This window comes from Micropterus salmoides, unplaced genomic scaffold (assembly GCF_014851395.1).
Source record: "Micropterus salmoides isolate LMB-PRFRI ecotype aquatic unplaced genomic scaffold, ASM1485139v1 Ms_hic_scaffold_13, whole genome shotgun sequence".
In the NCBI taxonomy this organism is placed as follows: domain Eukaryota; kingdom Metazoa; phylum Chordata; class Actinopteri; order Centrarchiformes; family Centrarchidae; genus Micropterus; species Micropterus salmoides.
In genome coordinates this window covers 13,377,608-13,438,555 of record NW_024040374.1, presented here as the reverse complement: position 1 = coordinate 13,438,555, position 60,948 = coordinate 13,377,608, and the positions used below count along the sequence as shown (strand labels likewise).

Sequence of the window (60,948 nt, the reverse complement as noted above, 5' to 3'; positions counted from 1 at the left end):
TATCCAGGATATACAGGGAAACAAAAGTATTAGGATTTTTTTCATGTAGTGAAACAAAATATATCCAGTGTTTACCTTGCTGTTGGCGTGACTGTGGACGATCGTGCTTGTGGAGATCAGGTGTGTGCTTGCACGGACTCTCTCCCTGTCCCATTCATCAGCCATGCGTGTGTGAATGTGGGCTGTGCGTGACTGCAGCTGTGCCTTTAAAAGCGGATCTCTGCGAGGGACCAAGACTAGTCGTCCGCAGCGCAGACCACATCTGCACCAGCCGGCAAAGGAGCCTTCAACTCTCTGCTGGTTTCACACGACACTAATTTCAACAATTGCGTACTGAGTCGATAGAAATTATCGTTTTGTCCAAAAGAGACATAAACTCAAGCCATTCCCCTTTTCTGGGCTAAATTGTCTCCAAGGAACAATCACAGATCGCCTGAAGCACGACAAAATATGTGAGTTGCATCTTCTTTAAACATTTCATCATTATAGGCTGGATTAACAGTTTTACACAATGCTTATCTGACTTATCCTCTTGAAGATCTGCATGTGAAAGCATGAGACATCAGTCGCACAACTCAATTCACTTTTAAAGTGACTAATATTTTAATCAGAATCAGAAGAAGCTTTATTGCCAAGTAGTGTTTGACACATACAAGGAATTTTCTTTGGTGTTAAGGTGCTACACGCAGACAGAAACAGAAACTCTGTAATGCTCCTTGAAGTTGAGTGAACAAGACCTTATCCCACTTAAGACACAACAAGAGCTTGTTTCAGGGGGGTGAAACAAAGAACATGGTGATGTTGTCCATCTTAATAGTGGAAGGCAAAAAATAACGGTGGAAATGATTTCAAATTGCCTGCGAAGTGTGGCAACCTACTCTTCATGTGTTTAAAAAAAAAAAAATCACAAGTGAATTTCATTATCAAGAAGTCTAAATGTCATTAATTTAAAGACTGGATTTCATTAATTGACTTTTTATTTGTTTTGTTTTTTTATGTAGGATTTACTTTGATGGTGGTTAATTGGTAGGGAAACTCTCCTTCAAAGGTAGAGGGGCCCACATGGGAGTGTCTCTATGGTCGTGAATGACATGTTAGAAATGTGGGAAATTGAAGCTCCAGGGGTTACTTTCCAAGTAACATTCCAAATGTTCTTCCAGAAGTGACACCGTTGAAATAAGACGTGACTGTGATTGTGTTACTAACTATGGAAACAACCACTCTGCTTTATTTTAGAGCCACCACAGCACATAGTCAGGAAACCAAAAGACAAATTGCAATCTGTCTTTTTATGCGTCATTGTAATGCTATGATTTACATGCAAAAATAAGTTACAGTGAAAGCACACAGTGGCTATTGTTTGTTATTGTTTGCTTTGCTTACTAATCATGGAACAGCAAGTATTCTTCAGTTGGTAGTGTAAACATGCGGGTTTATCCTCTAAGGGATCATTTATTGAATGTTGTGCATTTTTGCTTACACTTTCATACCTATTTATGTATTGGGTTTTAAACTGTTTGTAATTCCAAATCGCATAGAACTGATACATGTCCACGGTATCACTGGTAAATTAAATACCCTGGACTTTTATTTGGTGTGTCATTCTTACTCCTAGTCGGACCACAGTTATATGTTCAGGGTTAAAGACTAAAAATAAGACTACAAATAACATCCAACTTAAAGATAAAACAAAAAAACAAAAAATGCTTCCTTTACTAATGTTTGATCCTATGCTTTTTAATATTAAGCTCATTGTTTGACACTCAATGATTTTTAGGGCCTCTCAATATTCCTTAATGAATGTGAACTTAATCCAAACACTCAAACATGATATTATTGTAATTCAACATTTTGCTTTCCATCTATCAAAACGTATTTAGGTTAGATTAGGTTGCCCTAACTCTGACTGGCTTCTGTTTTTTGTCTTCACCCAGGATAAACAACAGAGATCGCTGGAGGGTGTACAAGATGGTGAGTTTCATGTTTTTTCTGGCTGTGGTGGCGCTGACTGTTGTCCAGAGGGGGACCATTAATATGGGGGCTCCCTTTGAATATGAGAGGCAGTCTCGCATGGATGCCTCTGAGGGAGCAGAGCTTGGAGCTGACACGTACCTGGGGATTAAAGGCTTCTGGAAGGCTAGCAAACACCAGCCAGTGCCTGAAGCTCGGGCCGCCATACAGGAGCCCAGAATGACTGAGGACAGCAGCCACAGAACCTGGGATGTAACCAACTCGAACTGTAGCGCCAATCTCAACCTCTCAAGTCAGGACTGGTTTAGGAGCCTGGAGGAAAATTTCAAACAGTTCATGCTTTATCGACACTGCCGCTACTTTCCCATGCACCTCAACCACCCAGAGAAGTGCACAGGGGACATAGATTTGCTCATGGTAATAAAATCTGTGGCCACCCAGCATGACCGCAGGGAGGTCATCCGAAAAACCTGGGGCAAAGAGCAGGTGGTTAACAACAAGAGGATAAAGACCCTCTTCCTTCTTGGTATACCCTCCAATGAGGCAGAGAGAGCGAACCATCAGAAGCTAGTGGAGTACGAGGACTACATCTATAGGGATATGCTGCAGTGGGACTTCCTGGATAGCTTCTTCAACCTCACGCTTAAGGAGACTCACTTCCTCAAGTGGTTCCACACTTACTGCCGAGGCGTACGCTATGTCTTCAAGGGGGACGATGACGTCTTTGTCAGCGTGGAGAACATCTTTGAGTTTCTAGAAAGCACAAACATTCAAAGAACCTGTTTGTGGGGGATGTGATTTTCAAGGCTAAGCCAATTCGTAAAAAGGAAAACAAATACTACATCCCAGAGGCTTTGTTTGATAAGACACACTACCCTCCATATGCAGGTGGTGGGGGTTTTCTGATGGACGGGGCCCTCGCAAGGAGGCTTCACAGGGTCGCAGACATCATGGAGCTCTACCCCATCGATGATGTCTTTTTGGGCATGTGTTTAGAAGTGCTTCAGGTCACTCCTATTAAACACAACGCCTTTAAGACATTTGGCTTGGTGAAAAATAAGAACAGTAAGTTGAACAGAGAACCCTGTTTCTTTAAGAGCATGATTGTGGTGCACAAGTTGCTCCCGTCGGACCTCATGCACATGTGGAATCTGGTCAACAGTGACCTGGTCTGCTCGCAGAAAGTTGAAATCCTATAGCTTGATGGGAACACCGGTAAGGACAGCACCAACAAGCTGAGTTGCACCTCGGTGGATACTAGTATAATGTATGAGTCAAAGTCAAACTTTCCAGAAAACTCTACTTTATGTGAAGAGGGACCGTGGACAATATTTGAATTTGCTGTTTCTGTGCAGTAATACAACTTTTGGAGGTTCTTTCAAAGATCAAGAAAATTGTGCAGATTTTTCAGAGGTTGACTTATAGAAGAATGTATTCATATTGGCATTTTGAAGGACTCACACTGTCAGCATGCAAATTCACAGACCAAAGCTGAGGTACTGCACCATGCTAAGGAGGACAGTGACTCCCTCTACAATTACAGACTTTTTATTCTGTTGCTTGTTATTGTGTTGTGGGCCCTGGTGCACAATTTTTTATCTGTCTCAGCACTAACACACACCCTTGAACCACCCTCCCCTAATCCGTTGCAAACACCTATTTTACTTCCTCTTTCTGGTTTGGTACAATGGGGGTTTTCCATTTGCCAGGAACCCAGCGGCCCTGTCGCAGTGAACTGTCCCCAAATTATTAATGATAGTGAACCCATTAATGTGAATATGCTTCAAACTGTTGAGGCAAAATTAATTTTTGACAAAACCATGGCTACCTTGCACAGCCTGTAGTTATGCTAGCATTCTGGGTTTGTTACACAATGCCTTTACTTGGACCAGTACGGATGCTGCAGTGGCTTCAAGTAGGCGAAAGAAACAACTCTTTCTACTTAGGTCTGATTCAGTCAGAAAACTCACAATGTCATTATTGGTCACCTTTTCTACTGTATGTGTAACCATGATACCATTATCTTCATATGCAGTACAAGATTTTTATCTTATATATTTTTTGTATCATAGAGGTCCTTGCACTCATTTTATTTGGAATGTGACTGACTTGATGTGGACGTCTACTACTTGTATACTACTGGGAACTTTAAAGAAATGTCTAAACTTATTACATGTATGCTGTCTATGGATTTGAATATGCTGATATACTTGACATGAATTTGGTAGGTTTACAATGACACTGTGAACTGAAACTTTTGCTGGTACGAGTATCTAAAATGTTAATTTAATTGTCCCCCCAAAAAGGGGCAAATGTGGGGTTCTTATATTTAATTTAAAGCATCAGATGAGAATATCAATGGAGTGTTCAATGATTATAAAGCTGGATGTTGTGGGTGTAGTGGCTGATGATTATGTCTAGGTGATGTAAATTTACGTAAAAATCCAAATGTACATAGAACGTCATTTGTAAATAAACATCTTGACAATACAGTTGTCATTGAGAATCTGTCCTAAATTGGCTGTTTTTGGTCTTTTGTTTGGTTTTATCAGCGTCACACATCTATGTGAAAATCCACAAGTCACCGAACAGTAGTATCCAGTGTTTCAGTTATGTGGGTTATGCAACTAAACAGTAAAGAAAACATACAGTATGTGCTCAAACAGCCAGGAAAGTAAAAATGGTGTACTTAAAAGCCTTATAGTAAGTGTTAATTTTATCAGTGTTAAGCAACTAAACCTAAGAGCCCCTGTCTGCCTGTGATAAGAGAAGAATAAGGTATGTGAGATAAGAAAACTGTCATTTGAGTTATTTGTACACTGCTATGAATATATTTATCTCTTACTTACTGTCCTCTTTGTTAAAAACAATATACAATTGATATGGAGTGAAAATGAGCTGAATTATATATTTTTGTTGTACATTCATCAGTGTGGTTTATCCACTGTGACCTGACAAAGCACCTATTTTTATATTTCATATATATTTATATATTATAGATATATTTTATTAGCTGCTGTAATATCTGTTGTTTGGGCAGAGGGTGAGGGTGACAGAAACTGACAACATGAGCGTATGAATTAAAGAGTGGCAAGTAACGTTTTGGTTAAAGTGAATTCTTCTTCAAAGAAACACAAATTTCCTGTGTGAGAAAAGAAACACATTTTACTTTCACTTTGAAATTGGGTTGCACCTCGTGGCAGCTTGAGAATAGATACTGTGTAATACGAATGTCAGTAAACTGTGAGACTCAAACCGGTAGAAGTGGTCAGGAGGTACAATCTGACTCAAACCTTGGAGTGAGATAACGCGTGTTAGAGGAGGACTAACTCAAATATTGGCAGCAGTCACTAGCATGATAAATTTTACCTATATAGTTCATAATTGACCCGAACAAATAGAAATTTTAACAATAGGTGAATCTGATAAAACACTATTCATATATAAATGTGTATCTCAAAAATAAAATGTATCAAAACTAATAAGAAATTTGTCTATGTGTGTAACAGTGCTGTACACATAGGCATGCACCTACGCATGTATGCCAACCTGTTTGTGTGAGTAGGCTATACAGTTCATCTTATGAATGGTGTTTTGTGTTGTAATTGTTTGTTGCACATTTTAATGCCTTGATGACAGGGATAGGGGGCTCCCACTTGAAGCACTGTGGCTCAAGGCTAGCCATTTTCACCATCTTGATGGATGGTAGTGTTCCGTCCAGAGCCAAAATATAGAAAAACGTCTCTGGTCCTTTCCTTAGTTTCAGGTAGCCAAAGCTAAGCCCAGTGGTGGACAGTATCAAAATAGTACTGTACTTTTACACAAGGTATTTGTACTGAACTTGAGTATTTTCTTTTCATGCCACTTTCTACTTCACCACTTCTCAAAGGGAAATATTGTATGATCAATAGCCTACATAATAAAAATATTAATAAAAATCATTAATTTCAGTCTGATACAAAATAGTTCAACCTCAACCAACTAGGCTACATTAATAATGATATAATAGTGACAGTCATATAGGACATTTATTAATCTGCTTATAGGCTATTTTTATTTTTAATAAGCTACTTCTACATTCTCCTGCTTATAGCCTACTTAAATACTTTTATTTAACTTTTTCAGTGCAGTACTTGCAGAGTATTTTTACAGTGAGGAATTCGCAGTAACCTGGAGGATGAAACAACAGAACGACACCGCGACTCCGTAGAGACGCCGCAAAAGCAGTCAAATTTATTTGGATCACCTTTCAACTTAGTTGAAAGAAAGATATGAACACAAACTGCAAGTGTTGGGCATGGCCGATCCATATAACGTTACAGCATCCGCTGCCGCATTTCTACCGCCGCTCGACTGCGGTCATGCCTACTTTTACCTTCTGGGGAATCCTTCACCTAACACAGCCCAGGCTTGTCTCCTTCCTCCTCGATTCATAAATCTGAAAGCACAACAACCATCCAGCATTTTGGCAACGCAAAAAGTAACAAACTCAAGTAACAGTGTATCACTTGCATATTGGTTGGCAGGCAGCGGAAAACAACGCTATTTTTTGTCCTCCAAGCGCAACTTCGAGGAGTCATCTCTTAACCTGATGATCTCTGTCATCACACGCAACTGGTCGCATGTACACACACATTAAGGCATATGTGTCAAACTCAAGGCCCGCGGGCCGAATCCGGCCGCCAGGTCATTTTATGTGGCTCGCGAAAGCTTTAAAGATTCATGATTGTCCTAAAATAAAAGTCTATGCTGCCATAAACTGCATCTCCCACAATGCATGTTGATTTTGTGACCTGAGAAGTGAGAGCATCCTGCCACTAGACTGCGATGTTTCCACACCCACTACGGTAGTTTTCCGACAAGTGGAGATGACAAGACGAGAAAAATTGATGCAGAAGGAAGCCAATTTCATGAATGGTGGGAAAGTGAATACATGTTTGTGCTTCAAGGAGAAAAACGGTAGGCTAGGCCTATGTCTTTTGTGTTATGAGGCAGTATCAGTGATGAAGGATCAACGTTAGTTAAGGCTCTGTCACCCGACACTGGTCTCCAAACCACGTTTTGTCAAGAAAACACACGTGAAATGTCAAACGGGAAATGACGCGAACCTACAGACAAAACAGCTGTTGTTTGTTATTGTAAAGATAGCAATTAGAAAGTCAAAGAATATGGGTGAAAGAATGGATTAGCACACGCAGGTAGCAGGGATCGTCTGAGCTACAGAGAGAGCTGGAGGTGAGTAAAATGTGTTCTGCGGTGAAAAAGTAGCTGCCTGCTCTGCCAGCTGCCTGCTCTCATTGGCTGGATGTAGATGTCGAGTCGGACGACTTCTCCAGATATTTGGCATGCTATATATCTGGCAGATGTCGGTGATGTGTCAGAAATCTGTCGGGGAGCCGTTTTGATGCGTTGTTGAGTAGTTCACACATAACGACTGGCGACCGCAGATCAATCGCTGATTTACTCCCGATCACAGCCTGATGGTCGCTGAGCTCACCAAGTGGCAAGTCGGGCTAAAAATTGTGTAGTGTGAACTAGACCTAGGCTACAGTAGCCTAACCGTCTGCATCTTTCCAGGTAATCAAACTATCTCTCATTAGTTGGATGTATGCTATCTGCAAGGCTGTGTGCAGCTGGACTATTTGTTTAATCAAATGCCACATCTGTCCCTCATATTATTAGCAGCTCACAATTATTTGTTTTACCATGGTTCTGCACCTCTGGACTGTGAAAAAGTGAAAAGTTACTATAAAAGATTATGTTTGATGATATTTGTCTGAAAGCGGTGCAGTGGTTAGCACTGTCGTCTCACAGCAAGATGGATGGATGATGGATGGATATTTGTCTTTGTTATTTACTTGAAATGTTTGATCTTTGATTGATGGAGTAATGAGGGTTTTTAAATCTGATAAATTAATTTATGTTATAATAACACAGAAATTTTCTTACTAAGGCTATAATTTTACATCTGATAAATGTCCTTAACTTGAATACATAATAAAAAAAAAGAGACAGTTTAACAATATGTTAAGGAGTAGTTACATTTATACAGTCTTACAGTTGCAACTGGCCCTTTGAGGGTAACTATAATGCTTATGTGACCCTTGGTGAAAATGAGTTTGACACCTCTGCATTAAGGCCTTTTCACACGGGAAGTGATTTACGCCCCTTGTAATTTATTTTCAATGAGAGGCGAGCGTGTAGGAAGGGAGGCGGGGGAATTGTGACAGGCGTAGCGACAAGCGGTCGTGTTCCCGTGAAACTGTTGCGGTCGTGCTCGTCTCACGCACACGCCCGCCCCTGCCAAAGTTGAATTGATGTTTCTGTCATCTTTAAAACACTGCCATGTAACTAATTTCACTAGGGACCTCCAGCCTCTTGGGTATGGGGTCAATGGAAGGTAAATGTGTGTGATGGTTTAGCACATGTCCAGAGGGGTCATGACTTTAAGCGGTTCACCACATGTACCTTGGACATGGGTGTCTTTCTATAGATCCAGATTGAGTGTCCCCTAGGGAACACTGAAAGACACCATGTTCTTTTGATGAGATAGTACTCCAACCCTGAGACTAAGATAAAAGCTGCATGTGCTGAAACACTGCAGCTCACTCGGATGATACTCTCTGATGCATATGTGTCCCTGTGAGTTCCTTCTGCAGAAGACTTGAATAAAATTCACGAAAAGACAAGTGTTTGCCTGAGCTGTTTATTTGAAAACTCAAATTGCCATCACAATTTTGCCGTTATCGGCTCATCACACGCGAGAGAACTCTGACACTTGGAGCTGAAGGTAAAACTGTGCATGGCTGGAGTCTGGATCTCTGGACTTCAAACCTCCCCTCCAAACTATGGGTGAGACATTGAGGGCCTGACTCCTGAGTGTCCGAGGGTCGCTAATCGCTGTGATCCATAAGAACCTGATGGCTGGCAACACTCTCTTTTTTGGTGAGTAGACTGTTCAAGTAGAACGATTCTCGCTACCTCTCAGGGTGAGCGTGACAGACGTGTCAGCTGGTCGGGCCTGGGGCCGCTGTGTGAATCGGCAAAGCTTTGTGTTAAAAGTACTATAGTCAAGAGATCACTGTGGTACGGTGGATTTCTTATAGGTCTGGGACCTACTGTTGCACAGTTCTTTTGGGTCTGGGACCCGTAGTAAAATAGAGGAGTGTGAATCATAGGACTCACAATAAAATGTAAAGCATGTAAAAATTCTAATTTTTTTTAAATTATTTTACACAAGGTTGCTATTCTAGGTTAGTACAAAGTAAATATACAGTAATGTTGAACGCTGAATGTGTTTACTACAGATGTATGACTGAATTGCGAATGAAAAAATTTTTGAGTGAGACTTGAAAACAGCCTTGTGTGAAATGAATTGCGACTGAAAACAGAATGTGTGAATGTTGAACAAAGGCTTTTTGTAAACAGGATTGGATTTCCTCAGACTACTAGCTTTGTTAACATTTAATAGAAACACGTAAGAATTTAGAGAAAATATAGATCTGTGAACAATTTTTTCCCAGGCACTCGGCTTCAAGGTCCTCATAACACAAGACTTAAACAAACCTCCCAAATTTAAAACAAAAGAGACACCTAATTCTAAAAGAAAAAACCCTAAAAGGTTAATTCTTTATTACATTCTGGGAATTAAGGGTTATTTAAACAACCGACAGAAAATGGGTTCAAATAACAGTCAGAAGGAACAAGACCCTTCAATAATGACTTCTCTTAATATTAATTACATGATTAACAACCATGGTAATCGAAGCACTGACCAACTGGACATTTGGGTAAAATGTCAAGATGGTGCTGAGTATAGCTGGCTCGGTGTTCGGTGCGCTTTGTTTTGTTTTGTTTTTGTGTGTTAATTCAGTTTTCGGCTGTGATTCCCAGTGCTCTTTCACCAGGGAGGAGCTCATGAACATCAGGGGAACAACTCCAGCGGATTTAATTCCCACTTTTCTTGCATCATCAGTGGAATTATTGGACATTTTGGTGAAGGGCTCTCTCCCTGTCGTTCGCGCTGTGAAGTGCTGCAGGAGAGGGAAAAGAGCCGGGTCGCTTGTGCGCCTTCGCTACCGGCAATATTTCTCTCCAACATGCGCTCACTGTGCAGCAAACTGGACGAACTTCAGCTTCTGGTGGGGCAAAAAAGGAAGGCTTTTATTCATCTTCTGTTCTGTGCTTCACGGAGACGTGGCTGTGTGAGCTGATACTGGACTCCGCACTGCAGCTGGCAGGCTTCCAACTGTACAGAGTGGACCGCGAGACAGAGCTCTCCAGCAAAACAAAAGATGGAGGTGTCTGTTTTTATATTAACAATGGCTGGTGTACTGACGTGACAGTGATTCAGCAGCACTGTTCTCCTGATCTGGAATTTCTCATCATTAACTGTAAACTGTTTTACTCCCAACGTGAGTTTGCTTCATTCACTCAGATCTGGTGACCTGGTGCAGCCAGAACAGTCTCAGTCACCACTGTGGACTCCTTCCACTTCCTGGGCACCATCATCTCCCAGGACCTCAAGTGGGAGCTGAACATCACTTCCCTCACCAAGAAGGCCCAGCAGAGGATGTACTTCCTGCGGCAGCTGAAGAAGTTCAGCCTGCCAAAGACAATGATGGTGCACTTCTACACCGCCATCACTGAGTCCATCCTCACCTCCTCCATCACCATCTGGTACGCTGTTGCCACTGCCAATGACAAGGGCAGGCTGCAGCGCATCATTTGCTCTGCAGAGAAGGTGATTGGCTGCAATCTTCCTTCTCTTCTGGACCTGTACTCCTCGAGGACTCTGAGGCGAGCAGGAAAGATTACAGCTGACTCCTCCCACCCCGGACACAAACTGTTCCAGACTCTCCCCTCTGGCAGGAGGCTGCAGTCCATCAGGACCAAAACCTCTCGCCACATTTCCTAACATGAAAACAACAAACTTAGGCCTGACTGAGGGAAAGATCCAGGCCGAAGAGGAGGAGATGCACATCCTCCCTGATAGCCCGGCTGGGCTGAAAGACAATGCATGGTATGCAACCATGATGACCACTTCAAGAAAAGTCAATCAATCAATCAAAATTTATTTATAGAGCACTTTAACAGCAATCATGAAGTTGCACAAAGTGCTGTACAGAGATTAAAAAGAAAAATAAAAGCAAACATCAATTTACAGGTTATCACATACATGTATACTGTTAAAACACTAACAAATGAGTTCCTCCAAGTGTCATCCTCAAAGGTCAAAAGCCAGATGGAAGAGATGGGTTTTAAGACAAGTTTGTCTAAAGGAAGCCTGTCTAATGGTAAGCGGAAGGGCATTCCACAATTTCGGAGCTGCCACCGCAAAAGCACCTTTAAGTTTGCGACGGGTTTTAGGCACTCTCAGGAGAAGTTTGTCAACTGACCTGAACGAACGGGTGGGTGTATAAGGATGAAGCAGCACAGATAAATAAGGGGGGGCAAAGTGACTAATCAGAGCTGTTATGCGTGTGCACAGCTCCCTCATGGGGTGGGGAACTCCATATCAGTGAAAGACAGACCATTAAATGTTTCAGAGACACTAGGAGCCCTGTTAACCTCCACTCAAGGATTTCCCAGGGTTGGCCGAGAAGTTAAGGATATGACCAAGGCACTTGAACTGTGTAACATCAGCATGGACAACTTTGGGGGCTCCACAACCCGATTTTGGAACACGTCTCAGATAATGGAGCTACAAAGGAATGCAGGTGGGTGCAGCCGTAAATCGCCCCACTGAACCTGACAGACACTATAACTTTGCACCGCCCAGAGACCTGGATGGTGTGGGATGTGTTATCTTATGAACAGACACCGGGGTCTTAAGTAGTGTCTGTTCACATGAGAAGCGCAGAGCGACTGCCACCGAGAGCCCTAAGGTTAAATTCTGCTCAAATGTCCATGCCTTCCCTAATATCACATCAGACTAATTTTATTTTTTATGCACCTATTAAAAAAACAAAAAACACTAGCTTGCAGTTGCGTTTTGCCACGCTAGCAGCATTGTTCTATGGATTGCAATGTCAGTTTGTTGGTGGATCCATTCCCTTTTTAGGCTGCGAATGCTGTCATTTATCCAGGGTTGCTTACTAGCTTTAGACGTAGGCCTAAAATTTAGAGGAGCAGTAATATTTAGTGACAACAAGCAGATATGATTGAAGTAATCGACCAGATTGTTGGTGTTGGAATCAGACAGGTGTTGGCTTTGGCTCTGAAAGAATGTGCAAAACTTTGAAGCACTTTGTTCATTAAAGATGCGAGAACACACGGAGCTTGGTGAGGCGGCATGAGTAACAGGCAAATCGCAGCTAAAAACAATACATCTGTGGTCAGATATGGTCATGTCCACTAATTCCACAGAGGAAATGCTGACACCCAGGGTAAAAACCAAGTCCAGTGTATGACCACGGTTATGTGTTTGCTTTGACATGTTGTTTGAAGTTAAATGAATTGGCCATATTTAAAAAGTCAGTTGCATTAACATTGGTGGGGTCATCAACATGAATATTAAAATCGCCACAAAGAACAATTCATAATTTAAAACCAGAGTAGATAAAAATTCAGGAGGTTCTGATAAAAATCCTCCAGGCGGTTTTGGGGGGCGATAAATTATAACAAATATGATAGGTTGCAGCCCTCCAACTTTAAGAGTGAGAACTTCAAAGGAGTTAAATTCATCACAGCGTACTTGATGACATTTAAAATTTTTCCTGTACACGCTCACTAGCCCACCATCACGACCACTGACCCTTGGTTGACTAAAACAATCATATTGAGAAGGACACAGTTCAGCTAGCTGGCTAGTGTGCAATGTTTGTTAGCATGGTTGCTCAAAAAAAAGATTATTCCTCAAAGCTTTGGCTGGAACACATGCAAGTAGAGAGGAACCTAAAAACACACAGCCAAAAGATGTACCAGTAAAGAAGATTTCCAGTAAAGGACTGGAGACAAAACAAAATACTGGCTTTATGGCTGGAAGAACTGACTAAAAGCTAACAGCTACCACCAGCCATACACTGTAAATCTCCCACTCAAGTGTTGATATTTGACTGTATGTGAGTACACACCCTGCTTTCCAACCTGCCTGCAGACCAGGAGCTGCATATTTGTTGACACTAATTAGAGGAATCTTTTGATGTCAGTATGGTGAATAGGTCAGCGGGAAGGGGCTGAGAGCTTTCACACCAGCCCTCTATTTTCTTCAAAGGCACCATCATTGGCTGTTTGAGCTAAAATTAAAAAAAACATTCCTCAAACTACAGGCTGCTGACTATATACTCTCTATCATCTCAGGCATCTCACAACATACACATCTCATTACATTACTGCTGATCAGTTAAGTGTTCCAGATCACATTTTACATCCAATAGTTTAGAGCACATTTTTTAAGTCGACTTTTATGCTTTTATCCTGTACAAAAACAAATAGCAAACCTGGAGGATAGGACATTTTCTAAAAAAAAAAGAAAACACACACACATAAGCATACAAAAACATTGTCTTAGTGATTATGTTGAAGAAACCTGGACTGAGGAACTACATATCACCTTAAACATCAGAAATGTACTGTGTAATACATTGCTGGAAAACTAAAATTATCATCACCCTGCTGCAGTTAAGTAATTGTTTGGAATTTGGGAAGATATACCTATTCACTTTCTTGCAGAGTGTATGTCGATACCACTCTGTTTGTATGCTAAATGCAAAGCCACAGCCAGCAGCCGATTAGCTTAGCAAGTCTGGAAACAGGGAAATAGCTAGCCTGGGTCAGTCCATGGTTACAAAATCCACCTATCTGCATATACACTGCTCAAAAAAATAAAGGGAACACTTAAACAACACAATGTAACTCCAAGTCAGTCACACTCCTGTGAAATCAAACTGTCCACTTAGGAGGCAACACTGATTGACAATCAATTTCACATGCTGTTGTGCAAATGGAATAGACAACAGGTGGAAATTATAGGCAATTAGCAAGACACCCCAATAAAGGAGTGGTTCTGCAAGTGGTGTCCACAGACCACTTCTGAGTTCCTATGCTTCCTGGCTGATGTTTTGGTCACTTTTGAATACTTACAGTGCTTTCACTCTAGTGGTAGCATGAGATAGAGTCTACAACCCACACAAGTGGCTCAGGTAGTGCAGCTCATCCAGGATGGCACATCAATGCGAGCTGTGGCAAGAAGGTTTGCTGTGTCTGTCAGTGTAGTATCCAGAGCATGGAGGTGCTAACAGGAGACAGGCCAGTACATCAGGAGACGTGGCGGAGGGCAACAACCCAGCAGCAGGACCGCTACCTCCGCCTTTGTGCAAGGACTGCCAGAGCCCTGCAAAATGACCTCCAGCAGGCCACAAATGTGCATGTGTCTGCTCAAACGGTCAGAAACAGACTCCATGAGGGTGGTATGAGGGCCCAACGTCCACAGATGGGGGTTGTGCTTACAGCATTTGCCAGAGAACACCAAGATTGGCAAATTTGCCACTGGCGCCCTGTGCTCTTCACAGATGAAAGCAGGTTCACACTGAGCACATGAGACAGACGTGACAGAGTCTGGAGACACCGTGGAGAACTTTCTGCTGCCTGCAACATCCTCCAGCATGACCTCCTAATGCAACACAATGCTAGACCTCATGTGGCTGGAGTGTGTCAGCAGTTCCTGCAAGAGGAAGGCATTGATGCTATGGACTGGCCTGCCCGTTCCCCAGACCTGAATCCAATTGAGCACATCTAGGACATCGTGTCTTGCTCCATCCTTGTCACTGGCAACAACGGTAATGCTTTAGTCCAGGTCTGGGAGGAGATCTCTCAGGAGATCATCCGCCACCTCATCAGGAGCATGCCCAGGCATTGTTGGGAGGTCATTCAGGCACGTGGAGGCCACACACACTACTGAGCCTCATTTTGACTTGTTTTAAGGACATTGTATCAAAGTTGGATCGGCCTGTAGTGTAGTGTGTAGTGTAGGTTTTCCACTTTGATTTTGAGTGTGACTCCAAATCCAGACCTCCATGGGTTGATAAATTTGATTTCCATTGATAATTTTTGTGTGATTTTGTTGTCAGCACATTCAACTATGTAAAGAAATGAGTATTTAATGAGATTATTTCATTCATTCAGATCTAGGATGTGTTATTTTAGTGTTCCCATTATTTTTTTGAGCAGTGTATAAATCTCACAAATTAACTTGTTGTATCTCATTTGTTTAATCTGACAGTGTAAAAACAACATTTTTGTTCATTTTTATGTGGCTATTTCTGGGCATTGCCACATAATACTCTGTTGGGCACAGTTTTACTAAGAGCATTAACCCAGACTTGTAAATGTGACTGTTCAGTTGCCATGTGAAGGAAATACATCTCATTGGCCACAAATATGCAAATACCATAAAGGAAATGAAATTGAATTTGTAGTACATCTACAGTGGCAAGAAAATGTATGTGAACCTTTTGGAATTCCATGGTTTGTCATAAAATGTGATCTGATCTTCATCTACGTCAAGGGTATTGACAAATATGTGTCTAAAATAATAACACATTCTGATCCCTCATGTCTTTATTGAACACACTTTTTCAACTGCCATTTTGAATGTTGAGTGAGTAAGTGAACCCTTATCAATAACTGGTTGACCCCCCCCCCCTGGCAGCAATAACCTCAACCAGGCGCTTCCTGTAACTGTGGATCAGACCTGCACATCGTTACGGTGGAATTTTAGCCCATTCTTCCTGTCAGAACTGCTTTAGCGCTGTCATATTCTTTGGACATCTGGATGGCTCTCTTCAAGTCATTCTGTAGCATCTCTATCGGGTTGAGGTCTGGGCTCTGACTTGGCCATTCCAAAAGGCAGATTTTGTTTTTCTAAAGCCATTCTGTTGTGGGACTTGCTCCGGTGTTTTGGGTCATTATCCTGTTGCATCATCCAACTTCTACACAGTTTCAGCTGACGTGCAGATATTCTCACATTATTCTGAAGAATTGTCTGATATATTTGGGGATTCATTTTCCCCTCAATGATTGCAGATTGGCCAGGCCCTAATGCAGCAACCCAGACCCAAATCATGACGTTTCCTCCACCATACTTTATGGTTAGAATGATGTTTCCATGATGATTTGCCGTACCTTTTCTACGCCAGATGTAGTACTGTTTGGTTCGTCCAAATAGTTTTAGTTTCACCAGTCCACAAAACATTTTGCCAATACCTATGGCGTGTCAATGTGCTCTTTTGCAATTGTCAGGCTTGCAGCAATGTTCTTTTTAGTAAGCAGTGGCGTGGTGTCCTGCCGTAGATACCCTGCTTGTTCAGTGTTTTACGTATTGTAGACTCATGAACAGAGATGTTAGCCAATTCCAATGCTTTCAAATCTTTGGCTGTCATTCGGGGGTTGTTTCTTTACCTCATTGATTGTCAATGTTGTGCTGTTGGTGCGATTTTGACTGGGCACCCACTTCTTGGTTGAGTAACAACAGTCCCAAAGTGACCCCATTTGTAGAGTGTTTGCCTAACTGTAGACTAGTGACTTTGTAACCTTTGTCAGCTTTATGTAAATCAACAATTCTTGATCATAGATCCGCTGAGAGCTCTTTTTGGTGGGGAATGGCTCACATAAGCGTATGCTTCTCGTGCAGAGACAGAGTAGCTGAAATCCACACCTCCAAACTTATTTTCTTAACAAGACTGGCTAAAACCTGACTACAATTAGCTTTTTTGAGGTCATTACCTCAAGGGTTCACATAACTTTTCCACAAGCACTATGAGTTTTTTTGGTTGTTCTCAATAAAGACAAGAGGGATCAGAATTTATTTTGTGTTATTATTTTAGACACAATATATTTGTACCCCTGACTTCGATGAAGATCAGATCACATTTTATGACAAATTTATTGAGAAAACCATGAAATTCCAAAAGGTTGTTTCTTGCCACCATTACAGGATGCCATGTACTTGACAAAGATCCATTGAGAGGAGGACCCTAGGCAGTGATACTCACATTTAAAGAGGGCACTATTTGGACCAGTCACTAAACAAGTGAGATAAAGTATCAGTCTCTGGCCCTTCTCCTCTTCATATTGCTCTAATGACTCAGCTTCATGCTTCATCAGATTTCATGCTTATGGTTCACAAATGTAAAGCTAGTGGGTAAAATAAAATAAAATAAAATATCCTTCACATTCCTTGTACCATATTCTCTCCTATAGCTTTCTATGTTGTGGATGCTATGCTTCCATAGAGCTTCTTTTTTATGTCATCACTTTGAAACACAAGTTTTATTTTACTGCTATAAATGACATGATCACTGAAGCTTATGTTAACACTCCATTGTATCCATGTGGATGATACAAGGAAAATACAAAAAAATTTAAAAAAAAACGGCAGGAAAGCACTCTAAGAATAAAGAAAGCACACAGGTCATTTTAGACGACTGACATAACACCACAGAGAAAAGCTAGCATGACCTCTCATGACTGTTCAAGGCAGGGGGGCAACAAATCTCTAAATGGAGGTATTCAGTGGTCCCATCATCAGGGCCTCCCACCCAGGCACCTTCAGGAACAAAAAGATCCCTGTTCAGCTACCAGAGCCTCAGGATGACAGCATGCTGCTGTCCCCTGTCTGTAGTGTCACTGACAAGTAAGACCTGACAAGCAGCTCAGGGTCACTGGTAATCAAGTCACACTTACCGTTGTTGCCAGTGACAAATCAGAAAGCAATATCAGTTTTCGTGCAGGGGTGTCTCACAGTGTACATTGTGTATATTCAGTATGTATCTTTTTTCACATACTTGCCTGTACATAATTGTTATGTTTGTCAGCTTTGTTGTCCTTGTTTCAGCTGAGAGTCTTTGAGTATGCCTTCTGTGCCTAAGCCTGCTTCACCTTAAAGCTGATTCTGATTTTTTAAGGTGTCTATAAGTGTTGTTGTCCAGTACCAAAACCTTAATCATTTTCAGCATGTGGTGAGATTTGCCTTTCAAGCCTCTACTGTTTCATAGCCGTCTCTCAGCTATGCATCCTCAGCTAAGTCTTGGAAGCACCGCCGAAGGACTGCAAGTATCCAACACAATGGCATGAAAATGATAGAGTAGTTTCTAAAGACTCTCAATTTAAATTTAGTACACAGTTTGAATCTCCACAATGTCTACAATGTCATCGTCTTTACTTTTGCAATATGCTCCTACGAGGTACTTATCAGCAGTTTACAAGTGAATAAAGTGCTCAGGGAAAGACTTTGAGGATTGATGACATTGGATTACTTTGAGGGCAGTTTAGGCTAAGACCAGTGCATTCACACAGTTTCATTGTAAATTGTGGGATTTGAATAGGCAAATTTCCACTAACAAATCTGCATTTCCAAGGCCATCAATTCAATGCCAGATTTGTGAATAAGGTTGTGCAGTTTTTGTTTTGTAATGGCAGAATGACACAAAAGACTCCATGGCTGTAAGGGCCCTCAATGCTAACCTAAAGTCTTCCAACGCCCAGTTTAGCATCGCTTGGAAATAGTCAGTGTGCACAGTTCTATGTGTAGACAACACTGGCCCTTTTCCACATGTGGAGACTGCCACCTAGTGAAAAAAACGAGTTTGTCATCAGCTATTATTATAGCATTTTCTGAATATACAAAGGCTAGACAAGGTTAAGTGCAAGTTATCACTATAACTATCAAATATTGGCTTACACTTAGAATTAAGACTCTTCTATCCACTCCAGATCTTTTGGATTTAACAAATGTACATAATATGGATGCTCCGCAGGTTCTATAGATGAAGTTGGAAGTTGATACGCTTAGGTTGTAGTAACAAATTATAGTTTTGGCAAGTATATTAGGACATCTACTACAAAAGTAATTTTTCGACCAGTTGTTTAGAGACAGATTATTTCAATTACAATTCAGTATATCACACTTCCAGTAGGCCAGATTTTTACACGCACTACAGATGCGTCTCAATTTGAATATTGTTAAAAGTTTATTTTCTTCTGTGATTTAATTAAGTGAAACTTTCATTATGTTCTTTTCGGAGAATTGTTCTCTGGTGAAATAAAAATTTAACTGTATGGTCATAATGACCATCGTATGTTTGGAGGAAAAAGGGTTAAAGTTGTAAGACAAAAGACACCATACGACTGAAGCCCAAGTGCTTTGGGGCTTGTGCACTTCACAAAATAGCTGGCCTCATAAGGGGGTAAAATTATGCGGATATATTGAAGCAACATCTCAAGACACCAGCCAAGAAGTTATGGGTTGGTCGCAACTGGGTCTTCAAAATGGACTATGACCCAAAGCATGCTTCCAAAGCTGTGGCAAAACGAAACAAAATTTCAAGTATTAAAGTGGCCATCCAATTCAAAATTTGTGGGCAGACATAGGCATGTGCGAGCACAAAGGCCTACAAACCTGACAGTTATCAGTACCGTCAGGAAGAACGGGCCAAAAATTCCAGCAACATATTGTGAGAAGCAAAGCTTGTGGAAGGCTACCTGAAACGTTTGACCCAAGTTAAACTATTTCAGTCAGAGTTACCAAATACCAACTCTGTGAACTTAAACATCTGATCCATTGAGTGTGATTAAAGAAATAATCTGCCATTGACATTTTACAGTCTTAAAAAAACTGACCTAAGACTAGAAATGTTTACTAGGATTAAATGTCAACAAATGTGAAACACTGAGGTTAAACGCATTTAGCGATGTTTATGTAAACTTCAGACAACTGTAACCTGTCTATTCCCATTTCTGTCAGCTGGTTTGAACCATGTTGTAATACAATCCAACAGCACCATACATCAGCCTCTATATACTTACTAGTTGAAACAACTAACAGTCTTAACTGATTTTGACAAGCTTCATCAAGGTAGAGTTTATTGAAGGAATGTTATATTGCATTAGATGCAGTTAGCTGCATTAAATAAAGTAACAAGTCAGTTGATGTACCACACTTTGCAATGAAATTGAACATTTAACTTCTCACCCTGATTAAATCTTATTCAATGCTTCAGACGGACATGAGTGCAATGAGGACAGACATTTAAAAATCACCACCTACAAGATTTTATTTAATCACATGAAAATCTTGAGATTCTCAGATGGGAAAAAAATTAGTCAATGCACTACAAATATTTTATGTTACATAGATAAGAGGTCTTTATCCTCATTAACTCAGACACTGACTGTGCCCCACCAAACAGACATGACAGAACATCTTTGCCATATTCTTACAACCAAGCCCAATAGCACTGACTCAAATCTTTTATCAAAATATGCTTTGCACATTACAGTAAAACATGGCACCTAAATCAAACTAAATGACAAAATAAAAACAAAAAACATAAGGATACAAGTGTATTTTTGTTTTTACAAAAGGTAAAATGAAATCATACAAACTGTTTAAATTTACACAATGTATCTGACAAAGACGAGCATATTTTTCACAGCAAACTTGTTTGCCAGACCCATTCCATTTAACTCCTTCAGAAAAGCAAGTGAGGGCGAGAGGTGCAGGTTTGCATTAGGGACATTCAGTACTAACACGTAGCACTTGAGCTGAGAAGATCAAAAGTACCAGTCTGGCACAGAAGGGTGGGGAAAGGTTTGAGGGGTCTAAATAAAGGGCTAAAATGCCCGTTAACAGTTAAATATATATCAATGACGCTTTCTGGAATGTCCAAAAGCTCTGAAAAGTGATGAAACCAGAGTCCATTCAAAAAGTAAAACAGACTAAGGATTTAGTCATCGAACTTGATTTTCTTCCCCTGGGGTTTAGCTCCAAATCCACCGCCACCTCTTCCACCTAAAATGAGAACAGAGGAAACTTAATTTACCAGCCGGCATCATCAAGTTCAACTCAACTACAACTATCCTCAATTATCTGCTTCGACCCTGAAGGCCAATAGGTATGATCCAATCCAAATTAAAATGATATTGCCATGAACAGTAAAGTTGGTTGACATCAGCCCCTTAACGTTTGCCAAAGTATTGACAGTTTTCTGATTATCAAAACAATGAAACTTCAAAAGAGGAAATGTTAGCAGATGGACATTAGCTTCACCCTTATCCTCCCTCTAAGCAAACAAATTCAATTTCCTTTACCTCCAAAGCCACCACGTCCACGTCCACCTCCACGAGGGCCACCCCTTCCTCTGCCTCCACCGCGGCCACCAAAGCCGCCTCCAAAGCCCCCACCAAATCCGCCGCGACCTCCTCTGCCACCACCACGACCGCCAAATCCACCACGCCCTCCGCGGAAGCCGCCTTCACCCTTGGGCTTGGCGTAGTCGAGGGTCACCTTGTTGCCATCGATCTCACCATCATCCATGGCTTCCTTGGCTGCCTTGCAGTCCTCCTCATTGTCAAAGTCTACAAAACCAAAGCTGTGTCGGAGGGGGTAAGAAAAGGCTTTACTTCACTAAAAGTCAACAAAAATAGAAAATATTCAAACATTAAATAAGTGACTATTTTAAATAAATCAGATAAGAATGATTGGAATACTTAACAGAGTAGAGTATGATTGTATTTTAGAATGCTTTTTTCCCCACATTACAGTCCCAATCACCCACATTACTGTTGATTGTTTCACATCAGACATGGGCAACTACCACTAAGGTAGGTGCCTGTTAAACTGGGAGTTTTCTCTACTTCTCATGCGAATCCGTACACTGTCACTGCTGGACAGAGCGGTGCTCACGAGAAGAGTCGACAGCCAGAGGGAATATTTACAACTCTACAAACTTACCCTTTTGATGACCCTGTCTCTCGGTCTGTGACTATCCTGGCTGCTGCGGCGCCCTCAAAAGCATCCCTAAGTGTCTGGTCCGTTGTGTCCTCAGAGAGACCCTTGACAAAGAGGGTTTTTGTTGGACCTGGCAGTAAAAGGAAGCCATTATTATAACGTTATAACATTTGTCTTGTTTAGATTTTATACATCACAATGATCATCATCTGGACCAATACAAATGTTTCAAACAGACCAGTTCAGGACTTGACTATCTTTGAATCGTCACAGAGTTTCAGGAGGTCAAGTTTTCATCACACCTGGCCGTGCTTACAAACTGAGCTCAATTAATTTAAGTCAGTATGGGATAATATCCAAACACAGACCACTCTTCAGTTTCACATCGGTAATGTTTGAAGACTTACCGGAGTTTCCTCTGCCCCCTTGTCCCCTGCCATCACTGTTCTGGCTGTACTCCAGTCTGATTGACCGGCCTTCAATGTCTGTATTGTTGAGGTTTTCCAGGGCATCCTTGGCATCATCTGTGCTCTCAAATTCTACAAAAGCAAAACTAAGAGAAGCAGCATAACATTAGAAAGGGTAAACATTGGCTGACTGAAGTATCTTCCACTGCAATTGAGTCCCCCCCCCCCCCTTCAACAATTAAACATTTGTATTTGTTGCACAGCAGACATGGGCAACACCCCATATGATTGTAGGGTGAGCATGTGCAAACTCTGCGTTTGCTCTGCTTCTCGTGCGAATCCAATACAGAATCATGGGTAAGATTAAGAGGAGCTCATGAGAAGGTGTGGCAGTTTGAGCTTTAATGCTAGAGCTCTGAGGATGAAAAATGACAACACATAGATACAAAATCCTCTTGGGCCCATCAATATAGTTGTCATATAGACACTTACCCTTTAGGTCTGCCATCTCTCTGCGGGATTCTTATAGAGACAGCCTTCTCAAAAGTGGATTGCAGGACTTCCTCTGTGGCACTGAAGGCCAGATTATTCACTACCAGTGTTTTACTGGCTGATCCTGCCCCTACAGGGAAAGAAGGAAGAAAGGAAACTGGTGAGATGAATAAAAGGCATTCTTTGATCCAATAGGTAAAACATGGTACAACGCTTAATACTCATAAATCAATATTAGTTTAGATAAGGGGCAATTAACATGTTTCAATGAACCAGTCAATGCTCAAGCTGCATTGGCACCACTACGAACAAGTTATGTTGCGCACAACTAAAACAGTTTACAAACTTTACCTACGATTGGGCATGCCCTGCTTCCTTACTATAAATGTAGGCATAATTAACTATTGCACATAAACTATTAAGTAACTACTTAAGAATTCTACTGTTTAACTACCAAGCTAGCTCCACAGCTTCCCAAAATGTCAGCTTACCCGACACCCTGCCTCCTTTCTGGCTCTTATCTCCAACATAGTCAATGATGATGGACCTCCCCTGTACATCAGCTCCCTGGGCTTCCTCCAGCATCTTCTCTGCTTCGGCCTCAGTTTTGAACTCGACATAGGCAATGCTGTCAAATGAGAAGAGATTACTTGTTTGTAAAAAGATGAGTCGATACATGTGTATAAAACAAACATGGGTCGCTTATAGTGCCTATCGACTGTAAAATAAACTGCAGCTACATTGTTTCGGGGTAACAGCGTCGTGCTAGGGAGGTGTGTTTGTGCTCTGAAGACATCACAGCGCATTTACAGACTGTAAACCTAGCCCTCTAACACTACATAAACATATGGATGAGACTTTCAGGCATGTGCAGAAAAAAAAAAAAAAAAAAACCCATGCTGGCTTGTTCTTACCCCCTGTTGGAACCGTTCTGGCCAATGGGTACCCTGATGTCAAATGCATTTTCAAAGACTTCTTTCAGGTCATCAGACGTTGCAGAGAAGGGAAGATTTTTTACAAACAGCGTCCGTGAATCCCTCTCTGTGGGACAAATGTCAGTGTCAGTTGAGTATGGGGAATTTCTTAAAATCTTCAGAATTTTTTTTTAGGCTGCTTGGACATGTCCCAGTTCATGTACATTTTGAGAAACTCTGCAGAGAGCAAAACCTCTAGACCCCACTAAAGCCCATTAAAAGGCAATAATGTAGCAGCAATTGAGGATAGAACCGGCAGACATGAAATACACACCGGCACCGAAGACATAGCGCTGCACTTACTTTTCCTCCTTACATACCACACATGAGCACTGAACAACCACATGTGTGCCAAGAAATGGAGGGTGAGTGAAGTATTCATTTAAAATGTTAAAAAAAAAAAAAATCTGTGGGATAAGCGTCAGTGTGGGTGTTTTTAGCTTTCATAGATATACAAAGGCACCCAATGAAGGCCTTACCTTTCTTGTTGTCCTGTGAGCTTTCTTTGGATCGGGCTTTGTCCATCTTCAACTCCTGACCCATGAACTTCTTGCCATTGAGTTCCAGTGCCTTCTGCATGTCCTCCTCAGATTCAAACTCCACATAGCCAAATTTCCTTTTGAGGCAAGTCATGCAACCACCATTAGACAGAAGGAAAACAAAAACAAACTTGCAGTCAGAACCCTCTCCTAATGCCCTGTCCGTCCATCCCCATTAACACACATACCCCTGTGCATTACAAGCAAGTACTGACAGTGTGTACTATTAAACGTATTCTTAAATTGACCGCTTACTTGGATCCACCTAACCGGACATCGGCGACCTCAAGGCTGTTCTTAGAGAAGAATTTCCTCAGGGCGTCTTTGATTTCATCAAAGTCTTTGTTTGAGTTCAAGTTCCCAACAAACAGACAGAAACCTGGAAAATGGAGTGTAAAATTCCACTGAGTTTCACTTTTGTTAAAAAAAAATAAAAATAAAGTAGTTTTAATTATGCCAGACAGATTCAGAATAATAAAGGTGACATCACACATCAGTATTAAGTCCCTTGTTGATCATCACGATACAATATTGAAATTAGATTGATGGGTTAGTGCATTTATTCCTACCTTCGCCTTCTGACTTTGCCTTCTTGGCAGGAGGGGTATCTTTTTTGCCCTCTGCCTTCCTCTTTGCAGGAGTCACTGGGGCTTCTGTAGAGACAGAAGTGGTACATAATTGATTCAGCAAAGACAGGATGAAGGTCTGATACAGGCAGATCTGTTTTGTATCCAAAATATGCACATTGGTTTTATTTTTGGAATTTGTATTTAGCCAGAAAGTCAGGTGAGAGTAACATGAAACATATGTAATAAATTAGATAGATTTGGCAGGTGAACCACAAAATTTTCCCCATTACTTAAACTCACCCTCTTCGTCCTCCTCATCCTCCTCCTCGTCGTCGTCGTCGTCGTCCTCCTCCTCTTCAGACTCTTCCTTGGCCTTGACCATGCCTGCTTTCTTTGCAGATGCTGGAGCAGGTGTGGTGTCCATCTCCTCTTCAGAGTCTAAGGAACAAAAGACAGGCTTGTTAAGAGTTACATCAGTCGTTGAGACCAAATTCAAACCACCTGCTATCAACCTGAATCAGATCCATAAAAAAGGTGACATCATACAAAAATCAGTATTAAGTCCCTTGTTGATCATCATGTACCCCCTTGACTGCAACTCACAAGTCAGCAACTCCACACATAGTATTATCCAATATAAGAAACACATTCTAAATCAAAAGGTTTGGTCTAACCATCTTCATCGTCGTCAGACTCCTCTTTGGCAGCCTGGGTCTTTGCAGCTTTTTTGGCAGCTGGTTTAGCTGGAGTAGCCTTCTTGGGGGGTGGGGCCTCTTCTTCTGAATCATCATCATCAGAGGACTCCTTTGCAGGTTTACCCTTCACTGGGGGCTTGACAGCAGGTTTAGCAGCAGGCTTTGCCGCTTTCTTGGGAGGAGGGGCCTCTTCTTCTGACTCATCTAGAAACAATACACATTTCACAATTGTAAATTCCAACGAAAACTGCATGGTGGGGAAATGGAGAAAACTACAAAGGCAAAATCCCTTTAGATGTCACCAAAAGTCATCCAAGGAAAGAATGTAGCAGCGATTGAGGATAGAACTGGCAGACTTTAAAATACATACCAGCACCGAAGACATAACACTGCATTTACTTTTCCTCCGTACATACCACACATGAGTACCAAACAACCACATGCATGTCAAGAAATGGAGGGTGCGTGACAATTTTCTTAAAATGGAAGATTTTATGTGAAATGAAATATAAAGAAGCAGTTTAACATAAAAATGACACTTGAGACAAAATGTTTGTCCTGAAGCAATGCGGTAGATCTTACCGTCATCGTCGTCGTCATCATCATCATCTGACTCCTCAGCCTTTGCAGGGGCTGCCTTGGCTGGTGTGGGTTTAGCCGGTGCTGCTTTTGCAGGAGTCTTTTTTGGTGGGGGGGCCTCCTCTTCAGATTCCTCCTCTGTAGGTTGGCAAAGTTCACAAAATCATATAAATATTAAGAATATGACTTAAGATTAACCCACGTTTGTCGTGAGCGCAAATGTGTGTTCCCTGAACTGACTTTGCATCACCTGTCCTTATTTTGATCATATAGACACTCACTTCTGCTTCCGGCTCATGAGACCTTATTTCGGAAAATATGTACGTAGTCAATGGCACAACCCCCCCCCCATTAGAATTGAGCCCTGAATTACACGTTTGTCAATTTAAGATATAATTTTGCAAGTCAAGAAAGTCTGTTTGTTGTAAAACAGTAAAGTTACATGTCATTTAGTGTGAAACCGCTCAATGAACTACATCTCGTTTCGCACAATATACGTCACCAACATGTTGCAGTAGAGCTAGCCAATGTTCACTGCCTTCTTGCTACTAGATAATAGCCATGTTCCACGCAGAAATATCTCACCCGATGTGTTTAATACAACAACTCCTGGCTCTTTTATCACATCATCCTCATGTAAGTGTTTTGATGTTAGCTTCAGTCATTGACAGAATAAGTTATGTCATTACATATACGTTTGGGTTTGTGGTCTTTGTAATTAAGCATTTTCACAGTCTTATTTCTCAGTTTTACATCAAACTACGACCCTTTAGTTTAAAATCTTTTAATTTGTCAAAGATCATGTGTGTAATTCACGGAAGAATTCAAACGGGATTGAAATACGTTTTCTCCTGCCATACAATATTTTCCCAAAATTTTTATATATACCCCCCCACCCCCCCCAACTGTGTGGAACTTAAGTTATTCTTGCATGATAGATTAGAGCTTAGATTTTCCTCAAGGATTTATGATCTTGCATTACAATGTTTTAACTACTGTATCAAACTAATTTCACTTCCTGGTCACCCATCATGTCTGACTACTGCCAAATCTGTCAAGAGCAGTGCATCACTACTTCCCATTCATTTGGTTTGACCCACCCAAATAATGATTTGCATTTCTCATTTCTTGTGTTTATTTCAGTGTAAGCTTGTTCTCACCACAAGTCAGCACGTAACATTTCAGCTGACATCTACAGACTGCTTGAAAGCTCACATCAAATTTACTTTAGCTTTGTCAAATTTCATGGCTTACCAGAATCATCGTCGTCGTCTTCACTTTCTGCTTTTTTGGCAGCAGCGCCATTTTTAACGGCTGGTGTGGCTTTGGCTGGTGTGGCTTTCTTCACCACTTTAGGTGGAGGAGTCTGCAAAAACAAAAAAAATTTAAATATCACTATTTTGTCCAGAAACTTCAAGACTATGCCAAACGTAGAAAACAACATTATACTGTACCTCTTCTTCCTCATCACTGCTGTCCTCTTCACTAGATTCCTCCTCCACTTCTTTTGGGGGTGGAGGGGCTTTTTTCTTCTGAGTTGCTTGCTTGTTTGCTGCCTGCCAGGAGGAGGAAAAGATGTAAATGTAAGTTATTCAAAAACGGTACCTTTGCTCATACTAGCCTAGGCACGTGTGTTGCTAGAGAATAAAATCCAGCTGTAAATTATGGCAATTTACTCCAGACATCAGCAGCATGTTTGCCGACATGAGGAGTTTACACCACGAGGTACTTAAAACCCAACCCCCACCCGCCTCATCCAAAACGTGTGATTTAATTATGCTCACTTGTTATTTAAACTATTTTCATTGGATAAACATAAACCACGTTTAGTGACCGTCTGTCTCGGCGGTAATCTGGTTTCCCTACCTCGTGTGTCACTCAGAGCAGGCGCACAACCCACGTGGAGCCCAAGACGTCGGGCTGGTAGCATGTTGGCTAAGTCAGCGTTTGCGGACACGCTTTTAAACACATGCTGAAAGGCTATAGAGAAGGAAAAAAGCTACCGTAGAAAGTAGAGCACGAATCTCTTATTCGAGTTGTTACTGTTAAAAGGGAATTTCGATTGACCAACTCGAAATAACGTTAAGCACCCGCTACGCAATTGGTCCGTTAAACATCGTGCTAATGCTAACAGTTAACAAATCACACGTTAGTTAGCATTATAGACAAATTTATCTGTCTTTATAATAACATTAGAAATACTGGTATTCGTTGGAGGCACGCCAGTTAATCCCTTCTATGTGTATCTAAACCCCGTTGCTTCTGGCGAGAACGCGCGTGAATGCCATCTTGAGTAACGTCGGTTAGCTCACGTTAGCAGGCCAGGCCGGAAAATCAACGGCAAGGCACCAACATGGCCGACCTAAACCGAGAAGAAACGTTTAGTACGAGTGCTATTCCACCATGCTCTTTCGACCACGCAGACAGTTGCAGAACCTGTGTAATAAATTAGCAGGGGGAAAATTATTTGTGTGACATGAGCAGACTTTTCCCCTGCTGATAGTTTCGTTTTTGTCACAAACGCAGAAACTTCGTTCGTGTTAAGGCCTCATGCGTAAACACAGCTTTCTATCTCAAATACACACGTTTATACTGTAGCGTAAAATGGACGCCATTTGGCCTTACCTTTGCTAATTTCACCATGGTGCTGTCGTGTGTTTCAATGAAACACAAGGAACTGGACGTTTGGAGAGAAGTAACGAAATAGTTACAGCATACACGTGGCTCAGCCTGCTCGATGGGACATGGGACAGGAAAGACGGATAAATTCAAGACGCTCTCGTTACTCTCTTGCTATGCGCGTTCACGTAGGCCCGCCCAAGCGACTGTTTCCACCAATCACAAGGTGGTATATTTGCATCGTGCCCGCGCCTCGCTGACATAGATACACGATGCAAAATATTACTCAGCAGACAAAAGATTTTTTGTAACCACTAACACCGGCACATATAAATAAATACATTAAATAAATAATCACGCGGTGAAATAGTATAGTCAAAGATTCAATGAAATGTTACGCTTCTGTAGACTGTAGTAGGCCTGTGGCATGCTGAATTTAGTAAGAGACATTCAAAAGTTAATTCCATATGGCTGTCATTTAACTTAAAGTGTTGAGACAAATAAAAATAGTCGACAAATTTATAAATGCTATACTGACATTTTTACATTATATTTGTTGTATTGTCACTCACTAGGCTACAATGCGTCTTTATGTCACCATGCAGCTGTGTGAACCACGTGGTTCGAGCAATTGCCATCGCCCATCAACCACATGTAGCTTACTATGCAGAACACTACGCTACCAGCTGTACAGAGCTGTTTAACAACGTATACACAAGTAGGCCTAATTTACAAATGTGAGGTAGGCTACTTCTTTAGCCTACTACTTCCATTTAATGCTGCTGTGTACTTCCTCTCCAATAGATTTAAGGAAGGAGGAAATTCACTATTTATTACATTTACTTGCCATTAAGGTAGGCTACAAGTTACTTTACAGATTAAGAGTTTACATATCATCATAAAATATATATAATGCAATTAGGTCTTTAAGTTTATAGGTTAGTCTATAAGTACTTAACAGTAGCCAATTAAGTAGGTGAAAAAGTTCCGCATTGACAACCCCCAACAATAAAATCTGCTTTTAAATGAATGCATTAATAGAAATGATGTTAAATCAGAAACTAACAAGTTAGGCGGTGCTTTGTTCCTAACATGTAGGCTACTTTTGGTGAGTTAATTAAATTATGCTCATAATACTTCTGTCTTTCTGCTTATGCAAGAAAGACAGAATGCAAGACTTTTAGTATGGCTTGGTATTATTACTTTTCCTCCAGCAAAAAAATCATAATGTTCTTCCATCATTGATTTAAAAAACAAGAAATAAAGATAATAAATGTGTGCTACAGAATAGATAACCACCAGACTGAAAAGACTATTGTAGTAGTTGACAAAACATCTCACCAAAAGGTCCATTTTCTAGCTGTTCTGGAGACAATGTTCCTTGACTGTATTTGTGTATGCATGTGTACAAGGTATACAGTATTTCACCCAATACTCCATTGATTCCCCGGGGACACCAACAATGCATTCGAGTAATTAACCCTCAACACCACACAGAGGCAGCATTGCATTTTACATCCTTTAGTTATTTCCCAGAGCACTGGAGAGAGGAAACAGTTCCTTTTCGACCAGCTAAATAAATAAAATGAAAGGGATTTCATGATATGAGTCTCACAGTGAAATAAGGCTACCCATCATTTTATAGTGAGAGGTAATATAACTTCTAGGACTTTTTAAGCTTTATTCATTAGGTTTCTTATTTTACATTTGTACTTTTTGCGTACATGTCTTGTTTCAAAAATCTCCTGTTACATTGTATTTTTAAAGTAGGCCTAGATTGTATGTTTTGTAGACTTTGCTCAGTCTTAACAACTTAACATAACTGTTTGTCACTATCCTGATGACGTCTTTTGAACTCTGATGATTAGCCCCACAAGCTAAAACCTTAAAACAGGCTGTCACTATACTGTACCTGTCTATTCGTAAAGACAGGTACAGTATAAATCATATTAATGCCTGAAAAGCTTTTGTTTCATTCTTTTCCCTGTTTCAATAATGTGTGTTCTGCCTTTCAAATCTCTTATTCTTGCTGTATGTTCCCTGCTCTGTGTTCCTTTGGAATAGTTACATGAATAAAACAATCTCTGTTAAGTTTAATTTGTTTGATAAATCGGTTGTAGCAGGCAGTGGTGTGAAATGTATAAATAAAATAATTAGAATTTATAGCAATTGTGATTTGGAACCAACATCAGTTGTGTGTTTCAGCATTTAAATTCCCCCATCTTTCAGTGTTTATTCGATATAATATTCAGTCTCTGTTTCTGGTGTTTGGATTGTATTCCACCTGATGATTTAACACAAAATCTGGTTTCTAAGTGTTGTCACCTTTACGTGTCTTCAGATGAACTATGCTGAATTCACGGCATGAACAACAGCATTCTTCTCCACCTTTCCAACCACCCTGTCTGCACCTGTTATTCTCCGCTGTTTTGCAGGGATGGATTAAATTGAGCAAATCCAACAAATAGTAAGAGCAGGGTGTGAAATAGATGCATCCTGGGATTTTAGGTCAGAAAGGATTTCCTTTATCACAGGGAAATGCACATTTATTTCTGGGCAACCACCCAAAACAGACCAGGGCAAGATTTAAACTCAGCTGTAAATTGTTGGTAAAGGCATACAGTGGTAAATCTTTGGTAAAGTTTCTTAAAATGTCAATATTTATTGCCAGTGTTTGCATCATTGCTTATGGAGTTAAATACAAAAGAACAATTTTCTGCTATTATGAGTTATTTACTGCAGTATTTCTACAAAACAGTGTGTTTTCATTCACTATCCCTTGAGCTGTTTTTTCAAGGACAAATATATGTAGTTCCTTAACTTATGAAGGAAATTGCATTCTTCAAACACCACCTGTGACCTTACTATGAGTGTTCTGAAATAAAAACAACATAAAATCTGTATAAGTTTTATAATTTTATACAACAATTCAATTAATGTCAGGATTAAGATGGTGTGGGAGACATTGTCAGTTGTGGTCCTGAGCCTTGTGGATGAGGTCAGCTGTGGATGGGAAGAAACTGTTCTTGTGGCTTGAGGTTTTGTTAGTGATGGACCTCAGTGTCCTGCAGGAGGGGAATGTCTGAAACAGTTTGTGTTCATTCATCAGAGTCTTCGAGGCATGCCGGTCCTGGAAGGATGGCAGATTGCAGCGAAACACTTTCTCCGCAGAGAGATTGTGACACTGCAGTCTGCCCTTGTTCTCGACATAGGAGCAGCATACCAGATAGTGAAAGAGGTGGGGAAGATGCACCATCATTGTCTTTTGCAGGTTGAATTTCTCCAGCTGCCTCAGGAAGTATATCCTCTGCTGGGCTTTCCTAGTGTGGGAGCTGATGCTACCCCTTGAGATCCTGAGTGAAGATGGTGCCCAGGAAGTGGAAGGACTCCACAGTGTCAACTGGTATGTAATCAATGTAACAATCATCTCCAATTTTATTAACAATGCAAACCTACCATGCAGCATGGTCCCAATACACTTTCTAAAAAACAGTATAAAATTCAAAAGAGTAAAAACATAATACACAGGATAAAATACAGAAGACACAAGATATAATAAACAATTTAAAACACGTAAGGGTAAAACAGCAAGAAAATGAATGATAAAGAAGATAAAACAGCTACATTTAAAAACTTAAGATCAAGAGGATATTAGAAGGTGCTCAACCCAACAAGAATTCTAGGAGAGGCTGTAATGACGTGAGAGCAAGTAGGTTTTCAGTCTTGACTTAAAAATATCCACTGAACGTGATTTCCTAACACATAGTAGGAGGTCATTCCATAAATAGGGAGCATGGTAGACGAAAGCTCTGTAGCAAGCTGATTTTTTTGTTAAACGAAGGATTGACTAGGAGACCAGCATTGAGAGAGCGAAGAAGGCGAACCGATGTATATGGTGTAATTAGCTCAGCTAGGTAGGATGGAAAAGGAGGACCTTAAAGTCAGCTCTTGCCTGCACTGGTGACCAGTGAAGAGAGGGTCAGAAATGGTGTTGCGTGGTCAAATTTTCTACTTTTTGTCAGGATTCTGGCTGCACAGCTGGGGAGCCCAGAGAGAGTGGCCCTACATTAATCAACTCTGGAGGATACTAAGTCACCAGATGGTCAATCTCCCAGGTGGACCCATCCCCACCAGAAATGAGTCCAAGCAGAGCTCAAGTCCACAAACAGCATCTTGCCATAGGTTCACGAACAATCCAGGAGGATGAAGTGAAGGGCCATGTTTACTGCATCATCATCACCTACAGACCTATTGGCTCTGTAGGTGAACTGCAGTCGGTCTAGGAGAGGGTCAGTAATGGATTTGTGTGATAGCACATGGCATTCAAATGATTTCATCACAACAGAGGTCAGGGTGACAGGTGTGTAGTCACTAAGTCCTGTGGTCCTTGGTTTTTTGGGGACTGGGATGATGGTGGAGGATTCAAGCAGACTGGCACATGGCATGTCTCCAGCAAGGTTTAGATGTCTGTGGACACGGAAACAGCTGATCAGCACAGTGCTTTGGGGTAGATGGAGAGACAGGGTCTGGCCCAGCGTCTTAGAGAGGGTTCTGTCTCTTGAAAAGCATGTCAGTGTCCCCTTCCTGGACAGAAATGTCACTGTGGTAGGGAAATAGGGGGCCTTGGAGATCGACAGTTGTGGAAAGAGGCCCTATTGAGATTTGGGATGTGGAGTGGGTGGACTAGAGCTGGAGGATGGAGACACAGGTGATAGTGTCAGGCGATGTCTTTTGTGTTTTTCAGGGTGAACATAGCACTTACCCTATTGTGTCACAGATTGTGGCCAGCCTCTACTGAATACAGTTTTCTTTTTGTTCTTTTCAATTAATACCTCATCATGTATTTGTATGAGTGAAATCACTATCACTACTGTGATAATACAACAGCTGGGATACATTATATATATTATATATTATATATATACAAGACACATATATTACAAATAACAAGGTTAGCCTCTGTAGGTAGATTGTGATGGGGGTGTAATGTGCATATTATCCAATGAAGGTTAAAGTCAAGGGCAACTGGACTTGGTTGAAGATTCTTCAGTATTCCAGTTGCCCTTGACTATACCTTCATTGGATAACTATGACCTGGATGACTGAGAATCTTCACAGACACAATGTGCATATTCTACAGACGTCTGCTTGTGATGCTGCCCTCTAGTGTGTAAGTCGTCAGTGTTTAACCACTTGTTTGAGCAGTTTTTTTTGGTTAGGGTTAAGGTTAGTACGTTTGAAAAACTGTTCCTTAAAATTATTTGGACTTCTATATAGGTATGGTAAACCTCCAAATTATGGTCATGGCCTGACTCTCAACTCCCTTGTGGGTGATTATACCACAAGACTGTGGAACAACCTGTCTCAGAAACTTCAGCTAACTAATTCATTATCACGTTTTCCTCATAAACACACTTTTATAGACTTGCCTTTATATGTTTTCATCATATGTTCTTGGGTTGCTTGTTTGTTTCTTTGAATACCTCACAAATTTATGTCCTTTTTTGCATACTGTTTTCCTTTGGTGCCTTTTCACTTGAACTGCTTTTAAATACATGGCATATGAATAAAGGTAGGCATTATTATTACCACCATCATAAAACTTTGGAAGTAGAGGCTTGACTTGGCTGCAAGTTCCAAGTATTACTGCAACAAAACCTGAAAATGTACTGCTGTAAGAATCTTTTCATCTCCCCTGCCCCCTAAGTCTACCAACACCATATGTATTCTTCATATTGCATTGGATGCTAAAACTCTGGATTACAGTAACATTATTAAGATTTCTGCTTCTTTGGCCCACTGACTTCCTGACTACAATTAGTGATTAACATGGTTGCTGATTTTGTGATTGCTTTCACTCTAAGTCACTCTGGGTCACAGTGTAAATATAAAATGTAATGGTATATGTTATGTATATGTTATATGAAATGTTATATTTCCATTTTCTTGGTAATGTTTTTCTGTATTAATCTTTGCTTTGCACCAAATGTTAAAAGTGTCCAACTCTGCAAGGTACAAGTCGAATGAAGGGGGAAATAAATGAACTATCCAACTTAGCCTTAATCTATTATGATGCTATTCCTCAGGTAGGTGATTTGTTCCTCTATTGGTATAGAGTTTTGTTACACTCACTGCTAACAAAACCTTTTGCATAGCAATGAATAGTGGTCAAGCTGACAACAAGGCACCTTTTTTTCTTAGCTCCTGACATGCTGATGTAGCCAAGATACCGCTTTTTCACCCGTGAGCCATGCAGAAAACATTCAGTAATTAATATTGACCCACTTCACTGAAACATAAAACCCTGAGAGGACACATGTGAGTGCACATGGAATGTTCTTTTTATCATTTTTGAAAACATTTACAACTATTTGAGACAAAAGAAAAAAGTTACAAACAGAATTGACCTGCAGTTTGCATCCATTTTCAAAATGTTACATAAATAAAACTCATATTTATAAATATCTCTTTTTATAAACATATAAATAGTTTTTTAAACATAAATACATTTATGCAGGGAAAGATGAAGTACATGAATGTACAGCAGCAGCAGCAGCAGCAACAATATACAGCTTTGCGGTTTGTAGTTTTTACACCATTGTCCGCCATCTTGTAGTATGCATCTGTGTTTGTGTCTGTTGACCATTTGGATAATATACACATATTTATATATGTATATATGCCTGCATATTTGTTATATATATGTATATGAAATTTTTGTAGCATTGTCATCTCTGTCTTTGTTTATGCTGGTCGTGATGACTTTCGTACCGAAAATGTCACTTGGTGAGTTTTTCTTTTTTCCCCCTCAGGTGAGAACAAACAGAACCTTTGTTATCCAAACCCTTCGTTCAGAGATCTACAGAAAGAGAGGACACAAAAGTAAGGTTAGACTAAGCATTCAGAAACAACTCAATTCACACAAGTCCATTTATTCAGTAATGTAGCAGTTATAATCTAATGTGTATTCATCAGCATAGCCCTCTAGTCCATCATCATTCTGTGAATCGGTTCCACGCTTAGTTAAAGTGTTGCTCTGATTCTTCACTTAACCGTTTCACCTCAATCAACACACGTCTAACACAGACTTCCACATTTACAATACTCTGCAACCCACTGTCAGAAAGACATGTGTTGGCTTATGAAAAACACACACTCACTCGCTTGAGTTAGTCACACTCCCCTGTCAGCGCTTCACAGTTTGCCACAACCACAAAAAGACGCCAAGCCTCAGGACTAATTGTGCGTCACCTCGCTTCCTCATTACTTCATTCACCGCCACAGTCACTTTGTTGTTTTTGTTAAAATCACTTGGGTAAAGAGGTTTCCCAGAAGGATCCTTGCCACCACAGGGTGTCTGTGTGTTTATAATGTGTGTGCATTCGCATGCCAGCCTCTCCTTCCACCATCTTGCCCTGTCCTCTGCTTTTTTCTTCTTAAACTTGATAAACGCTATGCCACGTGTTTCTAGATGAAGCAGATGGGATCATTCATGATGATCTGCATGGACTTCCCTGGATTGTTCCATACATCTGTTGGATAAATGGACTTTCCTGCTGCTTTAAGGGGGTTCCTGTCTGAGGATGGAACACTGCCAGACAGGTCGACATTTAATGATATCACAAGTTTGCGATGTCATGCCCATCCAACGATCTCAAGTATCAACTTTTCCCACAATGAAGAATCACCTGAGGTTAATGCCATGTACTGTAGTTGAATGTGATTTTTAACATCCAGCTGACCTCTGACCCAGACTGTCATCACTCTCCGCCTTCTCTACTATATATTGCTGCCGCTAGGATTTGTATTCTAAGATGGTCTAGCTATGGATACAAAGCACACACTGACAACCAAGAACAATAATCCGACTTAACATAATTTCTTTGTTTGTTCTGTCTTTCTTGCTAGCTTTCTCCCTCATCCCTTCCTTCCTTCCTTCCTTCCTCCTTTCCTTCCCTACCTCTGTCCTTTTTACAGCTATACTAACACAGATAAGGTCCTTTCATGAAACAGAAAACCTTTATGTTGCGCTTGCTTTTATCCTCATTTCTTCTATTTTTAATGATTTCCTCCCACCTGTCACTTACATGTAGTCCTTAGATGACCACTGACAGAAGAGAAAATTAAATTTAAAGGGTTCATCCCCTCTTTTGCTTCTTTCTCTCCTCACATAATGCATATTTTTTTCCTACTGTCCCTCCATCCTTTTACTCCATCCTTCCATGAACTAGACCCTTCTCCTTGCTCTCTTGATTATTTCATCTCCTTCTTGTCTCTTTCCCTCTTCCCCACCTTCATTGTTCCTTTTCTGCACATCCTTTCTTCGTCTTTGTCCTACTGGTTCTGTGTATATGTTAGTATGTCAGGTTACAGTGAATGTGGGATTGTGCCTTTGGAGAAAACTCACCATCAGAGCGCTGCTCCAGCCCTAGCAACCCATGCCGCTGATGGTTCCTATCCTGTCCATCTTGTGTCCAAAGCAGCCACTCCGCGTCGTGGAACCCCCTTTCTTGTTTCCGGATTTGTGTCTCCTGGGTGCGGGTTGGTCGTTAAGGAGACGAGCCCACATCCCTCTGGCCCGGGTGTCCATGCGTAAATCTCGCAGTAACCGTATCCGAGAGCGTACAGCGTCTAGCCTCCTCTCCCTCTCCTCCGACTCCAGAAACTCCGCCAGCTCCTCGCCCAGCAAACTTCTAAGAGACTAGAACACAGATTGGGGAAATAAATAAACGATGTCCCCTTCAGCTAAATACGTTTGTGCGAAGATATGCTTTCGATAACATTTAAATAGAGCAGAGAATCCGTTTGCATAATACTTGATTTTAAATGGTGGAAATCTCAACATGTTGCATATTGAAGCACTTTTAAACACCATGTGCATTGGCCAAAAGGGAAAAAAGGTTTGCCTATATTTACACACATCGCAACATGATTAACTGAGATGGATAGTGATCCTGTCTGACCAAAAAACTACTTATACACAGATCCACAACATGCTGCAGTTCTTCGATTCAAACTACAAATGACATATTTAATGTAGTTACGGTCCTTGAGGGTTCTGTGCTTTCATTTTTACCGTCTATCTATACTGTTTAGCTCTGACACCTCAGACATCGCTGTCGCCTTCAGTGAAGGGTCGTATAAGACAGGTGCCTGCAGCCTGCTCCTCTGGTCTGACTGTGGCATCAACTTGCAGCCATCCTAAATACTAGTCACCTAAGCTAATAACAAAAACTATGGGGTTTCAAGATTATTAATATTATTTCTGAAGTGTCTGCGTTATTCAGTTGATTCGACCGGCGAAACTTATGGGTAATGGTGATTTTACGCACAAACCCAGTGTGAAGTACCTTGATTTTGGCAAACAATTGGGGGAAAAACATTCAAAGTTCAATCTGAGTATCCTCATCGTGTAAAGTTGTTTCCTAGATTTCTGAAATAACTTTTATATTATAATGGTTACCGCCTAAAGGCTTTGGTTTGTTTATCTATTTTTGGAGCGGTCATATGGCGCCTGGATGCTAAAACTGACAAATGCTGGGGAACAAAATGTGGTGGTTATAATGTCTATAGGGGTTAGAGACATCATTCAGTATTAAACATGCAGTCTGTTTAGAAAATAAAAATGATAGAAAAACATCTGCTAGGATGTTTTAGATTCACAGTATGGGCAAAAGTGCCCTTGCTGAATTTCTAAGCATGACTGAAATTATGAAATATGATGCGTAAAACAACGTCTTAAGCGCCTGGACCACAGAACAGCTGTCCACTTCTGAAGAAGCATTCAGCTTCCAACGCTTAATAGTGCGAAGCAAATAAACTGCTTTACTTCTCAGAAATAAGAATATAAGTGACTTCTTCTTACCTTCTGCTGCGCTTGAGATAAAGGTTTTGCCCCCATCCTCACTGAAAGCAGGGTGACTATAAGTCCACACGCTACCAAGTAGGACAAGTTCATTTTGACAAGTCTTGTATTCTTAAGGGATTCCTCTGCGCTGAAGTTCAGAAAGAAGGACAGAAGCAGCAGCCAATCAGCTGTTAAACACAAGAGGCTTCAGTCTTCCTTTACTCCAAAGCTCTTCAAGTCCTCCTCTAACTCTGTATATTAGTCCTCACCGCTTTATAGCCAGCCCGTGGTGATGTCATGACAACCTGCGTAATGATCCTCCTTCCTCGCCAACTCCCTGTTTTCTCTACCTGCCTTTGAGCACGTTATGCCAGGCATTAATTAAATGATACAAGCTCCGGTCATCGGGTCTTTGGGGGAAATGAGATAGGCTATGAGCTATCAAAACGCTCTGTTTTTTAACTTTTAGACCTCTGGCTGAGATGCAACAGCTGAAATCGAAGGTGGTTTCAAAGGCTGCGCGTTAAGCACTAAAGAGAGACTTTGGCAGAGAAATTACCTAAAAGATGCCAGCCGCCTGCCCTGTGAAACATCTTAACAAGTCTTATATTCTCTGTGAGAGCGTGAATGACATATTTTCTTTTCGGGATAAGTGAAAATTCAAATTCTGCCACTGGAATTAAAGAATGGAACTTATTTTGACAGAAGTTCCAGGAGTTCTCTATGATCAAGTGTCACTTTCTTAATAAACACTTTTTTTGAACACATCTTAATCAAGTGAAATAACACTAGAAATGCGTGGCTATGTCTTCGCCTCACTGCAGCCACATAATTTATTTATTATAACTGTCAGCGTGAAACTGAATAACTGGTGAATGAATTCGATCTGTTTGCGGTGTAATGCAAAGAAGTAGGGATGGATTTTGTGTTGCAACACGTCATGTAGCCTATCAGATTTAGGTATCTGTGCGCAAAGAGGTTACTGGAAAAGAACGATGACATCTGCCACCGTGGTGCATTCAAAGATAAATTAATATGATGTTTCACACGACAGAAATGACTCACATTAACCAGGGAGCCTCATTTTACAGGCATAATTATTGTGTCTCGGTGTGAATGACAATGTGCGCATAATCGCATGCATCATTTGTTCATATGTGATTTTTAGATTTGTTCTGTGGATCTTGGAAATATTTTATGGTGTGTGTTACCTTCGGACCTGTCGCATCGCTGACAGAGGTATTGAAAGTGGTTCAGCAGAACGAAACAGAGGCTACTCTGCTGCACAGCCTCACATGATGAGTGTTCAGACTGAGGTCGCCATGGATGTGTGTGTCCCTCTGTCCAACCACCTGCCCACGCGCAAAAAGAAGGTTGATTGAGCCTCCTTTGGTTATTAACCTAATTATATTTGGTTGTAGGGTCATAGCTATATAGAGAAACATAGCCTATATTAATAACTGTACTACAATATCAATCCAGGATATAAATTGCGTTATTGTTCTTAATACTGATTTGTCACATTGTTGATTTTGATCAGTTCCTAGTGTCACTGCACAATAAAGGCGACAACAACATTTTAATTACAAGCTGAATGACTTATTTTTATTAAGTGGAAATTTTTTATTATTTAGTTTTACCTGAACTAAAAAAAGACCTGAAAAATATCCTATTTTTGTAAAAATCTTAACTTTTTGTGGTTAGAAGGGGTCTTGCACTAGCCATTCATTTTAGGGTTCTAAGGAACATTTTAAAAACATACTTTTTTGCACCAATGGCATACAGTGAAGGAACTGTTAAACTTAGAGCATAGATGGTTTTAATACACCATTAAAGAACCATCTTCTAAGACATACAGTGTTGAGCCTGACATTGATGCTTAATTACGCAATGGTATTTAATAGCATTTAATATTATAATCAAATCTAATCTGATGAGATGTAACTGTTGATTTATCCTTTATTTTGAGATTGAATGTGATAATTCCACTTATTTGCAATGTTCAAGGCTTGACAATTTTGTAGAAACACCACATGTTAAAATAAGTTACTGTTGGCATGGTACTTAATTGGTGTCAGGAGAATGGCATGATATTGAAATAACCTGAACTGAAATCATTTCGGCCACAGACAGGTTGTATCACTTAGTTGAAGAAAAATGTGTCTTTTAGGTGAAATAAAAAATCAGTAAAAAAGTGCCTGTTCTTTGCAGTGAGGAATGATTCTGGAGCAGTCTGCGTTCTGCAGAGCCAAGCAGCATTCTCAGGCAGCACCGTCTGTTTTGGAACACAGAGTGGCAGTATTTGCTGTTACGAAAAGTGAATACCCCTCTTAGTCACATGTTTACTGGATCAATACCATCCTGTAAAGAATAAGTAATTATTGGCAGCAGATCACAAGTATATGAAATTCCCAATCAGGCTGAGGAGAGTTAGGCATCAGAAAGTGTGCAAAAACAATTTATGGCACATTTTTGTATTTTTATTCTGCAGTGGTTCACAGGAAGGAACCTCTATTATTTCAAAGATGAACATGAGCAGCCAAGACCCGATATTTACTTTAATAACAGGTTAATATAATTCACCAGGTGAATGTATTGCTTTATATTGTATTGCTTTATGTTATGCTTTCATTATGCATCCTGTTCTTTAGCCACCTGTAAAGTAAGAGCTGTTCCCTTTACTGGGGGGAAACTATCTATCTGCAAAAGTACTTTTTAATCCCCCTCACACACCCATATTTTATATTTTCTTTAAAATCATTAGCTTTTAGCAGTTGGTGTTTCAGCACTGCACTTCTAAGAGCTCATTTCTGAACAAAACAGTGTGGCGTCTTGCTTGCTTTGATTAAGTTTGAGTTTTAGCAATTCGCCCTTTTTTCTTTTGATTCTGCTCAGCCATGGTGATTATCATTACTCAAACCAACTACCCAGTTCTTCTTCTTTTCAATCCTAGTATGCCCAGGAATAAATAGAAGAATTGCTGGGCAGACTTCTATCCAGGAAAGAGCAACAAGACCCTAGTACAACAACAGACTGAAAGCCTCTCGTAAACTGATATGAAAATATTGCTGTTTTACTATAAATGATTGTGTTAGAAAAATTAAACTTCTAAAATTGCATGTATGTATTGTATGTTACACTTGGTGTATAAAGACAAATAGGTTCACGTCAAACAGCAGATTAGAGGTGGATTTATTAATTCAGAGAATGTTTACTGAAAATGCACACTCTTTTTTCCCCTACACTTTGTGTGCCTCATGTGCTGTGTTAAAGAGGTGGTATTATGCTCATTTTCAGGTTCAAAATCCTATTTAGGGGTTGTACCAGAACAGGTTTACATGGTTTAATTTTCAAAAAACACCATATTTTTTGTCATACTGCACATTGCTGCAGCTCCTCTTTTCACCCTGTGTTGAAGGCTTTGTTTTAGCTATGGAGTGATACATCTTGTCTCTAAATAATCTTTGTTGGGGTTGCAAATGCGCAATTCCTAGTTAAGAACTACTAGCCAATCAGAAGCTGAGAAGGGTAGGTCAGTGAAAGGCTGGTAATAGCCAATCAGAAGCAGAGAAAGGCAGGTCAGCGAAAAGATGGTAAACAACTTCCATTCAGCTGTAGGCTACATGTTGCCGACCCGGTTGGCAATTTGGACTGGAGCAAGAGTTTCAGAGTGGTGAGTTATTAATCTGTAACAAAAGTATCTTTCATCCATAAAGTTTTAACTGAGCTCTGTCTCTACATCACAGTAACAACTTTATGTCCATTGACTGCATGGAGGGTAGCCAGTGTTTGGAAGGGAGAGGAGAGGTGTGTGCTGCAGCTCAGTGTTTTTCCACCGGTGTTTTTGAGGGCGTGTCGGACTAGTTGCTCAGCGAGCATTATGACACGTATTTTTATTGTGACATCACAAGAAAGGGAAGTAAAGGCTGGACTACAAACAAACTGTTTTCAGGCAGTTCAGAGCAGAGTTTTCTGTGGGAGATGGGAACTCCCTTTGGGGTGGACTTTCGGCTTTTTCACTTTGCAAACCTAGTACATCCACAAAAAAGATATATAACTCAATAAAGGAGAGGGGAAAAGCCAAAAACCATAATACCACCTCTTTAAAGAGGCCAAATACTCCACATGAGGCACAGTTTCACACATTACCCTACTCCATGTAAGCAGTTCTCTATCCTTAAACAGCTCCACTAGGGAAGTTTCAAAGTAATGTGCCTTGTTCAAGGGCAGTTTTGGACATTTCCCCAGTGATCTGGGATTTTTACCTAGAGGCTGTTGTTCTTATTGATCCAAGCAACCCTTGATTCAGCTGTTGCCATGAAGATTTTCATGGCTTTTATTTTCTGCCAAAACAGACTGCAATCAAATGAAAGCTGCAAAGTAAAATGAGAGTGGGAAGTTTGAAATATGGCAATGAACTTAACAGTTGAATATGGTACCATGCTTTATGAAAAAACAAACAAACAAATAAAATGTTAAAAATGACAACTGTTCCTCAATCACCAACAACATATAGCTCTCTGACATGAGTAATATAACCTTCCTTCAGTGACAAACTTGGGTGTAACACTGCCATGACACTGCTTTCATTGACTCAAAGCCCTGTACGTTGCATGAAACATTTCGGAGCATCATTTTTTTCTCAATCTTTTCTCAAGTTTTAATATACATGGAGGAGTGGATTAAAGTTTAGCATCAAGAGCAATTCATCCAATCCCACAGCTGTTGCATGAATTGGACTTGTGACATTGTTGTTACTTAACAGTCTTTTGCAATGCAGAGCACCTACCTATTGAAACCTGCTGCTTTTCTGTGCAATTAATAAGCAAAAGTGGACAATATCTCAGTCACCACATTATATCCCTGTATATTTAATGTACTTACTGGTGTCAATACTATATGTTTGTGGCAAGCTGGGGAAGTCGGATGCAAAGGCCCATGAACAATTCTGATATGTTTAAGTTTAAGTTTCCAGACCTGTGCTTGCCCTGTCAAGATTCTGTCCATAAATGACATGCTGTACTGCAGCTTTTTGTGGAAGTGGAGTGCAAGCAGTGCCAGCTACCATCAGGAAAGATGCTTTTGTTTCCCATACTTAGGACGAAAGGAAGTCTCATTGAGTTCTTTCTCTCAACAAATTCAGGGTTTGCCCTTTCAGCAACTGCAACTGGAAAATCCCACTCACACTCCGGGGTACCTATAGTGAGAGGGAGTAGAGGATGCTGGGTCTCATGGAAGAGCCACTTCACATCTTAACTAATCCGCAGGCAACTTCACTTTCACAACATCATGGAGCTGTTGAACTCTGCTGACCTTGAGTCCATGACGACTTCTCTGGTTTTTGCAGAACATTTTTCTCTGATTGCTAGTTCCTTTACTTTTAATTTTAACAAGTGAGTGACACATTCTACTGTGATGCCACAAGTGTTGCGTCATAAGAATGCCTTTTTTTTGGTCCAGTTTAATAATGTTACACACTTTTCCAGATGACATCACACGGGGTTACTGAGGGCACCTATTTTGTTCTGTCCTTTTGTTTTGCCTCGCTCTTGCTCTGCCGTTTGCCGCAAAGTCTTATCTTAATTTTCAATAAATCTTTCAGCTTTCATGTGGCTGAAAAACACTTTACTGGTTTGAATCAGGAAGCTATACAAACCAGCGGAGGAGCCATGTGTTGCAGTAGCCTTCGCAGAGAGTGTCTATGGGAGGATTGAGCGTCTTGGTTCCTCCTCTGGGGTTTGTGAAAGACAAACTACAAGACTGTTACAGTCCTATAAATAACGGTTTTATTGCATGGGGAATTTTAATGCTTTTTACACAAGTGCTCTGAAGGCTTTCGCATGTGCTAACAAATGCCTTCAGTTTTAAGGGACAGATACTTAAGACTCATGTATACACACACTTACCAGGGTCATGAATTACCATTTTTAACGGTCAGTTTTGCCTTTTTGATCTTTTTTTTGTGTGGCCGATTTGATGAAATACATTTGCTTTACCATGGAGCAAAATATGGATATATTATCTACACATAAATTAGGTAATTAAACAAGTAAACTGGCATTGTGAGTACAGATCTTCATTTGATATATCTGTACTCACAATGCCAGTATCATGCTGTGGATTTAAACACACACTACTGTGTTTCACACACACAGATCTTTATTGAACTATTTTTGTTTTTTGTGGGAAGAGACAGAAAAAATCCACACCTGTATCAATCACATTACTGTAACTATAGCCAATCAGAGACCAGTGACATATAAGTGATATCCAACAAGTGAATTTGTGTGCAGAAATGTTGAATATAAATTAAATTTAGTGTGGACAAATATTCATATATTCAGGTGTACAATTTCTCCAAACTTTCTTGTAGTTTTCTCTTTCAGTTTAAGTATCTGGGGTTTGATTGAAGTTATGATTCACCACACATGCCAACCCACCCTTCTGTTGAGCTGCTGGAAAGCAGGCATTAACGTTTGATGCCATTGTCCTCGTTCTGTACTGAACCAGTTAATCTTCCTCTCATCCACTTAGCCTTTATTAGTGGTCATATTATTTTTTGCTCATCCAGTGGATTGTGTGGGGTAAGCCTTTGTAGCAGCTGAAGCTATGGAGCCAACAGTTTTTGCTGGTACATATTAATGGTCAAAAATCACATTATTTCTTCTCAACCAGGATAATAAACTGGATAAAGCTTTACTAAAAGTCACAATCACAGCATAAATGTGATTACCGGGGGACCCCCAACAAACAAACAAAGATGCCTGTTGATATCTGGACAATTTTTGTAACAGGGGACTCCCTGTTATAAAAAATACAATAATAATAATGTTCAGGTGGATCTCAAGAATACCAGTCAGTTACGTCACAGACGCAGAAATGCAGGTGTAAACGACTTGACAGATTTTCCTCTGGAAGGTGGAATCCCTCCAAAATATTGTTCCGCGCAGGTCATGCATGAAGCCAAACACAAAAGAAGAAGAAGCCACAAGTGGAATATAGTCATATGAACAATAGTTCAGAGTTTTATTGCCCATTCCAAAAAATACACTTGTGTTTTTACTTTATTGCAATTCCATAACCAAAATACACTCAAGATTTTTGAGCAGACGTTCAGATGACTAAAAAGCGGAAAAAGTTTGGTCATCTTCAAACAATTGAAATTGTCTATAACATTTAACATCTCATGATATCATCAAACAGCAATGGCACTGACCTTAACCTTTATAGATGTCTTTCGGCATGCTTGGAATTTGTCCATGGTTTTAAAGTGAACAACAATGCCTGACTGACTTTATGCAGAGCGATGACACTAAGATTTTAATTTAGAAAATGCTGCACTACTTCAAATGGCATGACGCTGCTGACTATTTAGCCTAATGTTCATATAGTTAACGCTTCTTTACAAAAATATTCCACAGATTGTTCCCTGCGTGTAATTTTTTGCTCTCATGGTATGTTGCCTCAGTCTGAAAAACATTCCAATCTGGAGGCACAAGGAAAGAACATAAGAAAGACGCTCTTAGGTCAAAGCTATTTTTGCACATATATTTGTTTTCTGGACCGCAAGAGATGCTGTCTGGCTTTTTATTTACTGGGTTTGTGTTTAGCAGTTGAAATGACTGTTACTGCATATGCACAAATTACTAACATCCGCAAAAACTGGGCCAATGATATCAGTGTAACAGCATGTTTCGCCTCACATTTAAAAAAAAAAGAAGAAGCTAATCATCATAATAATTTTTCTGATTTTAAAATGGGCCCTTTTATTTTTGGTGCCACTGCCAATGTTACCATTACTGTTAAAATCACAAAAGTGAATAATATCCAGACTGTTTTAAGAGCATTTATCCCAGTGTTCACAGCAGTGACACACATACTTGGTGGCAGAAAAGTTTTTCTAATCCACTCTAACACTGGTGTGTCACAAACCATGTGGATAAATGCGTGTTTGGGGTTTGGGTGGCACATGCTGTGACAAAACCACACGGAAACATTTTATCACAGATATATAATCTCGGATCAAGGTTCCAAATAATAGGCTTGGCCGTAAATGAAGTGTCCTACTGCTAGACAAATGCCCCTGCACAAAAACACTGTAACACAATTTCCCTAATTATCCTTTTTTTATTTGAGAACAGTATTTTCCACAATATTTAATTTATGAGTAATTGCTTTTATAACTCACAGTGAGTCATGAGGATGTAAAATAAAAAAAAAAGTCATTCATGGTTTCGCAAGTATTAACAGACATTTTATCTGCACAGAATGACATGTTGTTGCACTGAAAAAAAGAGAAAGAGACGTCTAAAATAAAAACTGTTTAGTGAAAAACTTCTTTAGTGAAGGCAACACCCTTGCAGGGGGACCCCAAATGCTGTGGTCCCACATTGAAATTATTCACTTCTCAAGCACCATTCATACATATTTCTACACAATGTCATTAAAGGAGAAACACGTAGAGCCAGAGGTGTGATACAATTACTTGACCTATGACTTAAAAACAAGTTCTTCTTCCATGAGACGAAATATTTTAAGTCACTCTCGTAATGTCTGAGAACAAACTGCATTCGTGGTGTGATGTAACCCAACATCAGCTGCACTACAAATCCAGAGCTGCAGACGCTTCATGTGAGGTCACTGCTTTACTCCACTTGAAAAACAACAAGGAATGTGTGTCAGGACAACCACAAAGGAAATTTAGTGAAGAGTTTCAAGGCGTCTAGCTGACGTTTCTACCCAGGAGAAGCTTAGAACGAGTCAACAAGCAAGGACTCATGGACAGTGTTTTCTTTTTTTTTTAGAGAAAAATGTAAAAACCAGGTATTAAAAGTTGCTAATTAGTACTGTATGCACCGCCTGTTATGTGGGCTTTAAAATCTTGTATGGGATAGCCGGTTTAGAAGATTGTGATCACTGGGGGGCATTGGTAAGAATGCCCATGGCTTTAACTCCACAGATGAATCTTTATTTTCAAAAGAAGTTTTGCTGTGTCTAGGCGTGTGAATGTGGTTCTAAAATTCAAAAGAGAAACACTGTATTAAGAATATAAAGCACACTTATTCTATGTGCTATTTTACATTAGATCAATAAATGTATATATTACAGCCAGCCTCTTTTGAGAATATTTTCACTGTTAAAAAGCCACGCTAAAATACACCGATTACAATCAGTCAGTGAAAATAGTTTTGTTTTTCATTTTTAATACCATTGAAAGATTTTTTCTACATGTCACCATAATCTACATTGCCAGATGTCAGATTGCCTGATTCTTTCTGTTGGAAAAGTAAAAGAATGTTCTGGCTGACTGGAAATGAGGTGCCATTATGGCTTAGCCTTTCACTAAAGCCTGCATTTAGGAGTCTAGCTGCCACTTGGAGCTGTGATAGCCACTTTCGCACCAAAGCAATTTCAAACCAGATGAAACATTTGACAAGTGCCGTGGTGACCATGTGAGGTCCAACCCAAATCAGACAAACCAAGCCAGCCTGGCAATGGGGTTTTCAAAATAACTTTCACTCCAAACTCCCATGTGCCTCCTATTTAGTGGGTGATTTCTGACGTCAAGTTAGGTAGACCTGTGTAAAGGCCACACAGGTCTATTTAAACAGGGAGGGTCTATAATGTGCACGTTAACGCAGCGCAAAATACATACTCCATTTTTACAGTGTGTGTGATTTGCATATTCTGTCATTTTTGTGTTCTTTGGTGGAGCGAGTGTTTGTTTGGTGAATAGAACACATTCAAACTGTTTTGGAGTCTGGATTTGGCTCATAAACTCATTTTGCCTCAGGTTTCATTTAACATGTTTGAATCTAATCTTGTATGACCTTGCAGATGTAACATTGTTTAATCATGTTTATTGTATTTAATTGTATGGTTTACCAGAATGAATGCCTCATTTACCTTTTTATGACTGCACACAAAGGCACTGCAGAGTGACAAGGCATAGGTCTGGGATCCTTACACATCAAGAGAAACCTGTTGGCCTAAGACCTGAGAAAAAGTCCATGGCTTGATGGCAGTTAACTTTACAGTCAGGGGCCAATTCAATAAAGATCGTTTTTCACCCAGTACGCCTCTTCAGCTGAGCCTAAAATGAGAGAGGATAGAAGACAGTAACTCAAGCGCTATGGAAGGGCGTCTGACTTGCCACATTAAAGGAAAACTCAGGACGCTGTCAAGCAGCGTTAAGTACCGCTCTCATAAACTCCTGTCACATACTATAGACTGGCTGTGAATGAACTGCACCATAACCTCTGTGTGACCTCTTTCTCTGTATTACAATTCAGAGGTCAAAGACAGTTCTAGACAGAGTGGTCAGTGTTCTTCCTGACACATACTGAATCACAAATTTTCCCCTCCCAAATTAATTATAACCATTAGACTAATAACCACAAGCATGCCATCAACCAGCAAGTAAGGTCATCTAGGTTTACAGTTAAGGACCATGGCCAGTGTGGGAAACTGGGGTGGATATATGAGTGGCTCAATGAACAACAAGGCGGTAAATATAACTCACAGCCATGGGACAATCTATAGTAAAGGGATGGGTACGATTAAGGTACAATTAAACAGGTAAATAGTAGGAGGCACCACTCTCCACTGTAAGCAGGAAAAAGCCATTACCAAGAACACAGACATACGCCTTGCTCACCCAGCTGTTGTATATGGGCAGCAAATGCATGGCATTCACCAAGCAACGTAAATCAGTCATATTATTCTTGTTCTTTGCCCAACATGAATATGAGCAGGAGGTAGCAAGTGTTGCTGATAAATGTTTAATGGCTGCTGGGATTTTAAGTCCAACTGAAATCACATTTAGTCATCCGTTTTTGCAGTCAAAAAGTAGTTTAAAAAAAGAAAAAAAAACTTTCAGGAAATATCAGAAGTATTAATTTTCTTACTCTGCCACTGGAGGGGCATGCAAGAGTTTGTGTAAGAGTAGCTGGCAGGCTGAGCTCCAGCAGGGGAATGACAGACGAAGTAAACAAACTTGTGCTATAGTGCCAGGAAGACAGTGTGCTGTTAACACTGGTGTTGTAAGTTTTATGCTGCTTAATGCTGCCTAACCCTAGCCTACAAACTGCTTCATGGCTCATTCAGTGGAGGATACACAAGACATGTATTAATGTTTGTTATTTAGTAAAAAGGACACTTTAGTAGGAAAGCTAATACGGGTAGTTGTTCAAAGTCTGTTGTGTTGTGGAGCAGGCTGCTGTTTGGCTGTGAGTGTGACCGCCTGCCAGTGAAAGAACAGGGATGTTACTGCTTTATGCAAAGATGGTTTAAAATGAAGTGATTTGATTGGCTGAGTGTGAAACCACAAAAAACAAAATATATTTTTCTCCCTTTTAGTTTCTGATTTGACAGAGCAGATATTCAAGCTGCAGCAGAAAAAGACAATTTAATTTCTGTTACAGGTATAATGTGTAACCTTATATGTAAACTACATTTTTTGTTATAGATGTGAGAGACCACTAGAAATAATAACAACAGTTCAGGTGGGTCTTTCTTACCTTTAATTGTAAATATTATGTATACAATGTATTTTCCATTTTCATGCCTCAAGAATCTTAAAATATTCAGACACCCCTAAAATGGACCATACCATTTCCTAACCTTGACATTGGTTGAATGTCTTGTCTGCCTGCATCACAGGGGCTCAGTGAAGTCCAGTGCATCACACAGCATGCTAATGGAGACACTGTAGGTTAATATAAGTAGATAGCTGCTTAGCTTGTTTAATACTGTTAACTTTCCTACCTTCAGAGTTTCGTGATTAGATTGTGTTTCTATGGATGAATGCTAAACTTAGCTAGTTTCTAACTTTTGCCTTTACACTTTAGCTAATGTTGACTAATATTAGCTAGCTAAAGCTAACATTTCTTTTACTTAAATGAGCTATCTGATGTTAGCTAGCTGATAGCTCACTCAATCATTTCTAATATTGGCTTGGCATTTCATTACCACTGTAAAATGTCATATTTGATCTTTTTACAATAAGCACACCATTTGTTTTCACACTGGAATTTGGGAATTTTAACTGGCTAGGTAATTGAAAAATGTTAAAATTCAGGTGTGTTATTTCAAATGTATGATTACTACTTTATTGAATGCAGATTATATTTCATTCACAGTCAACATGAGCAAGAGGAGAGGAGATATTCCACACTTTTTTGGTGCCAAAAAAAGAGTAAGTTGAAACTTAAAATGATAAGAGTTAGAATATAGATAATAATGCAGCGTATATTTTTTGAGTGTCTTTGATTCTGGTTCAGCATTGTGTAATTGGCACTGTGCCAGCGACTAGCTAGTCAAATAAGCATACTCCAACAACATGTACATATGAAAACTAGTGATTTACTAGAAGGCTGTGTGGCTATATGCTTCTTCTTTTGGTGGAAGCTAGATGCTACTTAGGTTCCACTTTGTGAATATAATCCACACTTAATAAGACTAGGGGTCCTCCCCAGTGACAGCTGTGTTTTACCTGTTTATATATAAAGGGCTCCGACTGACAATCAGAATTGATTAATTCACCCACTAAGTAAACTAAGCCTACTAATTTTGCTCAATGTGTAGAGACATGGACACGAGAAGAAGGTGTGGTGCAACCCCCATTAAGCGATTATCCAGCTCTACCTTTGTTTTTCTTCACTATACAAGCTGTAAAGAACGGAAGATTGAATCGTTTTGGATAGACTGCGAAGATCACAAATGCCTTCAATGATGCACCTCTGGGAAATAGGTAAAAAATGTCCATGTAATATTTTCTCTAAGGTCTGCAACACTTTGTGAATAAAACATTGATTGATGTTCGAACTGCTGAAGTCACAGATGGGGCTAGCAGTTATTCAGATGAATCAGCAGCACTGCAAACAAGCTAAGCAGCTAGTGAAAGGTAAGCACAATAAACCACTTTCTTAATTTGCTGTCAGAATAAGTTGTCTCTCCAGAGACAGTATACTGCACGTTCATGCATTTTAATTTTTATTAAAGCAAAGCATTTGCTTTCAATCCAATCAGGTTGGAGGTACAATATTTGGCCGGGGAGGGGCAGAGAGCTCTTGCTGCCCAGGCAGGCCTGACGCCTCAACCAGGCTTTTACAGTAGGAAGGAGTGAAGCACACAGAGGTTTACCGCCATGCTGGGATCACCAGTTTAATGGAGGCTCGCCCTATCCCACATTCAAACCCTGCATCTCTTGGCTCCCTTCCGGCAGCTGGAGTATACTGGGGAGCGTTCCCATGGAAAAGCTGTTAAACTGGCCACGGTAGTGAGGATGAGGAACAAGTTTCCATCATGTTCTAACTAGCTACAAAGAGATTCACATATTGCACTGCCATATAGACTTCTCTACTGTAAGATAGTTCTAGTAGGCTAATTGTGATGTAGTAAGTTTTAGTTGGCAGTTGGAGATTTTGTCTGCTTTTTTTCTGTCGTTTTCCAGTCTAGTGGCTACAGGTGTGTACATGACCAGGTCTATTTCCTCCTGAACTGACCTATGAGGGGTCTGAGTGAGCTTGTTTTTGCATCGTCTCCATGTTGCTATGCAGACTGACTTTTCCATTGGCTGGGTTTTACCAGTCATCCTTAAAGACAAGCCTGGTCCTGATTGTTCCGGATCGTACGGCGGAATCAAATTAGGGACTGGTAATGGCCATAAAGTCCATGTCTGAGGCATTATACTCAAGGGCGTGGGCCCACCTCACATTTCCCATCCGCATTTCCTTTCGTCCTCGTTTCTGAGTGGGACTGTCAGCTTTTTTTCATTACCAGCTAATCTGGAGGATTTGTAACTAAAACAACAAACAGATAAAAACGCACAAATCAATGGGAGAGAGTGATGTTCCACCAATCAACTGTATGTTCATAATTGGCCAACTCATACATCATGCTTGTTCTTCTATGAATGGGCCCCATGCTTTGCAGTTGTTTATAAAATTCGAGGTGGATATCCTGCTATTTTTTTCTTCATCAGCGTTCACTCACTTCAAAGCCTCAGTAACTAAAATGCCAAAAGTATCTGCATTAACTTTTCCCCCTAGCATAACCATAGGTACTTTACAGATGCTCTATATCAAGATGTGGGAGCATTTTAAACTACTTTAATATGTAAACAGTAGCCACCATACAATTACTAACTGTTACATGTGTCTGTTGTTTGATTAGTTATATCCTCATTTACCCTATCCTGTGGGCATGCGAACACTGAATTATTGTTTGCTTTAAATGTGAATTATTAAAAAGAGCCAGCAACCAATTTTGAAACATTTCCATACTCCTACTTGTGAAATATTGGAGGCACTCTTCTTTTCTCTGCAGGTCCCTTAGGCTTTGAAATTATACTGTGGCATTTTGCTGGCACAGTTATAACAGGTAGATATCAATCTCTCCTTTCTAAAAATGTATCCCACCATCCTTTGCTTGGCTTTTGATGTGTAAGATCAGCACCGTAATGATTACCTTGTTGCGCAACACCTGTCACTCTAGTTTAGATTCTCGCATATTCTGACTTGCAGAATTCTTTTGGAAAAAAACCCACCAGATATCATCTCTGTTTATTTTAACCATAGCTGAGTCAGTATCTCTGCTCTGACTGGCCAGTGTAAATGCCTCCCTAAAGGCATTACAGCAGCAGCAATGTGCCAACACTTATGCTGTAATCAAACATTAATTCTTCCAGATCCTTCCAGGACAAAACACTTATCTCTAAGTAAGAAATTCAAACAACAGAGATTGGTCCCGTTAGTGTCATTGTTTAGGGTTTAAGTTATTTTGTATATTAGTTCAATTAATTAGTTTGAGAGTACACTGCATGGTAATAAAGGACCATTAATAGGTCTGGGTGGTCTGGCAGCTTGTGAACAAAATAATTATATGAAAGCCGTGAATATATTTTTAATTACCATTTCCGTAAGTACTGCATTTTAATAGTGTGGCTTAGTGGTTAGTTACATTGTTGCTCTGAAGCATCATTCATGTTCTGGAGAATAGAAAAATATTCACCCTCTCCTAGAAGTGGTGACATTATGAAATCACTGCTCTGCAGAGAGGCATATTGGATACACACTCCTGTGGAGCCATTTGACTAAAATGAAGAACTGAATTTGTCATGTTTCCTCTAATTTTTTGTTCTTGACAGATGCAGCGCATTTATTCTCTGTAATTTTTTTCTGTGTAACTCTAAGATGTGTGTGTGTTCTTTTGTCTCCGATGTGGTGTTAATGTTAATGCACTGACTATGGCAACTCTTGCTCTGGTATTCATTATCCAATTCACTTGAAATCCTGTTCAACCAATTATCCAATGACAGTTGTATGCCTATTCTATGTTGACTATATGTTGTTTGCCTCATGTCTTTGTCCATTTTGACCTGATGTGCTCCAGTATTTTTCCTTGGACGTTTGCTGTCCTCAAATTCGGAAGCACCGGATTCAGCTGTGTGCTGCTTGGTTCCATTGTTGCCTCATAGAATGCACTCGATTTACATCTGATCCAGCTGGTCACCTTTTCTCTTTCTGTGTGGACGGCATGTTCTCCACACGTATGTGGCTGAAGCTCTCCTTTTACCACTTTGGGTTTGTCTCAGTGCAAATATATTCAGATTAGGTTGATTGAAGGGTCAAAATTACATGTAGGTGTGATTCATGTGTATGTATGTGTTGACCAATAATAGGCAGTATGTCTATCCTACTCAATACGATGCAGCATACAGTACATCATAACTTACATGTAACCTTGTGGATAACAGTAAAATAAGTAGTCATACCTGATTGCAATTGTGTTGGGCATCTATTGACAACAATAGTCATGTCACAATTGTGTAAAATGGTCCTACAGTGTCACATAAATGAGGACTGTTTACATAAAGTGGAAGGCAAGACCATGTCTGCTTTCATTATTTTTGTTCCAGTGTGACATTGAGCTATGTGATATATTATAAAGACATTATCTTCTTCCATCCAAACACACATCCTTACATTTTTTTCTTACTCCTTCACCTAGTTCACAGCTCAACTCTTTATAAGTGTGTCTTTCTCATCATTGAGAAGTGGTATTAATGTTCAGTGACCGCACACATTGTGATAAATTCTTTTGCATGTTTATCTGCTCCATGACTCAATGTTTTTTTAGGGTCCTGACGTTCTAGATTTAATATGAAAATTTAAAAAACAGTCCACTTAAGGCAAAGCATGTTAACATGTGGCGAGCAGTCATACCCAGAGTGACTTTCAGTGACTGAGTGAGTGGTTTCAGCATCTTGCTGAAGGGCTTTTGGCCAGGATGTACGGCTGTTACTGCAATTGAACCCTTGTCCTTTACATGATGGGATGGTCACTGTAACCACTAGGCCACCCTGCCACCCTGAATAATCGTTAATGGGTTCTTCAAATAAGTAATATACTTGTGGAACGGAAGGGAAACCTTTCGGTGGACGTTGAGTGGGTGGTTGTAAAAGCAAGACTTCTTCACTTTATAAGACCTGAAGCTGCCCTCACATCTGGGCGGAGATTTTTCCCAAATTATTGCCATCATTTGTCGCTGCACTAGCAGCTGGCAATGAGCATCGGGGGTGGACGTTTGTTTCCTAAAACAGTGCAGCACCGGAGGGTGGTGTCAAGCACTGGAGCAGCCAGCTTCCTTTGGTGTGTAATTAGCCATGAAGCAGTTTGGTGACAGCATTGCTCCTTTTTCACTCTGAGCTAATATTACCTTACCTTACCTCACTGGCAAACCATAACCACGTCTCCTTTTACTGAGTTCACATTAGCATGATGCTAGTCTGTGGCCAGTCTGTAAAGGTATCCTACTAGTAGGACACTGATCCCCCCACCTGCTCACTAACTGCTGTGGACAATGTCCATCAACAACTAAAATATATAAGCACTTATTTGTTGTACCTTTGTAAAATCTTTCTTTTTTAAAGCATTACAGTCAGTGTTACAAAACTGACGAGATCTGAGCAGTGATCAGACAGTTTACCGTAACCCAACATTCAACAACTTCGCAGAGGAGCCTTAACTTCTGCCCTGCAGCTAAAAATGTTGCAATTATGATGTGAAAGAACACGTGATGAAAAATTTTCTTCCGAAGGCCAAGGGCAACTTATTTAGAGACGTCGGATGTGTTTTATCATGGCTCATTTAAAACGCATGTCAGCATTGTCACTTCAGAGATTAATTATTTTAAAATTTGGTGTTTACATTACAGTTTCCTTAAAACTCAGGGGTGGATTCAGTCAAGTGTGTTTAAAGAAATAATTGTATAATGTGCTCATCCTTGCTGTGTTTAACACAAGTGCACAGCGAAGGTGAGCCCAGGTCCAGCATAACACAGGGAGCAGTTCGTAAAGCTTTAATTTATTTTATGAATATAAAACAACATATTGGCAAAGATTGGCTGACAAAGTTTGGGGGGTTAGAATAAGCTCAAGTTTGTAATATCTTAGATGCTGTTATCATAAATATCACAACAAAAGGGAATTTACAAAGTTATAAGAAGTAACAGTAATTTATCCCTGGAGAACCAAGTTAATAACTTGAAGCAGAGGATATATTAATGTCATCATATATAATTTCCATTGACACACCCGTCTCTGCAGTTTCAATACATAATGTAATATAGATACTTCATAATATAATTTACAGGGACTTACAGCATAAAACGATCAGGCTTCAAATAGTGTTTTCCACTTATATAATCACTCTGTTTGTCTTGTCCTGTCATGCTCACTGCAGAGATACACCTGAGTGAGTGTATATTTGTGTGTGTGTGTGTGTGTGTGTGTGTGTGTACTTGTACTTCCTACATAGTAAAGACTTGGTTTTAAGGGTAAGGTTAGGGGTAGGGTAAGGGTTAGGGTCACTGATTTTTACTGCTGAATCATTAATAGCTGCTAGAATGTAGGCCTGGGCTGACTGTGAAAGTATCAGGCATGTTTCTCTTATTATTCTAATAAATATTATTATAATAAAACATGACGATTAATATTATTATCATCAAATGTAGCCATTTTGCTACAATTACGCTTCACACAACAGCTGTTTGCTGTTTTGACTGCAACTTTTCAACTTTGAAAAGTTGCGTGGCGCTGCGGAGAAGCCCCCCAGCTGCAGTACCACATCCATGATGATCGAGAAATATAGAAATGAATGGCAATAAAACATGCTGTCAATATTTTAGAGACCCCCCAAAATATCACAAACCATACTTTTAGGGGAGCTGATGTCTTATTTAGGGGAGCTAAGCTCCCCCTGGCTCCCCAGTAGTTTGCACCCTGGATGTGTGTGTGTGTTTGTACATACTGTCTTTATAAGAAGCTATCCAGGCTAAAATTGCAAACTTGTCTTTCATACACACGCATGCAGACACATAAATACACATATACACATAAAGGCAGATACAAATGTATTAAAATACTCGCAAACACACAAAGTCACTTATATAACACACTTCATCCAAAATCACCAGCCAAGTGCAGTCTCTCAGATCAAACCTCCCTCAACCCATTCATCATGTGTTGTGTTCTATTTGACAAATTTCTCGAGCACAAGGAAATGTGCATGTGTGCGCTTTGTTTCAATAATTTTTTATGTATGGATGTGTTTTCTCAATAGTGTGTGCATAGTATCACTAAGTTAGAGATTGTGGTTAGGTATATTAGAGAAAGGGAAAGCTTTAGCGTTTTGGGAATGGATGCAGTACATGAAAGTCCTGAGACAATCACAAGTTTGGGTGCGCGCTGTGTATTTTTTGTAGTCTGTTTCATTCTGTCTATTCTGGTATGGGTTTTGTTTCTGTTTGCATGGTGCTTTACAAGCTTAATATAGTCCTCTAGTGTGCATAAATTGGTTTTGTAAAAGTATTGTCAATCATGTCTGACTGCATCCGATCTTGATCTGTGTGCACCGTTTACATGCTTGAAGCAGAGGGACCTTGTTTTAGCGCAAAGCCCTGTAAGCCTTAACCAAAGAAAACTTATGTGGCTGCTGCAGTGAAGTGCTGTGTCAGCTGAGGTCCGCCAAACTACTCTTGGCAGTTGGCCATGTTCTTCAAGTGTTCCTGCTGCCTTTGCCATGTCGTCTCCTGCCTTGCTGTATCCTCCCCGAGGGAGATTCCCCTTCTCCTCCCCAGTCCCCCTCTTCTCTTTCTCTGCCTCTTACTGACAGACCTGTCTGGCTGCACATTTATGCATAATCACCGTTGTTCAGATACATGTTGCAGTTATACAACACAAACATATTTTTATTATCAAATTGGCTGCATCAAACCACAGTGGGCTAGCCAAAGAATCTCAGATTTTCTGGCTAAGTAATGTCAGACTAGCGTACAGGGAGAAATGCATGAGGGGAGAGAGGTTGTGAAAAAAAATACAATCTATACCACATTAGCTATTTAACGCACAGTATAAATCTTGAAGATGAATGAGTGATAAAAGAAGTCACTGTCATTCATATGTTTAATTCACTAACTATGGTTCTTTATCTCTGCCTGCTGTGGTTTTGAGGTTTAACGCAGCCAGTGAGTTTATCACAGTCTCCAGTTTCAGAGAAATGTTTGTATAGTTAAAACCCTTCCCTTGTGTTCCTTTCAAAGAAAATCTCAGTCTAACTTAACAGATTTAAATTATTGATAATAAATTACAATTAAAGACATAAGAGTTAAGATATATAATGCTGCTTCTACTATAATTATTAATACACCATATACTGGTGTCCACCTACAATTATTATTACTATTACTATGAATGTCATTAACAATTTCCACTCATTTTGAGTTGAAGTCAGTTGGTCAACTGACTGGACAGGAAACACACAGCAAAGAAAAACATCAAAAGTTCTGATCTGCCTTTGATATGCTGAAACACTTGACTAGGAGAAGCTCCTCGGAGGGCTTTCAAAGGTTATAGGAAACACAGTTGGAGACCTGGGCTCATCCTGTGTGATCTGTTTTGAGAGTCATCTGAGGTAGACCATTCGTTCTGGGTGGGGATGTTGATTTGAACTAAATTAAGGGCTGGAAACCCAATAGTGGTGCCTTGAGTAGGAAGAAACACCCGAAAGGCGTCTGACTGGAGCAATTTGGCACAGAATAAAAGGCTTGGTGTCATTAAGAGCAAGAATATTAGTTTAGATAATGTATTTCTGGACTGCTCTGCACAAACATCAATCTGAAGAGCATTGTTAAAGAGGAAATTATCACTGCCAGAATTTGGATTGATATCAGTATATAGTGGGTGAAGGAGTTTGCTGCATAATTAGTCTCTGTTGCGCCGTCCTTTGACAGATGAATAGATGCGTTGTGTTATGTTTCGACGTGCCACAGAAATTTCACTTGTTACAGCGCCGTAGAAATCAGTAAACCCAATTTCAGGCAATTTATCAGGAACTGAAAATATCAGTTAAAGTGAGATCAGTGTATATGCAAATAGAAATACAAAGTCAAAAACAGGGCTGTATGATTTGGAGAAAAAGTCATATTGCGATTATTGTGGACAATACTGCAATTTGCGGTTGCATTTTGATTATAATGGACCAAATGGTACTATGAGTCTACTTACTTAATTATCAAGGAAAAATACTGAAATTTTGAAATGTGTATTTCACAGCTTGAACAAAGTTAACCAATAAACAATATTTATAACAAAAACTAGTAAAACAGATGTAAAATAGAACAAGGGGAGCATGTTGCTTTACAGAAGAGGCGGCTAGAAGCAGCACATATTGGCACACTGGCACTGACTCAGTGTACATCTGTCTAATGCAGAGTCTCTATCCAGTACATGAGTGTATTAAATAAAGAGTATAATGTTTAGTTAATAGGATACTGTTAGTAAAACAATAATATACTACATTTATTATAATTTCATATACTAGTATACTATTTTACCACTAGTCGAATATTAAATCCAGTTCCAGCTGTTTCATTTCTGCGGGTTGTTTTTATTTATTTAATCCTTGTGCAAGCAAAATGCTCTACATTAGTATCTAATTTGTTAATGCTATAACTTGTCAATAATCATATTGTTCAACATTTGAAAGCTTGAGGTAGCACATCAAACTTTTTCTGTCCCACCTCATCCAGGCTGTGATTGGTCAGCTGATGAAAAGTGACTGACAAGCACGTTGGCTCTGTGAAAAGTTGAACATGTTGAACCACAAAAGGCACCGATACACTAGCGTTAATTGGCCAGCGAGCCAAACACAAACCTTCTTTATCAGAATCAGAATCAGAAGGAGCTTTATTGCTAAGTAGTGTTTTATACATACGAGGAATTTGCTGTGGTGATAAGGTGCTACACGTAGACAAACATACAGTTGACATAAATAAATGTAGAAATATATAAATATGGAATGGAAGAACAACGTTGCATTATTCTGGGTCTGTGCCATGCAGAAGTAACATAACGGAAGAGAATATTGTGTACATATAAATATATAAACTGATAACATAAAAATATACAACAAGAAAGATCAGCAATCAACAACAAATATGTGCAACGTGCCAGGTCTGTGCACGACACGAGATGAGACAGTATTTCCATGTGCAGAGACATTTGCAAGGGGGGAGTGTCTGTGGGGGACCCGGGCCTTGTTAATGAGGCTAGCTGCAGACGGGAAGAAGCTGTTTTTGTGGCGAGAGGTTTTGGTCCTGATGGACCGTAGCCTCCTGCCAGAGGGGAGAGTCTGAAACAGTTTGTGTCCGGGGTGGGAGGGGTCAGCTGCAATCTTTCCTGCACGCCTCAGAGTCCTCGAGGCGTAGTACCAGATGGTGATGGAGATGGTGAGGATGGACTCAATGATGGCGGTGTAGAAGTGCACCATCATTGTCTTTGGCAGGCTGAATTTCTTCAGCTGCCGCAGGAAGTACATTCTCTGCTGGGCCTTTTTGATGATGGAGTTGATGTTCAGTTCCCACTTAAGGTCCTGGGAGATGATGGTGCCCAGGAAGCAGAAGGAGTCCACAGTGGTGACTGGGGAGTCACACAGGATGGAGCTGGGCTCTTTCTAAAATCCATGACCATCGCCACTGTCTTCTGAGCGTTGAGCTCCAGACTGTTCTGGCTGCACCAGGTCACCAGATGGTTGATCTCCCACCTGTAGGCGGACTCATCCCCACCAGAGATGAGCCCAATGAGGGTGGTGTCGTCCACAAACTTCAGGAGCTTGACAGACTGGTGACTGGAGGTGCAGCTGTTGGTGTACAGAGAGAAGAGAAGGGGGGAAAGAACGCAGCCTTGAGGGGATCTGGTGCTGATGGTCCTGAAATCTGAGACATGTTTTCCCAGCTTCACGTGCTGCTTCCTGTCCATCAGGAAGTCTGTGATCCACCTGCAGGTGGAGTCAGGCAGGCTTAGCTGGGAGAGCTTGTCCTGCAGCAGGGCCGGGATGATGTCGTTAAAAGCAGAGCTGAAATCCGCAAACAGGATCCTGGCATAGATTCCTGGGGAGTTCAGGTGCTGGGGGATGAAGTGAGGGCCATGTTTACTGCATCGTCTACAGACCTGTCAAACTGCAGGGG

General features: G+C 40.3%; 3 protein-coding genes, 1 long non-coding RNA gene and 3 other non-coding genes across 8 annotated transcripts; 2 read left to right on the top strand and 5 right to left on the bottom strand.

Moving 5' to 3' along the window:
• The first annotated feature begins 251 nt into the window (after positions 1-251).
• b3gnt7 (UDP-GlcNAc:betaGal beta-1,3-N-acetylglucosaminyltransferase 7) lies at positions 252-4,488 on the top strand. Its single transcript, XM_038715648.1, is given in 3 exon segments — positions 252-452; positions 1,935-2,742; positions 2,745-4,488. Coding segments are annotated over 3 exon segments (1,236 nt in total). The 5' UTR covers positions 252-450; the 3' UTR covers positions 3,171-4,488.
• Positions 4,489-19,998: 15,510 nt separating this feature from the next.
• Positions 19,999-28,737, bottom strand: ncl (nucleolin). Its single transcript, XM_038715647.1, has 16 exons — positions 28,581-28,737; positions 27,410-27,511; positions 27,210-27,321; positions 25,959-26,093; positions 25,356-25,580; positions 24,982-25,119; positions 24,682-24,765; positions 24,368-24,491; positions 24,053-24,189; positions 23,514-23,640; positions 23,091-23,227; positions 22,600-22,729; positions 22,108-22,253; positions 21,704-21,830; positions 21,061-21,341; positions 19,999-20,761 (listed from the first exon to the last, which is right to left on the bottom strand). Exons 1-16 carry the CDS (start codon positions 28,596-28,598, stop codon positions 20,697-20,699), a joined length of 2,088 nt encoding a protein of 695 aa, XP_038571575.1. The 5' UTR covers positions 28,599-28,737; the 3' UTR covers positions 19,999-20,696.
• Positions 21,537-21,663, bottom strand: LOC119901428. The gene has a single exon (XR_005444205.1). It is a non-coding gene; the product is annotated as a small nucleolar RNA SNORA75 (small nucleolar RNA).
• On the bottom strand, positions 23,800-23,938 carry LOC119901419. Its single transcript, XR_005444196.1, has one exon. It is a non-coding gene; the product is annotated as a small nucleolar RNA SNORA57 (small nucleolar RNA).
• Positions 25,698-25,837, bottom strand: LOC119901420. Its single transcript, XR_005444197.1, has one exon. It is a non-coding gene; the product is annotated as a small nucleolar RNA SNORA57 (small nucleolar RNA).
• Positions 28,738-34,879: 6,142 nt separating the features above from the next.
• Positions 34,880-38,680, bottom strand: nppc (natriuretic peptide C). Its single transcript, XM_038715646.1, has 3 exons — positions 38,440-38,680; positions 36,982-37,275; positions 34,880-35,433 (listed from the first exon to the last, which is right to left on the bottom strand). The coding sequence occupies exons 1-2, from the start codon at positions 38,530-38,532 to the stop codon at positions 37,003-37,005; spliced, it is 366 nt and encodes a 121-aa protein (XP_038571574.1). The 5' UTR covers positions 38,533-38,680; the 3' UTR covers positions 34,880-35,433; positions 36,982-37,002.
• An 11,878-nt stretch (positions 38,681-50,558) lies between these two features.
• Positions 50,559-52,687, top strand: LOC119900569. Of its 2 annotated transcripts, none has more exons than XR_005444074.1 (4): positions 50,559-50,617; positions 51,091-51,172; positions 51,256-51,325; positions 51,451-52,687. It is a non-coding gene; the product is annotated as an uncharacterized LOC119900569 (long non-coding RNA). The 2 variants fall into 2 exon arrangements; XR_005444073.1 differs by having other exon boundaries at positions 50,560-50,617; positions 51,007-51,172.
• Positions 52,688-60,948: the final 8,261 nt, after the last annotated feature.

Coding starts and splice junctions, on each gene's coding strand:
- nppc (XM_038715646.1), bottom strand. CDS start 38,532: ATGAACTTGTCCTACTTGGTAGCGTGTGGACTTATAGTCACCCTGCTT. Junction 37,276..38,439: donor TATCTCAAGCGCAGCAGAAG/GTAAGAAGAAGT, acceptor TCTGTGTTCTAG/TCTCTTAGAAGTTTGCTGGG.
- ncl (XM_038715647.1), bottom strand. Junction 24,766..24,981: donor GGATGAGGAGGACGAAGAGG/GTGAGTTTAAGT, acceptor CTGTCTCTACAG/AAGCCCCAGTGACTCCTGCA. Junction 21,342..21,703: donor GAGACAGGGTCATCAAAAGG/GTAAGTTTGTAG, acceptor CCTCCGACACAG/CTTTGGTTTTGTAGACTTTG.